The sequence below is a fragment of the Pagrus major genome, chromosome 7, assembly GCF_040436345.1.
Source record: "Pagrus major chromosome 7, Pma_NU_1.0".
Classification (NCBI taxonomy): Eukaryota; Metazoa; Chordata; class Actinopteri; order Spariformes; family Sparidae; genus Pagrus; species Pagrus major.
This window is the reverse complement of record NC_133221.1, coordinates 30248488-30315155: the sequence shown is the minus strand read 5'-3', so window position 1 is coordinate 30315155 and position 66668 is coordinate 30248488. Positions and strand designations below refer to the sequence as shown.

Genomic DNA, 66668 nt, shown 5'->3' with positions numbered 1-66668 from the left:
GACTTTATTTAAACCTTTTTTTAAGCTGAAATCTTCACTGTAGCTAAGCTAAAAGCGTGAATGGGTGTGAGTAGATGATGATTGAATTTTAAATTATTTTGTCAAACTGTCGCTTTAATTCAAGAGCAGCTCAGGAACCTAAACTGTGAAGTAGGATCAACATAGTTCTCCTCATGTCACCTCAGATCTTCCCATGGTAATGTTACTGTAAGGCAGTTGTGTTTTTAAGGCAGCAAAAAATATCCAATTTTTTCAAATATATTTCTGGTGTTGAATGGAACCTGCCCACACATGTTCTCAGTTGGTTGATTATCCACGAGACACACCAAGATCATAACAAAAAGAATTTCCATCATTTGAGTAGTAGTTTGAATTGTGAATAACACACACCCTGACCCAGCACTGACAGTCCTACTTCCTGTAGCTTCAGCTCTGGCAGTTCTCATGAGTCTCTATGGGTTTTAGAAAGTGTTTGGCCTCTCTTCAGCCGATGAAGCACTTTTATAAATATAGAAAGAATTGTATTTGAACAAGGCTTTTATCATGCATGTATGAAAAGGTGTTATTTCAGACGGACACAAGCTATAAACAGAGGCCCTGATGTGCGATTAAAACCAAACCAACAAAACCCTCGAGCTGCATCAGTCACCTCCTGCACTGTCTCCTTTTACACTATGACTCATAAAGTCGTCCTTCAGATGCAGTCATCAGAGTACATGATGCTGTTTCGAGATGTTTTAAGTGTTAATCCAGATCATTACTTCTTTTATGAGAAGAAACAGAAAGGGAGAAGCCATTAGGCCCATTAATGAACATGTTAACTGTATCAAACAGCACATCAAGCACATTATTTTTACATCTTAAGATGTCCAGATTGAGCAGAAAATCAGTTACAGTCCCTCACCACATTAAAGCGTGTGCATTTGAAAGGACAGAACCTAATGGAAAATGTGAAGATCATGAAATCATTCAATAGTGTGACTACTCTCAGCAACATCGATTTATCTTTCCATTAGGATTATTAGCTGTACAACCAACTACATATACAATAATTAAACAGTGTTCATAATAATACATGTTATTTGTTGCATTATAAGATCATTTTAACAATTTGGTAAACTGTCATTTCTGGGCTCATTCGTTTTGGGACCAACAAGTACAGTCACAAACACGGCGTCACAAAACGAACAAGGCAGAAACTAATAATACTTTCTACTAATTTAACATTTACATTTCTGCACCCTTTCTGCAACACCACCACCCGAGGGTCTCAACATGTTACTGACATGTCCTATTATTTGCACTTCAAGGCTTCGTGCAACAGTGTCACTCTTATTAATGGGTTAAAGAGAGACAACAGAGGACAGGGAAAAGAACATCCAAATCGTACAAGAAAGTATAGCATATACAGATGAACAGAGAGACAGACAGAGGGACAGAGAGACAGACAGAGAGACAGACAGACCTCTGTCTGATAGTCTATCTATCTGTCTGATAGGTAGATTTTTCTTCTTACCTGTTGTGCTATTTGTTTCTCCATTCATCCATGTATAATAAGCTTCAGGACTTCCTTAAATTAGACACATGTGTACTTTCTTAAAGAGACACCTTAAAATCAAACGTACTTATTTTGCCTCTAACTTGTAGTGATATTTTCTATCTAGATTGTTTTGGTGTGAGTTGCTGTGTTTTGGAGGTATCGGCCGCAGAGATGTCTGCCTTCTCGCCATGACCTGTTTACTCAAGATAATCCACAGACCTTGTTGTGAGCAGTTTCCTGCAGGAACAATTTTCTTTCTGTATCACTGCACAGAAGGAAGTGTGCGTCTACTCATGAACTAGAGCCTAGCTAAGGAAACAAACTAAAAAATGTTACACTTGGGCCGAGGAGGACGCCATCAGTGTTTACATCCCATGCTGCCATGAGCGTGAGCGTCTTATCCATGAGTAGATACATGCTTCTTCTGCACAGTGATTTGGTTACCATGTGACATTTTATATTAATATTCTACATGGAAGCTTAAATTGTTCAAATTGGTTTAATAATTGTCGAATTTCCTGGAGCCCTCAAGCTTATTCCACCTGTGAGAATGTAATAGGGCAGCTTTCCCAATTCCATATTAATATATGGGGTATCTAAGGTAAAGCATTATTTTAAACAAATGTGGTATATCTCATATTTCTAAGTCCTAAAAGTAAAGTAAAATGGTAGCTTATGAAAAAGAAAGTGTTGCTCCCTTTGAGTGGCAAGTGATGGCCTCCGTTTGTTGTCATAGAGGAAACTATGAGGATACAATAAGCCACAAAATGAGTGTGAGTGTGACGTAAGCTGAAATTTACTGCATGACCAAAACACATTTCTAACCCACTATTGAATTTTTGCTCTTCAAACAGCAGGTGACATTAACAGCTGATTTCAGTTGCTATTTCTAAGCAGACGTCTTGTTAGAGACATGTTAAATAAAATCAATGTGTATTGACTTCATCGCTTCACATCTGAAGAGTGTCTGTGAAGAAAACAGTGACATCAAAAGTGACATTAGACTCACACATTGATCTGAGTTGCTAAGCAATAAGTATTTTTACGATGTTTTTGGAGCATAATTAAGACATCTTTTTTCAATGTGTTATTGTGAATATAGAATAATAGCTTCTATTACTGCAAGCTACACCAGTCAATATTTTGACATCAAAAGTGGATTGAAGGAGTAACGACTTGCTGGTTAGCTTGATTGATTAGAGCATGGTGAATTTAGTGATCAATAAAGTCTTATCTTAATGTGAAAGGCATCAATCCTCCTGCAGTGAATTATCACCAACTCTGCAATTACTCTCAGCTCTGAAAATTATTTACTTGATAGTCAACCTGGTTTCAGGGAGCAACAAGCTGTTTTCAGCCACTGTTCACTACCTGCTCAGCAGCAGACAGCAGACAGACACAGTAAGGGACCAGCTGTTGAACACAGGGGAGCATTTAGCAGCTAAAGAGACAGGAGTTGGCGGACTCAGAAACAGAGCTAGACAATCTAAACAAAGTTAAAATCGAACATTAATTGCTAACTGCCACATTAGTCTGTGTGAAACTACATTTAGTTTGGTTTAAGGCAGAGTAGTGTAGTGAATGTATTTGGTTTTATTGTAAACATACAGTGAGTATGACATGTGTATATTTGTAGTGAGGTGCAATCAAATGCATCCAGAGACCCAAGAAGAACAACAGCATCAGTCATTTCAGCAAGTACCCCAAAACAACACCTGTTCAAGTAACAGAGCCCTCTAGTGGTAGTAGTCCATGGGTGGCCACGTGTAAAAACAACCAGGAACAAACATAAAATGGCTCCATAAAGCTTGGCCGACATAATCTTCCGTCTCCATAACCCCAGAGATCCTAAATTGATTAGAAAAAAAGATTATTATTTACACCCTGGACGTGCGGTTGAGCTTGTGCACCACTTCAGACAGTGTGCGCGCTAACGATTTTAGCTTGGCAGCTACAGTGATGATTTTGGCTTATAAAGGGTGTAAATCTGGGGTTCCAGGGCATGCTGAAACTTGGATTAGCCAGATGCAGCCATTTTATGTTGTTTTTGGTTGTCAGTCCCTATCTACTTCTACTTCAGTTGTTCAGGAGAATGCTGCAGCGCTGTCTTTGTGAAGCTCCACAAATGTTTTGTGGGCTAGGAAACTTTGCCCGACTATCCATCAGCATGGGGCTGAGTAGATAATGAATGAATTTTTATTTTTGGGTGAACTGTTTCTTTAATGATAGTGTTGTCACAAATTAATTCTCCAACTGTGATTTGTAAAATATTTATACGGTACAGACAAATAACGTGACCCACGTTGTGGTGGCTTCAGATCAGAAAACACGTGTCATTCTAGAGAACATGGACAAACAGTGCATTTCATAGTTTTATATCGAAAGACTAGTTAGCTGATATACTGCAATTGTACCAGCTTACAGTGTTCTGCTCTTTGGGTCCAAAATTCAACATGTTGGACTCAAACTTCCAAAAATTAAAGTGTGAATTTGGCATACTCTGTATTAAAAAAAGTTTAAATAATAAAACTGAATTTGGGTTTGGACCCAGCGGTATTACATTATGAGGAGAGCAAACTGACTACAAGTGTTAGCTCATGTAAGCTGGTGAGTATGTGTGTCGCTGCCGGGGTTAGCTGACCTCGTCTATACAGCGCATTTACACATGTCAGAGGGGCTGAGGATGGGGAGTGTTTGCTGTCTTGTAATCCTGACACCAGAGCAGTGTATATGATCCCTTCAATGCTCTCTCTGTGTCTGTGTGTGTGTGTGTGTGTGTGTGTGCATGTATGCGGTGCCCCTCCCTCCTGTTCTATATGTTCTGGAACATGTTGTTCTCTGGAAGCCGGCCTGAAAACACCAACGTATCCTCAGGCTGCAGTACATGTGTTCTTACATGTCTCAAATTTGACTGGAGGGGATTTACTCCTACTGTCTACAGCTGACAGTGGCTACTAGGGGAGCTCATGTCATGTAAAAAAGGACAGGACAATCATTAATCTTGTACTGTGAAAAGGGTAGGTTGAATTAGCTTTGGCTTCTGCCAGCACCTTTTTTAGTCACTGCGAAAATCTGTTTTGACTTTAGTTCATTATTGTGTGTACAGCTGGGATGGACACCTCCTTCATACTGTACACCACCCATTTACATGACAAAGAGGGTGAAATCACCTCCACCATCTAGAACTGGACTTAGAGAAATGATTTAAATGGAAAATCAACCAAAATCAAATTAATCACTATAATAAATCATGGCAATGTGAGTTTTTTTTAAAACCACAAATATGTTGAACCTTTACATTTCTTTAAGTTCAAAATTCAGTTGTTGTGACAGCACTGGTCTATTGGTCTGACTGGGTTTAGGAACAAAAACACACTTATTTAGGGTAAGGAAAGATCATGTTTTGGCTTCAAAACACCTATGCTAGTCGCCATAGACGTGGCAGAAGATGTCCTGAGGTCTCCTTAAAGTTTCCAGTGGTATCTAACAAACTTAGTCTTGAACTGCGGTCACTTGCTTCACAGCCTTCTAACCCTTAATGACACCACCGTCCCCTCCACCGCCTGACATGAGAGTCAGCCCATATAGGCTACTTGTAATGTGAACGTGATGTGGCACTTTTGTACAAATGTCAACATGGTACGTATCACATGGACAGATTTGAACATACATACATAAATATACAATATATATTTTGATTTTTCAAAATCTTCTGAAAAAGCCCTTCAAATGTTAGGACTGACATCAAATATCACAGTAATTTGGACCAAATACTTCGATATTGATATTGTGACAACACTGTAGGGATGACTACTGGTGCTTTCACTAAATATAAGTACAACAGTCTGATAAGTTCAGAAAATGACATCACTTTACTGTAATGCAGCCTTTAAAACCAGGAAAACAAATGTTATATAATGATAGAACAATATCCAAAATCTAAGATGATGTCTAGTCTTCCATCATGAATACAATATAATATTATATAAAAACATACAGGCACTTTAGAAACACCAATTAACCAAACCTGCATGTCAGGGTCTGATCATTAGAATGCTTCCAGGGCATTTAGCCACATCTGACGGCCTTCATCAACAGAGTTTGCTTAGTTGTCATCATGCAGTGGGACTGAGAACAGGAACAGCTGTGTTTTCAGGAACAAAAGCAACAGTGTCAGCAGTGATTCTACTGTCAATCACAACAAACGACCTGTTGGTATGTTCCACTAATTTCAAACATAAGCATATGTAAAAGAAATATATGAATTTAAAAAAATCAAATATTTATTATTATATCAAATTAATATAATATAATATAATATAATATTGCAAATCAACTAAATAATACATGTAATACCTCCCTCATCAGCACACATAAATAATAAACATGTTTCTTGTTTTTTTGAGTCTGGTCCTTCACTGTGTTGTCTGGCAATTGAGGACTGTTGCACTCCTATTGGCTGTTTGGTGCTCGTGTCACAGCTGCTACAATCTTCCCTGATTCAGCGGCGTCTCAAAAAACTCCCCCACCCCCGCCTTTTAGCTTCATTTCACCCTCCTATAGCTGCCCCTCCCCCTCCCTGCTCCTCCACTCTTAGAACACTGTGTACTGAGCTGAACATAAAGAGCACAGAACACTGACATATTGTTGTCGGCCGTGTTTATGCATGAGGCATTGTACGTCTATACTGTAGGAAGTATCACTGGGGTTTCCCTGGACCCCACCCATCATTAATCTACACATTCCACTTAATCCAGAAGGCTAATCAGACTGCTGCGGCTTTGTTTCTGACCAGGACTGTGACATGGCAGCTCTGATCTCCTGTGGAGCGCTTTATAATTCAATCCTTACTTATTTAGGCAGGGGGTTTGCCACTTTCCCTCAGCCAATAGGATCACTGCCCTCTGTTATTCTTTCTGTATTATCCCTTTTAGCTGCTATCGCTGCAGCTGCTGCTCTTCCTGAAGTCTACAGAAAAAACACTCCAGACAGCAGACACTCACATGCACACAGTCCAAATATAAACTATTAACTCACATAGCGGAAGCAGAAAAAATCAGTCAGAAAATAATTAAGGACAATTAATAATGTAAATCTTCTTCTTATTATTATTATTATTTTATTATTATTATTGTGTTGCATTTTAATAAAGTTGGTTGATTCACAAAGAGAAACAAAAAGAAAAATAGAATGCTCATGACTAGAGCAGGAGAGCCCAAGCTATCCTGATTTTTAGTTCCATGGGCAACGGGTCTCAACTCAACCCGGCTCAGTCACCTCCCAGTGAACAAGGCTGGACACCAGACTGGGACTGAACACAGTCTCTGAGTCTGATAACAGTTTGAAGACAGAGGATACAGTATGGAGGTGATTTACAGCAGCTCTGATCAGGACGTCAACTCCAGGTTCAAGAAGACGCAGCGGGTGGGTGGGGGGGCAAGACAGAGTCAGGCATCAGCAGTAGGTGAAAATGGCTTGTAAACCTGTTTTTTCTCATCTTACTCTGTTATTGGTGTGTGGCTGTATTTTTGTGTTTAGTAAGGAAAATTGGTGTAAAACGACCTCGTAAAAAGACCATCAAGCTGAGACTATCCCCTCTTGAGGTACAAAGTGGTATAACAAGGCAGGACGGGCCGGGGCTAGCTGGCTAGCATGCTAACTTTAGTAGATATTAATGCTACACAGTACACTGTTGTGTCTTCACATTCTGTTGATAGTGTTAGTTCATTTTTTTAACGTTTTAAACTAAAATGCTGCCATACAAATTGCACCATTAAACTCCAAAACACTGGAGGTTTGGGGGTGGTGATTGGATTAAAGCAACAGTTCAGTCATGATCTACTCACTTCCATGATAATGGTAAGTTTGGTGAAGTTTGTCGTCCACAAAACATTTCTAGAGCTTCAAAGCAAAACAGTGTTGCAGCGTTCTCCTAAATAACTGAAGTAAATGGGGACATAAAAACAAAAAAACAGGCATACAATAGCTCCATGTAGCTTGCCTGGTGTAATCCAAGTGTCTAAAAGTCCCAAGACCACACTGAGCAGCTACAGTGAATATTTTGGTTCAAGAAAGGGTGCAAGTAATGTTTTTAATCTCATCTACACCCCATCTACTTCAGAATGCTGCATTGCTGTTTTGCTGTGAACCCTCAAAACTTAGAGACAACAAAACTTCACCCACCTTCCATCTGCATCTGGGTGAGTCGATTATGATAGAATGTTCATTTATGGGTGAACTGGCTAACCCTAACCCTTTAACTTCATTTGAGTTCATTATATAACAGAGTTTAATTATAAAAACATTGTTAAGTGAGTTTAATTAGCAGTTAGCTTAAAGAACCACTTTGGTCAAAGTAAAACTATTCTTGTCACTTAAAATGACATTTGAACCACAGGGTTATATAAGTCAGTCTGGTCCTTCTGTAGAGCCTGACTGAGATGTTTACAGGTCTATAACTGTGGTCATTACAACAAAACACAATGCAGATTAATCTGTTTCTATCCTTTGTCCTAGTATAGCCTGTACTAAATCTGCAGTGTGCTCTCCATAGTATTTACATCAAAATGGGTGATTAGTAGAATCCTGAAATGGTCTTTGACATGAAACTATCACCCTCTGATAACTGTATAGGTTGTTGTTTGAGTGATGATCAAAGATAGGCGGCAGACTGGTGTTTCTGGACTGAAAAAACTAAATCTGTGGGATTATCCAGTGAGGATCGAGGGGATTAGTGACAACCGTGGGAAACAACTTCTTCCATTTGGTGCCTGTGCCTAAACAAACAGTGATGGGACATGGACGCTGTAAAACAAACCATTTTGCTATGTTTAAATGAGCAGCACAGTCGCTACACAAGTCAACAGTTACAGACCATCACCGTCACTGGAAAATGTCCTCACTGCCTGTTTAACCAAACGTCAGTCAAAAGAAGAGTTAAGCTTCATATCCACATAATGAAGCTAGGTATACAGCTATATGGACTCTGAGTTCCAGGGTAACAACTGATCATGAACTCTCATCTACTCTGAATAGTTTGTACACAATAATTCAAATGAATAATTATGACAATAATACTAAAATAGACAATGAAGTCTATTTTAGTCACGGTTAAACAAAGTTCAGACAGGTAGACTCCTCTTTAGCATGCTTTGGCCTTTAGTTTATTACTCATACCATCGTGCCATTCACTCCTCTCACGCATTCTAACAATGTCCTAATTTTCTGCCTCATTGATTTCAGCTGCTCACATCAGCAGTCATATCTATCCAGTAGCACAGTGACTCACCTTCACTGTTTCATCTTGCTGCCATCTTTTTAAAAATTATGCTTTCTCTGCCTTTAGTTCATTCATGCTGCTGTTTATGATCAGCTTCATCACCTCATCAGTCTTCAGTGATCAGTCATATCTACAGGGATCACAAATATCCCTGTAGAGTCTTAGTGCCAAAGACTTTCTGATGAGACTCAATCATCACATCATCTGCTGTGATAAACATCTTCTTTAATTCATTCACTTGTCTCTCCTGATTGAACTGTTGTTGTAAAATCTGACATGTTTTCTGCAAATAAAATGTTTTCTTCTTTCATAAATTCAGTGTAAATGATGAAATCAGTTGAAACAGAGTTTTCAAACAGCTGGTGAGTGTTTGCAGCTAAGATGCACTTGATGAACTGGCTGTGTTACGTCTCTCCCTCTTCATCTACTTGCTGTTGGTGACTGTGTCTATGCTGTGGCTGCTTTGACCTCAAGTGTGTGACCTATTTTGACTGTTCAAATTAATATGAAAATCATGAATATTGTACATGATTTTCTATGAATCATATAGACTGACCTCTCAGCACCTCCAACTGTGACTGACTTCGAGTGTCCCTAGGCAACCCCCACTGTAAAGACAACACTTCAGACATGTTATGTGATACAGTAGCTGCTACCCAAGGCCAACAGGGTGGGAGCACCAGGTCAGTTATCCCGGGCCGTGGGTCATGAGAGGGCCCTCTTGCCCTTAAAATAATCTGAGACTATCAGCTTCTGCCTTTAGTCTTTGTGCTAACCTAAGATAAACATGTTTCAGGCGTGGCTCTTTGTTTCTCAAACACAAAGAACAGACTGATGTCAACTGTCTCTTTTTTATGGGTGCAACAAACAGGGGCTCTTATGAAAAAGTTTTGAATGTTTACATACTGTTGTAGTCAATGTAGTCAATCATAGGAGTGGCTGACATTTCAAAACTTGTGGCCATATTGACATTTGAAATAAATATTTGTTTACCATGAACCAAAATGTCCCCAGTTCACATCTGGCTAGGGACCAATGGGAATTGACCTGGAGTATGTTATGACTCTGAAAACATTAGCTGTTTATAATTTAAAAAAATTATTAAATGACAGATGAGCTGATTTTTTTCTCAAGTAGTTATACAACTGACAGTACAGAGAAACAACATGTAGGTCATTATGTAGGGAGATAAAATGTATATAGGTAATCAATAAAGGTTTGATATGAAAGAATTTAGTTAAACTAAAATTATCAATAGAATGTGAAGAAATAACAGTTTTAATAGCAGCTACACACCTGCTGACTGTAGCTGCCGTTAACTAGTTATCTCAGGAACTGGATGGGATTTGGCTAGCTGGTTAGCATTGCTAGCTTCAGTATATATTTTTGCAACACAATATATGGGCGTCATAAAATCAGAAATGTTATTCACCTCCTGTCAATTATTGAGTTAAAGGTACTCTATGCAACTTTTGCATGAGTCGATAAACAGAGATAAAGCTAACATGAATTGTAGATGTACTTTAAAGCATTCATGTTTGTAAACATTCAAGCAAAACAGGCTTATATTTTGACTCATGGTGAGGTGAGAACAAAAAGAGCACATTGCCCATCCGGAAGTCCAATGGTTCAGTAATATGGGACTAAATAACCAAAGTCGTCATTAAGAAAGTTGTATAGTGCACCTTTAAAAAAGCCTTATTAAATATACAGTATACACATTAAACACCTTTAAAGTGCTAGGTAAATATTTCCTTGATGTGTGAGGTACAGCTGGGAAAATTTGGGTTTAGGACCTCAGAATTTGAATGCTGGCTGTACCCATGCACACACACACACACACACACACATACACACACATATTTAATTCAGACAGTCATAGTTTTATCATTTATTCCAAGAAAAGTTGTCAAACATATTTACAAAAAAAAAAAACATGATGCTTTCTCAAACATCTAATGGCTCCTGTCAGCGTCATAATTTTACAGAACATCTGAAACAAACATTTCTGTACACACTGGAAATATGCACTAAAAGATAAAAATTCAAGATATTACACGCAATTGTTTGAGAACAGTGTGGCTCTGTACGGTGTTTACAGTGAGGCAGTGAAACCTTTTGCATAGTGTAAAGTGTTCTCAAGTGGAATCATTACTAGTCTGAAGAGAACTAAATGAAATCGCATATACAAAAATACAGTGACAGCAGGGCAGGTGGACCACAAGTTTTTGTATCTATGATTTAGTTGGAAAGATCCTCAGTTAGCAAATGCATCAACCACAGCAATGTCATACAGTCTTTTAACCATGTTAGGTTTAACGCTAAAAGCAACATGTATATTGAACAATGCTGAGCAGGTCAGAGGTTTAACATCCCACAGATGTATCTATGTGCTAAACTAGTCCTTCAGCGAGAAGTGAAAAATGAAAGATAACACAGCCATTAAGAGAGAAGGTAACAGGTGTTTCCAGATGTAGTCATTCTAAAGGGAAAAGTTATGTGTCACTTGTAACAAGCAAAACAATACACAGGGAAGTTAGTCAGAGGTTGGTTCAGGATCATAGAGATTGAGTCTGAGGTAAAAAAAAAATCTATCCCACTGTCCCAAACTAACACAAGGCTGTTAATGAGAGGGTCAAGATAGATAATACGGTTCAGAGTGCTGAGAATGAGGTAGGATCACACTACAAAACACCTCAACAGCTACTACTACTGCTGCTGAGTCACTGGACTGTACCCAAAGCTAAGCAGTGCTATGAAGCCAAAAGGAGGTTTTAGTCATTCCTCTGGTCTGTGCTGGAGAGTGAAGGCTAGCAGAGCTTTCTAGGTCTGGAACAAATATACGTTTATGATGTACATTGTGTCAGGCTCACCACTGTATGCTTTAAGTCCCATCTGTTTTCCTTTTTTCTCAGTTTGAACTTTTTTTTTTTCTATCATCCTGAAAATCCTAGTTTCTTCAAGTACTGTGGACCAGTCGTGGTTTGTGGCCCAATATTTTTTGGTTAACCCCAGGGTGCACATGTAGCGGTTTTCTTGAATCAGAGCACAAACTAGACATGATTTTCTCCCAACTCAGATAGTATTCTACAACCAACCACTGCCTGCAAGAGTTTGAAGCACTTCAATAAAGAGGGGAAGGAAGGGAGGAAGGAAGGGACAGTTAGGGTGCATAGCTCATGGCTGCTTTTGGGGATTACTTCCAGATGGAAAACCTTCAAATGTCCTGTGAGAGTCTCCAAATCAGATACTCTAAGAACATTCAGCCGCAGATGGCTCAGTACTGCTTAGGTGTCAGGCTGTTCCCATAGAATGACCCATGAAACACTTTTCAAATCACACCAATCAGAAACCTTAAAACTCAAAAGGTATAGAGCACAGAACAATGGTCAGTAACATTTTATAATAACCTCCATTAACTACAGGTAAATCAATAGGTAAACTTTAGTTAATAGTTTTTGACTGTTACCAAACAATGAAATGCTTTATAAACTTGCATTCTCGCACCAGATGTTTAAATAAACCTTTACAACTACTAATAAATGGTTTAATAAAGCATTTCATTGTTTGTTAACAGTGAAATAACTATTACTTAAAGTTGAATTAACCATTAATTTACCACACGAGTTACCCATTGACTTGATATCCTGAACTGTATTTAAAGTGTTACTTCAACTTCTGAGGAATCCTTTAAAGCCACACTCATCCTCAATGTAAAGAACATTCAGTATAAAGTCACCAAAACCCACCAAATGATCATGATTGTTTCTTGGTCACACTTTCATTTCACAAATATGTTAATACTAAGCTTTGCAGTGATGATAAACAGATATATGCATTTTGTCCAACAGGCGTTTTTTGGATTCAACAGGAAAGCAATGCCCAATAAGACCAGTGATTGCCCTGCCGGATATTGTTTGGTTACAAATGTACAGTATTTTATGGAGTTGATGCAGGCCTGCTACTTCTTAGGTGTGCATTCTGTAGTACACCTTCAAAACAACATAAAAAACTGATAGTATTCACATTTATTCTGCCTCTGCCTCCGGAGTATGGCACAGATTTGTGAAATATTCTTGTAAACCTTCTTTGCATGGGCGTTCATGTGACACAGAAACAAAATCTTAGGATAATTATCATTACCATCATATCATATGATTCATTTTTGTTTAAGTTTTTTGTACATTTCAGCTCCATCACCACAATTGCACTTTAGTTTTTAAGTAGACGGGGGCCACAACATGATCTCATTCTCACTTGACATTATTGCCTGCCATATTGTTTAAAAAGTGTGACATCATTGAAAGCAAAAGATTCCATTGGTCAATTGTGAATTTCGCCAAACAGAAAGCTGCATTAGAAAAACGTGGTTTCTGTCTTGGTGTTTGAGCTTTCACTTTAACCCGCGTAATCATTTTATTTAAAGATCCAATCGCACTTCTGTGTTTCATCTTTAAGGCACGAGGTTGTATGGAGCAGTGTGGGAAAGAGAAACTGCTATTGTCATCGGTTGTTCATAGTTTTTCACATACTATCATCGGTTTAATGATGGGTAGCCCATGCTTTGACCTTAGAACACTGGTACAGTCCGGTGCAGTAACCTGTGCCACAGCCGAGTACATTACAAATGCTAAGGAAGAGCAGGCCTGTACTAGAGCTCATGGGAACAAAAATCAACAAATATAAAACAATAAATGTCATAAACCATCCAGACACTGGTATTATCCACCAATTAAATGTCCTCAGCTCTAAGGTGACAGTGATTGTAACAGGATGGTGCTGGAGTGCTCTGTAGTCTGATTTGCATAATGTTCCTGTCCCAGAGTTTGGAATCATCAGCTGATCCTTTACTTCCTGCTCAAATTATGATTGTGGATTCTTCACAGTTCAGTTTGTCAGAGTCCCTTTTTCCATTGGAGTCCATGTCCATGTAGTAAACAAAGCTGCAGAGACACAAAGATTAAACAGGTCAGCATGGAACACCAAAGGCTCAATCCCAATACACCCTGCTCCCCTGCCACTCAGTCCTTCCCCTCCATTTTACGCAATCATGCCTCAGGGTAGGGTGCTGCAATTCTTGCTAGGATAGAGACTGAGGGTTATGAGAACTCTCTCAATGTATTATGGTCCTTTTCTTTATATATAAAAGATACCTTAGTTTGCTGATATCTTAGTAGATAACTTTCTAGCTAGCTAATGTTACCTTGTTATTGCTGATTTGTTCATGACAGTCTCACATTTTGACATATTTCCGTCAACTGATGACGTATGAGGGTCTTGAAGGGTTGTCCCATTTCATTTTCATAACTTTGTTCCGAGGGGAAAGGGGGCACTAGAAAACAAGGGGTATGGGGTGATTGGAAATTGGAAATGTGAATGACTGGGAATAGCATTTAAAAGATAATGTTTTATTTTTGTGGCTGTGTGGAGTCACTGGCTGTGTCACAGTGTAAATATGCAGCTCTTCCACACCTGCCTCCAGCAGAAACACCACCTGTACTTCCTGCCTGTAGATGTGTCCAGCTTCACCTCAGTGCTGTGTGCTAATAATAGCCCAGTGGTTGCATGCCACAGCTTGGCCTAGCAGTGGTTTGTTCCTCTTCTCATAGGTTGCATAACCTCACAGCACATGGTATGAACACAAGTGGGTCAGCTTAGCAGGATGCATGCATGATGGACATGCTGAATAAGGTATGACGTGCTGAATGGAGACATGGAAAGTGCTTATGTCACTGCTGATGATAAGCACTTTTAAATCTACACATATTTACAGTAAGTTACAGAATACTGTTTATGTCCTATTGGAAAAAATGTGCCCTAAAGGCAAATACAAAATTAATCAGACTAGCTATGAAAACACAGAGTTAGGTCCAGAGGATTCCACCAGTGGCTGATTTAATTGTTGTTCTTCAAGCTTCAAGCTCTTAAAGCTTTGGACAAGCAAAAGGAACCCAGTCATTTCTGACTTAAACTCTGTTTTCCTTTCATTTGCCAACATACTCTGACCAAAATCTGTTCTTTAAAAACTTAAGTGTTGTTGCTGATGAGTTCATAGTGCTCTGCAGTGTCTGTCTGAACTCACTGGCATGGCTGTAATTCTTTAACACTCAGAGATTTTTTTTCCATCTTTTGTTTTTACAGGAGCAGCGCTGACCGTCCTCTCAGAGGGAATGTTGTACCTATGTGTGAACTCTCTGAACTTTAATGAGCATGCCTGACATACCTGAATTTACACCCAAGTATGGATAAATCATGGAACTCTCTGACAGCTGACTACAATCACTGCTGCGTATGTAGCTCTGCTGAAGGCTTCCTTTGAGACAGTTATTGGTTTATTGCTGTGCTTTCTATTAAAGTAAAAGCTGGTATTAAACAGGAGAAAGCGATCCATGCACACAAACAGTAAAACTAAGTATTCTGAAGGAACAATTGCATGATAAATTGTAATCTTTTGAATGGACTTTTGAATGATAGGTTAATGGCAGACATTTTAGACAAAAAAATGTCTATGATTATGAGTAGAATAAAAGGCTCCAAATGCACTCAGGTAGTCCTGAACATGCACCAACCCAAGCTGTAAAACTGGAATGTGGTGTTAAGATGAATGCAACACTTGAGTCATCGTGTTCTGCCTGTGTCAGCAGTGGATGAATTTAGCCACAGACCTGCTGGTGGCTATGACACATTTTGAAGAAATGGCCTACAATCCTGAAGTTAAATATCAGTTTCCTTCCAGGGAAATTGTAGGGAAATATAGGGATATAAAACTAAATTGGAATAAACACATGTGGGTGACAGTTGTAGTAGTTGTAGAAGCACCAGCGGAACACAAACCATTAACTCGGTGGTGTGACTGGCTGTATTGATTTTAATTGAAGTCTAAGGCTGGGTTGCACCTACAAGGATTCATTTCATATAAGATTAGCTCTAATCAGAGTTTAGTAAAATTAGGTTTAATGAATAAATCTAGATTTAAAATAAAGCAGAGCTCTGTTTACCCATTCAAAATTCATCTCTGCTTAGAAAAGCAAAGTTTATTTATGTAAACCAAATTTCATCACAATCAATGTGTTGATGCTGCTGAAATGATAATATTATAATAATAATTAATAATAAATATATGAATAAAATCAATTTGTGTGCTGCTGTGAAGGGGAAACACGTTTTGGCTGCTCTGTATTTCTTAGTAAAATATCATGTTGTTTGCTAGCTAGCTTAAAAATTAGCTTAACTGTTTGTTACTGGTTTTCAGCTGTTTCAGAAGCCATGTTAGGTTACTGCTGGTGAAAACCCAGTATTCCCTGATTTAGCTGCTTTATAATAAAAGCTTTTAAATGACAAAATGACACAGGGCTTTTATTGTGAAGAATTTATAGGAAATTAAGTTTTACCAAATTAGTGGAGCTCTGAGGGCGCAGATTCTTCGATAATAAAGCCAGGAGGAAGAGTGTTTACAGCCGCTCCTCTGACTGCTAGTCACAGCCATGGACCAGCCCGCTGCCTTCAAATGTCTTCTGCTCAAGACAAGTTTCTGAAGTTAAATACACACCTTGGAGCTGGTAGGCCTGTTGTCATGGAAGTATAAATCTGTGCAGAGTCAAACCCAGTCAAGCCAAGCTAGCACATGTGGAAATGCCTGATAAGTTTACCAGCTGCATCTCCTCCCCTGCCCTGTCTGACAGTCGGTCCAGTCTTTCTGCTCAGCTCCAGAACTTACTTAACTGGTATCTTGATAAAAATTCAGCAGCATCATGAAACTCATTTGGTTTGAGTCTGTCCCTTAATTTTATTCCAGTACCTTGACTATTTTGATCAGTTCATTAAAAAAAAGACATGCCATTTTAAAAGTTAAAGCTCCTCACATGAGTTTACAGATAATACTGGATCACAGTTTGAACTGGAGTTGAAAGTTTTGGTGCAACAGATTTCTATTTAATCTAGGTTTGGAGGGGAAAAAACTAAACTGAAGTTTAGAGAGAGGTTTAAATTTTAAGCTAGGTTTAAAGTTTTGTGCAAAAGAATCTAAACTTAAACCATGAGGTTTAAAAGTGAATCCTTGTTGGTGTTCTGTCAGATGTGTACAGTGTTGACAGCCTGTACCTGTCTCCTCTGATTGATTGTTCTGTTGGGGACATTGCTGTTCAGGCAGCTCTTTGACTGACCTCAACATTAGCGTCCCCTTGAGAATTCACATTTTGCCTCCACAGTCAGAGTATGGGCAGCTGTTCATTACATTTTCAATACATAATGGACCCAGTGTGCTTAAGTCCTACTGGTCCATACAGTGTGTGCTCTACAGGCGTTGAACTATAAACATGTTTCAAGCTGTTCCAACAGCCACAGTCGAAGGCAGAGGGACGAGCCTTACTTAATAAAGAGGGGCAAGATGAAATGGAAGAGTAGGAAGTCCTTCCTTAGTCAGTCAGTCTGATGATCAGACAAGCAAACTCAGTCCTTAAAGGATCCGTTCACCCAAAAATGAAAATTCAGTCATTTTCTACTCACTCCCATGCCGATGGATAGTCAGGTGAAGTTTGTCAGTCCACAAAACATTCCTGGAGCTTCACAGCCTCAGTCTCTAGAAGCCCTGATATCCCAAATTGATTTGAAAAGATGCTGTTTATACCCCCTGTAAAGATGAACTCTTCACTGTAGCTGCAAGCTAAAAGCTCGAGTGAGCACCCCGTCTGAAGTGGCTGCACAAGCTTGATCAAGTATCAAAGATGCAAACAACTTTTTTCATACAATCTTGGATCTCTGGGCTTTTGGATCCATTTTATGTTTTCTTTCAATAGTTTTTTTACATTTTAAAACAAGTCCCGATCTATTTTCTAGGATACATGGATTCAAGTCCCTCACCTTGATGTGTCCCACAACAAGACAGTAAATCTGTCAGTTCCATTGGTGCTGACCTCTGACCTACCAGCAGAGGAGGGGGTAATGACCATTTCCTCTACACAGTAGTCAAGGCACGCATTATTAGCCAGAGTTAGATCAACAACACACTGACCAAAAGGTTACAGTCTAATAAGTCAGTTTGTTTTCTGTGGTCTGAACACTGAACCCTGATCAAACTAACATGGTACAACATATAAACAAACTACAAACCCTCACTGAAATCAGCGGATCAGTTTCCTGCTTCTTTCTCTGTTGGAGTTATTAATTCTATGTAAATAAGCAAAATGAAGGAAACGAGTCAAGGTCGAGGCCCAGCAGATCCTGGACTAACATTCGGCCTGCTGCCTATTCAGCCATCCCACCAGCCTTTTGTTGTTACATAACTCAAAAGCAGAATACCTCGTAAAAATCCGGCAGGGACCGGTATCTTTGGGGAAGCGGTGGGGGTTGATTTTCTTGTACGCCTGGGACACTGTGGCAGCTCTGTATGATAACCAGTTGGAGAGGCAGCGTTAGCGTTTTACGAGTTTGGGGTGGTTTTGTGGCTGGGAGGCATGCAAAGCAACACATTCCACTTGGCTGGCATTCACAAAAACTGTTCATTATGCAAGTTTAGGTGTGTGCTTCCCAGTTCCTCGTCATGCAAAACTGACAGAGCATTTCCAACACTCCACTGACAACAAACAAGCAGTCCAGAACCTAAAGAGGTTTTTCCTGATAAATAACTTAAATAGTTTGATAATTGATTAATTAATTTTTTTTTTGGTTGATCAATAATCAATTAAAGTATGTCATTTGTGCCAATAGAGGTCTCTCAATCAAAACAGAAGACATAAGTAGCGAGGGATCATGGGAGTTTTCTGTCTTCACCATTAAACAACCACCAATGCTGGTGAAAATCTATCTGACATGACTCAGTTTACGGACACCGTAATGTTTTAAAGTTTTAGTCACGCTCACCGGCTTCCTTCCTCACTCTCTTACGAAAAGCGATGGGTGACCAAATGAAACCGTTGGTCTGGGACAATGGAAGTACACAATATATAAAATATACGACAAAGGTCTAAAGGTTTAGACATAAAATAACTACTTTGTCCAAATTCAGGATACTTAAGAATTACATAAGTACTTAAATAATACGAAGTCCTGAGAAAAGAGACATTTGACCAATGAAGGCACAATCTGATCCTGAAATAAATACACACATGCATATCTCCAAAGCTTCTGCAGCATTTCAGAAACAATAGCTGAAAATGTGAACGAGGATAAATATTTTCTAAGGCCAAGCTTAAAGGTTTGTTCCACTGCTTGTTTGTGTGACCATCTGCGATCCCTCTGGTAATCCTGCCATCTTGAAGTTCTTATTTTTGTATTTTGTCACGGGACAGAGCGCACAGTCAAAAACAGCAATGACACAGCAAATCCAAAAATCATACAGTAGACCAATCTCTGCTGTCTGCAACAGATGCTGACCACACCTCTTTTCATCTATTATTTACACGTCAGAATGAAGCCCGTCAGGTTTAATAGAACTGGTCCAACAAGGCTGAATTGTCAACACAACAGTGGAACCACAGAACTACCAAAGAGAATCCACTAAGATGCCAAAATATTACCACGTACAGCACCTGCAGTGAGGCTGTGATGGATGGTACGCAGACTGTGAGGAGATTAACACGGTGTTAAGAGCTTACAGCCTATCAGGTCCAACAGAGCCACCATGAATGGGGACAGTGGAGTGGAAAAGACCTGGATCTGTGTTATTCCAGAGTACTGTGGGATGGCAGGGTTCCCTGGGCTGAACAGGGGAGCTGTAAGGTCCATCATAAATTGTCGACTTTTATGAGAAATGGCATAATAAAAAAGGAAGGGGTCAGATTACTGAAATGGCTTGAGCTTTTCACTCAGGCTTTTCCCTTCACTCTCCAATTTTGAATAAACACAAGAACACAAAGAGTTGCTTCACCAGAATCGTTTGTGTAGGAACTCGTTTTTGCGGTTCTCGCTCTGGACCCTGAGGGCCCTGAGGAAATATTTACAACCTTCTCAGCCACTGAATGCTCGTTTTTACGACCATGTTACATAAGAACGCCAATGTGCTCATCTCACCCACTTCCAAAAACTTGTAAAGGTGGCCTCTCTCTGGCATTTCTCAGCCCCTCTGTAATACCCCCCACTGACAGAGCCAATAAGGAACATACTGTACCCAGCCTTCAAACTGCTGTCCAAACAGCTTAATTTCCTTTAGAGGAGCAAGATCAGCATTCTCTCAGACCCTGCTGCCTTTGTTCAAAATGTACGCTGCTATGGAGTATTCAGATAAGATGGAAGAGAAAAACATCAATCCTGCTTGAAGGTATAAGTATGTTTACTACAGTGCGTGGAGGCATTCTTGCATGCAGTGCAAGGCCAACACCCTGAAAATGCCTCAACATGTAAAGAGCCTGTTCATGCTGTCGATGAAATCAAAAAGGATTCCCAAAGTAAAAAGTGTTCACGTGGGCAGGGCCGCAGCTTATAGTGCTCTGGCCTGGTTTAGACTGAGGCGGCACATGGCTGGCAGGCAACGAGAGGACAAAATGTTCCAGACGCAAGCCTTCATAAGCCCTCAACCTGGAGCAGCACTCTCATTGTCCAGCAGAGGGGAGAAGGATGGAGGGGGGATGACAGGGAGGATGGGTGAGATAGATGGGCAAAACACACGGTCATGATACAATGTTGACAATACACATTTTATAAAGATGCTCCACTCCTGATCCATGTCATTACTAATTATGTAGTAGTGCCAAAAGACAGCATCTTCTCCAACTCCATAACTGACGGCAGCTCACAGAATGAAATCTAGTGATGGTATGTAACGAAGTACATTTTCAAGTGCTGTATGTAAGTATAAATTAGAGGTACTTTACTTGAGTTTCCATTTTCTGCCACTTTATACTTCCATTTTTACTCCACTACATTTTTTATAGCTTTATTTGATAGAAAATTTTAACAATATCAAGTATTAATCAATTACTTTTCAAGTATTTCAATGCTGCATCAGAGCCACAGCAGTGCATATTTAAAATAATTCATTCTATATCATTTAAAAAACACACCGATTCCGATCAGGCTAATAACTGGCTGACCAGTGTGTACATACAATTAAATATTTCATTATTATAAAACATATGTTTGATAATTTTGATACTCAAGTACGTCATGTTTTGTTTAAGAGTGTAAAAACACAATTGATAACAAAAAGAACCTGCCAAAATACTTTGTAAGTCATCCGTGTATGTTTAAACTGTTTCTGTTATTACAGACTGATAAACTTAAGATGGTATGTAAACTAGGTACATTTCTGAGTAACGTTTTGCCTCTGTTTAAATAACTTAGCTAGTACCAAAGATCTACTCTGGCTGTTTACCATTGTCCTATGTATTTTTGTTACCTATATGTTTGTACTCTGAGAAAATTACTTTTGATAACTAAGTACATTTAATATCAGATACTTTAATATTTAAGCACAATAGCTTGTAGTAGCATTACTAGTAGTAGACTTTTGGGTACTTTTGGGTACACTGATGAAATCACAATTCCCCTTAGAAGGGACCTTCTCATATGGATTATTGTCAACAGTAATTGTGCATAATCTCTTTTCATGATAGCACAAACCCAACAGCTCACCAGCTGTCGGGTTTGTGCTATTATGAAAAGAGTAGAGTAAACATGGGACTGACAAATGATCAGGCTCAGGCTTCAGCTCATAAATCTATTAATATTATTCGGAATTGGTCTGTATGTCGGTCGATAATTAACATCAAATTGCAGTATTGAAATGTAGATGATATGTTTGAGGTTAGGGTTGGGCAATATATTGATAGTGTATGGTTATCTTAATATGAGACTATGTATGGTCTAAGATTTTGGACATTGTTAAATCATGATATGGCATAAGTCTTTTCCTGGTTTTAAAGGCTGCATTAAAGTAAAATGATGTCTGAACTTACCAGCCTGTTCTAATACTTACCTTTACCCACTCAGTCATTATATTAAAATTACAGATGTAATGATTTAATCAAAAATATGGTGATATTGGATTTGTCAGGCAGTTCTAGCATTTATGCAGTGCTTTTGAGGAGACTTATATTGAGATATACTGTATTTTGGTTTTTGTGATATAGGCAAAAAGTATTGCAGTATTATTTTAAGGCCTTTTTTGCACAGATCCATTTGAGTTAAAGATGTACCATTTAGAGCCAAAACAATTTGTCATTGATTGATTCATTGATTCAAAAATAAAATAATAGAAGTGAAACCATCCCCACACGGGCTACACAACATCCCACAGACTCCTGAAGAAACAATATCACCCAATATGTTGCCCCATCAGACTAAAGATAGTTTCTCTTTTATCTGTACGTGTGAAATCTCATCGGTGATCAGCGCATTGTCACTGTGCTGTCGTCAGCTGTCCCCTAACTTAACCAGCTCCTGACATAAATACACATGCAGCAGTAACAACCTTCCCCCCCTCCACTGTTTACAGCCACTAATCCCTCTCTCCAACAGATGACAGGTTTTCCCATTGAACCAGTGCAGGGCCATGGGTCTGTTGCGTAATATGCTATCCCATCATGCAAGAGAACGAGGCCAATCTGCAGCAGCGGACTAGCATGCAACGGCGCCTTCACAGTACATCGGAGTCGGCTTTGCTGACAGCTGGGAGCCAAGAGGTGTTACGTCATGGGTGATGGGGCAGGGTCTCTGGGAGGGGCTTACAGTACGGGGTAAACAGAGAATGGTTGTAGGATTGGAGAGCTAATTGTCAAACAAATGATGGGCTTAGTCCTGGTCAATGGAGGGTTCAAGTTCAAACAAACAGACGCTAGGTTCGGGTCAGTGAACATCCACTCAGCTGATTGATGTGCCGAAAAGAAGTTTCCGCTCTAAATAGCAAAAAGAGACAATTAACATCTTACAGGGACACCTTTTCTACACTGTCCCTGCAGCACACCCCTGCTGAGTGTGTATCATTGTTTGGGGAGGGGGATTTCTTCTCTGATATCCAAAATATATTCCTCTTTAGAAAGTAGTGAGAGGGGTGAGGTTAGGTCTTGAATCCTTAATCCTTTTAAAATTGTCACTTCCTGTTGGAGCATTTCCAAAAACTCAATGAAGGTGGAAGGTATATGTTCTGTGGTTTGACAATATGAATTCAAATCCTCTATTACCTACTGCATCTGTAGGTGATTTAAAAAATAGTTTTAGGATCTATCTTCTTTTAAAAATCAGAAAAGTAAGCACTTAATTGTAGTTTGTAGTTTAGAGGTCCTCACACAAAGGGTGATTAAAATGTGAATGGCAGCTTGACATTAAAAGTACTTAACTTAAGAAATACTTCCTCAGCTCTGTGTCACTCTGGCAAGTTAACACTGGCCTATGACTGGCTATGGTTAAATACACAACAATTCAATCATAATGTGATTAAGACAGATAATATAAATACCAGACTGTAATTATGTTTATGATCACCGTAAGCATTACTGGTGTCACAATTCTCCAAATCAATGACATGATTTAACTTTGATCTAGATTTGTAAAGATCAATAGATCATTGGTTTTATGCTCCGACAACTGTCATTTCATTTTCATTGAATTCTTATATAAGATAAGGGATAGAAAGATAAGGGTATTTTACAGCAACAGTTTGACTCTATTCCGGTGGCTTTTTGCAGATGAAGGTTAGATTCACCAAAAATAAAGATTCCAGAGTTCAACAAAAAATAGTTAACAGTTAACAGCAAAAGACCGAAATACAGTTTTTCTTATAAAGTTTGGTTTCTCAACCCTCTTCCCAAGCAAGTCAATAAACGATCTCTGTAAAAGGAAATAAACTCATCTCCAACACCTGTCTACATTAATGCAACTGAAGCTTGGTGTACAAATCCGACATGCAAAACAACATGCAACATGCATGAGTCAGCAAGCAGCAGATAGTGATACATTTGTCAGAAGTGGCTTGTCAGGATATTCTCTGGCGGGAAATAAGCCAGGTCACTGTCAGTCTGGTGCAACAGTCGGTACTTTGATGGAAACAGGAGTCAGAATTCAGTGTTTTAACAAGAGATGCAATTAAGTGTCAGATGTAATTATGAACCAGGTAAACTCATGTTCAAAACATGTCAAGTTAATGCCAAATTCCTGTTGATTCATCTTGACTGTTGATGCATCTCTGCCAAAAAAATTTCACACACGCACACAGACTATACACATTTCATTAAAGCCGGGCAGTCTGCCCTCAGGCCCAGGGTGTACCCTGCTTGATTCCCAGTGCCGATCTCAAAGTTATCATCCCTTCTGCTCACACACTAGCTGTGCTCTTACACCACCCTCTCCACCCTGAGGCCATCAACACACCTCCTGTTACCTAACTTCACTTTTAACTTCTCTTCTGTGTTTGTTAGTTCGTGAGAGTCATATTCGTCCTGCAGTGACAGGCACCGTTAGTCAACTTGTGCACCTCAGTCCTCCTGTTAACTCTATAAATGGCTCAGTTTTATGTCTTGACGTCAGTGCTCTGCAATGGATACTTTCACTTTTGTTAATCCTGTTTCCTTGACAGTGACGTGGGAAGCTTTGGCAGAAATCAGGAGCAGCAGTAAGGCTTAGGAACTATTTGGAGTTAAGGGACTAGGCCAACATGTCACCTCATGTCTTGTCAGCCACTTGTGGTTCCCATGGTACAAACAGATCATCAGACTCGCCAAGAGAGAAAATTAAATCTTTTTCTTAATCTTTTTCCAAAAGGATATTTCTAGTTTATTACAACTTAGATCTTATTTTGGAGGTTTTAGCTATTTAGTTCTCATCAGTAGCGTTAACACTGTACTTATAAAGTTAATAGATTAAATCTCAGAGTGCGGCAACATCAAATCTCCAGGTTGGCCATTTTCTCCTTTTAGTAAGAAAGAAGAAACTAAAGTTGAACCAAATTCTCCACTGCGAGGGCCCTGACACTCTAGGCCATCAGTGGCTCTAGTTTTTGCAGTGTGCCCCGCACTTTCGGCATTAGTCAGCCCTTGTCAGCAGCAGTTTTCCTCTTGAATGAGGGATTATCAACAAGATTTTAGACAGAATATGTTTCTGTTTTTCCTCCTAATAGAGTGGTTTCAACAATAAGGGCAATCTGACTATCTCTCAGTGAATCTCACTACTTGTGATTTTGGATCCATTGGACTTTGTTGTAGTGATGCAGTCATATTCCCACATCTTTGGGGAGGATGTTATCAGGACAAATAGAAATCGTGACCAAAACTACAACTAAATGTAACAATTCAGTTGGAATTATCCTTAAAGAAATCCTTTGACCAAAGGGAATAAAAATGCTTTGAATGATGTAAGTGGTTGTTTTTCATGACAGACCAGCTCTACTAGGTTTTATTTGTGAAATCTCTGTGCTAATGTCAACATGGTTAATGGAAGTAATAAAAATGGCTTCTCTCTTCACTGTAAATAATGGCAGTGAAAGAACATTTTTGAAAAACACAGTAAAAAAAGTAGTAAACCATTAACAACCAGTGACTTCTCACCCCCAGCAGCAATTAAATGAAGGACGTTCCAGCTGGTGACCAGGACAAGTAAGGTTAATGGTGTCAGCTCAAAGGAAGATTACCTGTCTCAGCCGTGGGTTACCAATGGCCAGTGCCCCCTTTCAACCAGTAGTGGTGAGTCCAGTGTCACAGAGGAGCTTGAGGGGCTTCGAGCCCCACTAATCACTACAATAGCTCTTTTCACTGACTGCTCCTCCTCTGTGGTTTAATGCATGCCTGTTCTTTGGTTGCATATGACTAACTTAAGAGAACATGCCCAAAGTTAGTAAAATAGTAAATAACTAATAATTTATCAAGGGAGTGGAGCTTACCTGGGAAGGAAAGGGGTCCCTTCTTTGACTGGTTAGGTTAAGAAAGGAGAGGTTTTGGGAAGGTGGTGGCTGTCACGCAGCACACGTGACTTGGTCCATCCGCACCTCCAGCTGGAAGGCGTCCGGCCGGTCCTGAGGGTTGACTGCGAGCATGTCCTGAAGGAGTTTCTTCACCCCCTCAGACATGGAGCTCCTGGCCTTCTGAGGGATATGGAGAACCATTTTGGGGTTCTCCAGCAGAGCCTCCCCGACAGGTACAATCTCTGTGCCCTGGCGTATGTAGGTGCCCAGAAGTTCACGCTTGGACTCTGCGTCGATGAAAGTGATCCGCTCGACCATTGCCCAGATGATGATGCCCAGGGCAAAGATGTCAGCCTTGGCTGTGTAGTGGCCCTCCCACACCTCAGGGGCCATGTAGAAGTCCGAGCCACATGCTGACGACAACCAGAACTTGTTTATATTGACGATGTTGTTCTGGTTGCTGCCTTTGCCACCCGCTCCCAACACAGGGAGGTCTTCACTGTTCTTGGAGTTTAGGCCAGCACAAACTTTACTGAGTCCAAAGTCGGCCACTTTGAGAACAGGTGAACCAGATTTCTGTGAGATCAGAATGTTGTCTGGCTTCAGATCACGATGGACGATGTTGTTCTTGTGCAGGAAAGCTACAGCACTCGTCAACTGGCGCATAAAGCTCCTGTTGGTCTGGGGGTCGGGCCGGCGGGACAAGATGTACTGGTTGAGGTCCCCGCCCTCACAAAACTCCATGACGAACCAGAGATAGCATGGCTCCTCTGGGCAGCCCAGGATGCGCTCCCCTGCAGCATGCAGATTAAAAATGAACACATATGACCTGATTAGTGAGATACAGCTGTCAAACTGTAAAATTTAGTCAGTTCATTAGCCCTCAAAACAGTGGTGCACCATGGCCAAACTAAAATTCACTCCATACTTCAAACCCACAACAATGACTCATACAGAAGTCAAGTACGCACAAGTACAGTGCTACTCTCAGTGTTGTTTCAGCACAGTATTTGACATGCAAATTATTTTCTGACAGAGCTACGAGCTATTCATGTGTCTATGTGTCTCTGTGTCTATTCATTTTTAGAATTCCAAAGCAACCACAAAAATAAGTTGTGGTGTCTGTATAGTGTGTACAATACTTCAGGATTTCCTCTTCAGTAAGCAACACCATTATCAGTGGTTTGTAAATGTATACAACAGATACTATCATGATCTGTTGATTCAGCTGTGTCACTCACACTTCAAAGAGTGTCGCGTTTGAAGTTTCAAATCCTCAAACCTTTACAAATTTCACTTATGGCTGGGCAACATTGTTGTCTTGTGACTAACTATCTGAGACAAAATATTGTTATATTGTGATGTGGCATAAGGGTTGCCTTTTTTCTGGTTTTAAAGGCTGCGTTACAGTAAAGTGTTGTCCTTTTCTGAACTTACCAGCCTGTTCAATTTTTCTTATACTTGTCTTTACCCACTTAATCATCATATCCACATTACTGATGATTTTTTTTATCAAAAATCTCACTGTGTTAATATTTTTTGAAAGTACCAATAGTCATCCTAACAATGTTGTCACAATATCAATATTGAGGAATTTGGTAAAAAATATTGTAATTTTTTATTTTGTCGCCCACTCCAAGCATCTATGAAGTACTTTTGAGGAGATTTCTAAATATCAAAATGTATATTTTGTATCACAATAATATTTACATATTATGTTAAGGCCACATCGCCCAGCACTAATTTGCTTTGCTAATAAGCTTCCTCTATCCTGACACATCTCTTCTTGTGATCAATTCAGTTAGCAGATGATGGCATAAACATACTCACACTAGCTAAATATATGGCCTTACAGCACCTCTGCTCTTTTAGCCCCTGGAGGTGGTCTTTGTTTCAGTGGAGGAGGATCACCTCGCCTCGTAAACACTGAGGGAAAACACTGATGGTAGGGCTATAAATCATGGACACACTAAAGCCAGACCAAAACAGGATTTCTGAGGCCGATACTGTCATTGATATTTCAGAGTTTAAGAAATGAGCTGATATTTGTTTAGTTAAATAAACAATCATTTTGGTTGATATGGATCCCTTACATTTGATTAGTAGAGTTGTGAGCAACATATAGGTGAGTGAACACATTACAGTTTAAAAATAAACCTGTCAGTGCTGCTCCTACATGACCTCAAACATATCTTTGACATTTATCTACTGACATTTGTTGTTTCTTATTAGCCATCATATATGCTGACATCAACATACTGTATTAGTGTGTCACTTTCTAATGACACTGGTTATTTTTCTCCCATATCACCTCATAAGGTCAACTACCTGATCAGACTTGTTATATAAAACTATTAAGAACAGGACCCTAAAGTATTTTACTGAAAATGTTAGCACTTCCTGATTCCTGTCTCTTCCTACAGCTCTAAGAAATGTAATGAATCTTTGAGTTAACAGTGAAATAAGCTTTCAAAATGTCCAAACTGCTTTGCTCTCCCACACTGACCTGCCCTGATGTTCCCTCTGTGGGTTGCTGTTTATGACTGGTGACTATTTGGCTTTTCACTTTATGTCTTGGTTGAATGGACACAGACAAAAGCATAGAGGGCATAAAAATTAAAAAAACAAGTCCTCTGCGTTATTCTACAAATCCTACAAACAGTCTGTATTATCACTTGATGGCTGCAAAAGATGTCAGCTCAAAATTAATATTTAATCTCAGCAGCCAGGCTATTAAAAGAAAAGAGACAAAGATTGCAAAATTTAACAACACGGGTTAACATTGGTCTTTAAATGCTAAATTTAAATTTTAAAAGACATACTGTATGTCACAGTTGTTATCTATTTCTATTAGCCCTGCTGAACAATAACAAAGGGAGTCATAAGTAGGTCAAACTGGATTGATGACAACAATGACACTAATAAAGGTAAATAAAAATGTAGCTTTCATAACATAAATTTTCAGTATTTCATTAAAATATCCCACATTACACTGTAACATCATTGTTTAAAGTCTGAAATTTCAGTAAACAAGCAACGGCTTAACATGGTGACAAGTAGTACACTGTGTTCTCTTGTGAGCAGAGGGAAACACAGTGTACTCTGTGCCTGCTATAGGTAACGTATAGCTACGTCACTGGCAGAGAGGGCTGCCATCGGAACCAATGCTACTTTTAATTCACAAAATCCTTTAACAGTGGATAAGCCTTCCATCATACACACTGTTTATAGCACATTTTTATCACATGATTTAGTTTTAGTACAGAAAGAGCACTACACGTCATCCAAACCATATCATTAATGTAAATGATCTTAATATTAAAAAAGACGACCTAAATAACTGCAACAAGCACTGTAAACTGCATGTTTTACTTTTTTATTCATCTGTGGCTGAGTGTGATTTAGTAAAGCAGGGCCACAGTTTGGGTTACACTTACAGCCACCAACTACAAACCCACACTGCTGGGTTATATAAGCTGAAAACACATTTAACCACAATGTAGATGCCATTAGTGTGATTTTATTGCAACATTTATAAACTGGGCTTTTAAAAGAAAGGCTCGTAAAGTTTGGTCTTGGAGCTTAAGCTGGCAAAATCACTGTCACTTTCTGAACTACTTATTAACAATAATTTTTAAGGCATGTTTTGGACTTTTTGGAGCTCATTTGATTCCCTATCATGCAAACAGGCTATGTCTATTATCTCTGTCAGTATTAGTACCATTTGTTACGTGACTGCTAACAGCTGCGGAATAAACAAGACACAAGCCTGTCTACCTTTGAGTGATGTCTCCACCAGTCGCAGGTACTGTTTGGACCTCTTGTTCCCATGGCTCATCTTCTGGGCCAGGCCGTTCCTCTGCATGACACACTCCTCCAGCTGGACCACATTCTGGTGCCGGTTCTCCAGGCTCGTCAGGGCCCAGAACTCGGCCAGAGCTAGCTCTACGTTTTCCGGGGCGTCGCATTGTAGCCTCTTCACCGCCACCCTGGCCCCTGTTTTCCGGGCTATAGCCTCATACACCACCCCGTAGCTTCCCCGGCCGACCTCTCGCAGCAGGCTGTACCGAGGAGACACCACGACGGCGGGCTCCAGTCGGTCATTTCGGAGGAAGCTAATGGAGAAGCAGTCGTCGTCGTCCTCTTCCTCCTCCATAGGCTCCGTGTGGTTGTTGTCCTCCACCGTGCGGGAGCGGAGGATTCTGCCTAACGTGAGGTCCCGCTTCATCTTTCCGGCGGCCACGCTCCGCCTGCAGCCCCGCATACCACCGCTTACCTTTCTCCTCTTCTTCCCGTCGCAAATATCCATAACTTCTTTTTTGTTGAAAGTAAGCATGAAGGGAGGACGTGTTTATCTTTCATTACTTTAACGCGAAACTACTATAGTTTGACGTCCTGACGTCTACGTGGTTGCAGCTCGGACAGGTGAAGCGCCAGCCTGTCAGTGTGGACAGTGTGGACAGTTTGAGAGTCTTACAGGTCACAGTGAGCAGGCTGGTGAGGAGTCACAGGCTGCCCAGCTGTAGTAAACACAATGTTCCAGCTCAGACTACACAGAGAACAGAGGGCGGGCTCACTCTGCAGCTCCGACACACGCTGATTGGCGGGGAGAGAAAGCGGCTCGTGGAGGACCTGTAATGATCCAGAGAGGTGGAGAATACAGCGAGCATGCACTGTTTGTTTTTATTTTGAAATAAATACATTTAAAATAAATATCAGCCGTGGTAAAGGTGCACTGACACTGATGTTTCTGGTTTTAAACGCTTTATTAGGCTAATACAAACTCAACCAGTGCAGGCTCCTCCATGCACGCTGCGCCGCTCTGTGGCATGCACAAGCACGAGAGGGGCGGGGCTTGAGCACGTGTATACAGGCATGGACAGAGACCACGGGCTCAGCATCATGCTCAGAGAGACCATTGACAAACAGGACATACAGGTATGCAGGTATCCAGCTGCTGAGGACACCACGGTAGCCCCCCCTCCCCCACCCCACCACACAGGAAACACTGACGACACTTTTTTTGTTTTTAAAGGGCACTATATAGTTTTGGAAATAAATTCAAACTAAAAGATATTTACAATATTAATAATCCAGACTCTGAAATATTATTTATTTTTCCCATAAGTGAATAAACAAGCTATTTTCAGAGGAAAATAAGGTCCCAGAACACTGTTTGAAGCTAGAAAGGTGGCAGGGTCCGCCAAATATAAACAAATACAGTATGAAATTGTCAAAACACAAGATTGGACATAAAATATGTACAGTATAAGGATGTACCAAAAGTTAACATGTATGATAAAAAGACAAAAAAAAAAAATCAGTTGAAGCATTTAAAGGTGCACTATGTAGTTTTTGGAAGGTTTTTTTTGTGCTTTTTTTTTGCCAAAACAAACTAAAAATCAAACTGTCTTTGTTTTCATGAATTAATAAACTGAATAAACAAACTGACCTTAAAGAACAACACAATTTATACTGTTTTACTTTGTTTATATGTGGCGGACCCTGCCACCTTTCTAGCTTCAAACAGTGTTCTGCAACCTTATTCTCCTCTGAGAACAGCTTGTTAATTCACTTATGGAAAAAATTTAAATTTCTGAGTTTGTATTTTTACATCATTAATATTGTATATATTATAATCCTGAGTTTGAATTTCTTCTCCAAAACGACGATAGTGCCCTTTATAATATATTATATATAGAGATCACTTAAAGTGCATACTTCCAACTTAAGCTATGCAATCATCAATTAGTGAAGTCAGTTTTTTTCTATCTATATATAAAAAAAACCTTAAGGGTGAAAAAATTGAGGAAACTTCAGACAGAGTAACAAAGGAGTGAACCCTGTATTTATGACAGACATGTAATGGTTGTTGTGTGTACAGAATTAACATCAAGATAAAACAAGAATTTGCAGCATATAAAATTATAATAGCAATAAAATACAAATCCAGATATATGTAGATGGAAAAACATAGGTAAAGATTATGAATCCAGGAGAATTTATATTCCGTGTTAAAGCATGAAACCATGCGTGAAACAGCAACACTGCCTTATCCTTGGTGGTCATCTGGCAGGATGTGGAAAGGGGAACCTGGCAGTGGTGAGCACGATAGCACTTCTCTATCATAGAGCCTATGGTGACCTGGAGTAGCCTTCTCCCAGACACTCCATGAGGTTCAATGCATATGCTGTGGGAGGAAATACATGTTTAGATCAGTCAGTGACTCCAGTAATAAATCAAATTTGCTATCAATGGCTTCTCCTGAATAGGGCAGACTACCCACTACCCAGCCACCTTTAGGGAACCTTGTTTAGCGAACAGCATAACGTACCTCACCATCACTAGTTCAAGCAACCTCACTGCCAAGAGAAACTGTAGAAAAAGTTAATTATGCAGTTCAAAAGGTGAACATATTTGAACAAACCCAGAAGGTGAAACAAAGCATAGAACATTTTAAAACCTTTTTCTTTCTTGTATTGTGTCGAGTGTTGAGGTGACGCTGTACAATCTTGAGTTTGCAGAATTGTATTGTGTTCATCCCATTTTTATCAAGGTTGTTCGGGCTAGTGTGTTAGACTGCATTACCCTCCTAATTCTTTCACCATTACAGAATATTTCCCTTTTGTACATCCCAAGGAAGGAGATCCCATTGTGCTTTGGTGTGAGGTTCAGGATGAGTACGTGAAATGCCCTCAGAGAGAAAGTTTGATGCTGCGAGGGAACTACCGACATCAAGATACATACTTTTACCAATAAGCCTTTTGGTCTCAACTTGTCCTGTAGCCACTTGGCAATCTATAGCGGATATAACACCTTGATTATGACAAGAAAACTGACTTTTAGCAATAAATATGTGCACCAAGATTTTTTGTGCTTACATTTGTCTGTTGTTGTGTGTCTTTACCTGGTGATTTCTCTCTGATTGTCTGATGATGGCTGCCACTTGCATGTGTGCACTTTGTTTCAGTATATAATATAAATATTCATCAGATATGTGGGTTTATATATAAATATATGTTTCTGCCATTTTCTCTCAAATCATCCTTACACACTTCTTCAGAGGATTTCTCAAGTTCCTTCTCAAATACATCCTTATCTCCCTTTTTTACAAAATGAGACAAGGCCAGTATTCCCACAGATATTGTGGTGTACACCTGTGAGGGGGTACGTCTGCAGTTGCCAAGGGGTCATTGGAAAGATTAAAGAGAAACTCAACAAATGTTTGTGTATGTATCCACTTAATGAGTCAGCTGGAACACCTGAATGCTACATTATCCACGAGCAAGCAGAGAAGTCTATAGGTAACAAGTAATGGGATAATGGTTGAAAAAGTTGGCGAAAAGTAATGACTTTATGGTAGCTTATTGTCTACTTACTGTATGTTTATGTTATGGCCCCCAATTTTAATTATTTTACCTTGGTTTCTGAGAAATTCTGTTTTGTCGGTAATTGTCGGCACGGAAGACGAGTCTAAATAGCCTACTACATCCATGAGCCTCTGCTGCTGTTGTCATGGAGAGGTCTGTCTGAGGCGCAAAGCAGAGCAGTGGCGAATTCAAAAAATGTCATTGTTGCAATTCACCCACAAGTGACTCGGAAGTGTCTGGTTGTCAGTTCTTTCAATCCTGTTGTATTAAGCTTCCACCTGCCGTTCTAGAATTTTAAGCTCTGTGATTGGAGGTTTCTTGCTGAAATGCATCTTGGGAGTCATAGTTACCTACTCAGTTTTGATGCACACAAGCTTGTGCCTTTGGATTTTTATCAATGAACCAAATATTTTGTAAGAGTTCTAAGAGAGTCTCATATCAATTTAAACAGTTGTAGCAGTAGTAACAGCAGAAAATATAGCCTAACATATAGCGGGCAGTTTTTAATCAAGCACGAATGGGAGGACGTCTCAAAGTATAACAGCCAGGATAGTGTGCTGTGAATCAAAGATGCAGCTGCAGACTGTCTGATAAGAGGTGATGAGTTACAGTTCCTATGTGGCAGTAAGCTATCCTCCACAGTGTGTGTAAATGGGCACTATAAAAAGAGAAACTCGCTCTTTGAACCTGGAACATTGTTGAAGATTGTTTGCGTCCGCTTACAAGTGTGATAATAAAACACCAGAAAGAGAACTATTGTTCGTGAGTTCTTTATTCACAGAAATCTCTTCCACAGGAGAAGTTCTTCAGCTGTGAGTCAAGAAAGATTAAAGGGAGGAGTCCCGAAGTAGCTCCTTCAACTTTGCACTCAATCACAATTACATTCAATTCATGATGTCTAGTTAGTTCTCCATGATGTCTAGTTCTTTCTTTTCTTCAATTTTATATATATATTACATTGTCGAAGGGAGATCTGTTGTGTAAGCCTGTGGATTCTTGACCTCTCCTGTTATATCTGTGTCATATACAGTATGTGTGCAAATTACCTACACACAAAGCGTGGATGTGCTGATTTTTAGGGCTTATATGATAAAATTGCTGTTTTTTGAGAGAGTTAACATGTTTTGGCCTGAGATAATGAGCATCCTTCAGACTGCCGGTCAGTGCTGCCTGTCACTCTCTTAGTGGCCACTGGATTCCATGCTTTTCCTTACACCCAACAGGGCCAAAAGTTGTACAGTTGAACTGACCATCAGAGTGATATGCCATCCTGACAGCCCTGCGTTTTTGTTAGCAGGACTAAAAACCCAACACGGTCAGATAAAAACAAGTCCTGCTTTTGTATTATGCCATCCCACTGTGGCATTCTTTGCCCTGCATACCAGGCTGGCTGGACTTAGAGAGCAGACTGTCTATTGTCACAGCTCAGTGGCCAGTGAGGCTTTATTTGTGGCTCTAATCAAAAGGGGAATTTACCGAGGCTTAGGCTATCTCACTGCAATCAGCAGGAATCTAACTGAGGACACAGCACCAGACTCTTCACTTTTCAGGACACTGCAGACTTACTTTATATCTCAGTCCTAAAGTGTCACATATTACCACAATGTATCACAAAATTAACAATATATAATCATGCTAAGTTTTAAGGTTTTACCTTCAGTTTACTTGTTTTACATTAAAGGTTAACAGATGTAAAAAGACATGTTCATCAGATTACAGTGAAAGAGACTGCAGGTGTGCAGCAATAATAGCAATAGTGTGGAGGCAGACATGTAACAAAGGTGTTCAGCCAGAATATTGGTGTTAAACGGTATGTAACTTAACGATTCAGCTGTCGAAGACTCCAGGATGACGTCTGTTTTAATCACATCAGTGTTGATCATTTTTCAAAGGTGTCCTCTAAATATCAAAACTGTTAAATGCATACATTTTGACTTTACGTTAAGGGAGAAAAGAGCAAAGTGGTTTCATTAAATCACCAGTGAAGACAACACCTCTCCACTGGTGCATTTGGTTTAAATGACTCACAATACACTATATATAATATGAAGTGTAGAATAAAGTCTCTGAAAAGCACATTTAATATTTAAGTCTGCTTGTACAGCTGAATAATTGCTTCAAAAAAAACAAAGAAAACCTGAAGGTCTGTATGAAAAACTGATTGTTGCCTGACATGACTGTCTCTGTGAAATCAGAGGTAAAAAAAAAAAATAGAATAAAATCAAAACTGGATGACAAGATTTCCTGCAACTCCCTGCTACAAAATTCTAAAAGACAACATGAAGTGCTGGTGATTGGCCCAGTCAGACATATCGACACCAGTTAAATTAATAATGAATTAATAATTTATTCATATAGCACTCAAAAACAAAAGTAACACAATCAGTTGGTCAAGTGACAACAACAACATTTGACAGCCCTTTAATGTATTTTTGATAGCCAACAATCTCAGGTTATCCTCTTGTCTATCTTTTTCTTTCATCTGAGTCTTTTGTTTTGTTTTTTGCTTGTTGCTTTTTTTGTTTTGTAAAGTTACGGTTGAACTGTATTTAAGGGTAACTCCACCAGTCTTACACTGTTAGGAGTACTACTGCATATGTAAAAAAAAATGTAAAAAAAAGTAATATGAAGCCTTTTGTGGCTCCAGAGGAAGCTGCATGTAATATGATTGTAAATTGTAGTAGCTAAGTTGCATTGTGGGTAATGTAGGCACCCGGTTTTGAAAAAGAAGATGTATTCTAGGAATAAAAAATGAGATATCTCTGGTTCCACTGTATTGATTTTGATCAATTGTATTCAAGCTGTCTATAATGAGTCCAACAGTGTTATATGAGTGAAATGCTAGACCAGTCGACGGCTTTTTAATACCTGGTACCTACATTACTCACATCGCCTCACATCAGATTACAAGCAGCTTCCTCTCTGGAGCCACAAAAGATTTTATACTATTTTTTTTTACATATGCAGTAGCACTCCCCAAGACCTGTAAACACACTTTAATGTGTAAAACTGATGGAGTTATCCTTTAATTAAATGTACACCATGCACGGAGCAGGAATTGTCATCAAAGATTTAACCTACAGTCCATCTGCAACACTCTTTATTCTTTGTGAAATATTATTCTGAAATAACAGCGACAGCGTCAACTGGCAATGTTTTCAGTTGGAGAGTCTGTGCGTGTGGCAAAATGTGTTCAAAATGTGTAGGAGGAACATATGTTTTTGCCTGGTTTTTGTCAGTGTGATAGTGTCAGATGTAAGATGAAGTCAGAAAACTTTACAGGTGTATAGCTGACATCAAAATGAAGGTTGAGCTGAAGCTGATCGGTATGGTCTCATATAATGATGTAGCTAGTAATCACTACTGAGTGGTCAGTGGTCAGAACATGAACATGTTGGTGGGTGATGTGGCTGCTGTGATGCCATCGCAACATGGTGCTCAGTGGCAGTCTCCAGTGGCAGTTAGCCTGGGAAACCAGCAACAATTTAATGTATTTATTGAGACAGTTCATAACTTGTGCTGCACTGTATACCACACAGTAAAAATATGCAAAAATGTACTGTGCCCCCTTATTTGCATCATATAGCGGCAATGCATAAGGATATAAATAGAAAATAAATGTTAGTGGAAATTAATGGGGGGGAAATGCAAATGGAAAATAATGCAGAACTAAATACAGGAATAAAAACTTAAAGCTGTTGTAAGTGATATATATTTATCAAATGAAGTGTTAGATAGCTCAATAATCCATCAGTAATCACTGTTATAGAGTGTTTGTCAGTAACCCATGTCTCTCCTCCCCCTGCTCATGCAGTAAACAAGAAATTGACGCTTTTCATTCATGTGGTGACGTAGAGAGAAGGGAGCGGATTGCTAACTGCAAAACCGACAATAATTTAGCTTACAGCAGCTTTAAACAAATACATACATTTAAACATAAATAAATATATAACTAAGGTAGAAAATTTAATGGAAAAGTAAATAACTAGTGGAATGTATACAAAGGTAAAATAATAGAGAAGCAAATGACAGTGGCTACATTTGCTTTTAATGTCATTTTGGTTAATGTAATATTAATTTCTAGAGCTATTTGTTGTGTTCTTTATTTATTTTTGATTTTGGCAGTGTCAGCCCTCCATACTCTGGCTGGTTGAGATTTACCTATTTTTAACTATTTCTTATACTGATGGCTTCTTTAATCTATTATATTGCATTATATTTGTTAAGCTTTTTTTCTACATTAAACCTAATTCTTCAAGTAACTGGTAAATACAGCTGTAAAATAAATGTAGTTGATTAACATGTCCCCACCACTTTTTAAAAGCATCATTTGTGAAACATTTGATAAAAAGCATACACCAAGAAATGTTACCAACAAATTATATTAAATAAGATCACACCATTATATATATATGTATATATTATTATTATTATTATTATTATTATTGTTATTATTTCATTACACACCACATTAAATTGCCTAAAATCCTGTCTATCTATCTATTTATTATCTATCTATCTATGCAGTGAGCATGTTAAGATGTAGTAATCTTCTTCCTGACCGTTACACATAATATAAAGCTTCTTACTGTAATGAGATCAGAGTAACAGAGACTATGAGACTCTTGAAAAGCGTGCACTCCTGACCTCTAGTGGCCAACTTGGAATAAACCACACTTTTAATCTTTCACCTGTTGGTAAGTCGGCATACTGAGATAAAAACATCAAAAGATGACTATGTGTGAGTGTAACCTGGATGATGGTGTCCATGGGGTACTGGACACCATCATCCAAGATTTATACCACAACTGAAAGTCTAGGCTGCACCCTGCTGATGACAAAGATCTGGAAGATATATTAAAATACATGACAAATAAATAAACAATCAGATCTGAACACATTGATTGGCAGTATAATGTACATATATTGATATAATATTGTTTTTATTTATTAAAACTTCATGTCAAATTCTACAGGTCTGACTGAAGGCACCATTATTACAATGATATTGCACAGGAAAAGATGTCTGTGTGTGTGTGTGATCAAAGAGAGACATCGTGATCAAGTGGAGGTGGGTATTCATGCTTCATTCACACTCATGGTACAGCTGTGCGTGTGTGTGCGTGCGTGTGTGTGTGTGTGTGTGTGTGTGTGTGTGTGTGTGTGTGTGTGTGTGTGTGTGTGTGTGTGTGTGTGTGTGTGTGTGTGTGTGTGTGTGTGTGTGGCTCTGACCTTGCCGTCTCTCTGCTCCTCTGTTTGCCTGCAGAGGTTTTGTGTTGGAGTTCTGGCTGTATTATTTTGCCTGCTCTGCTCCCAGATAAACATCTTTCACAAGTTTCAGGGACATTTACTTCAGCTTCTGACTCAGACACGCTCACAACCACATCTCTATGCCCAGCGTTACCATGGCAACCTGAAGGCTAATACCACTGAGGTAGAACTGCATGGATGGAGGTATGGAGAGGCCTGTCTATTAGTGTCTTTTGGCTTGAGTTTCCTTAGTAGTGAATTAATTCATTGGAGGTGACACCAACATTTTTACTGGACCTTTAAACTTGATCGAAATGATGGAAACACACCAAATATTATTCAAATAGTACAATAAGAACACAAAACAGATACAGCATAACTCTCCATCCAGAACAGCTCCACGCTGCTGCTGGCTCTTGACGAGGTGGCGCATTAAGCAAAATCTCAAAAGCAGCAGACTCTTTATGTGATGAGCCAAGAGGAGAGTCAAGGCCGTCTCTATGGAGGACACCATTCTGCTTCAGGACACAAAACTATGCATCACCACAAATAATATTTTACACATCATGTATTGAATCTCTTCTCATCAATACCTTTGTTATAAATAATGGATCAAATCAGGCCGTCCTCACCAGAAAACAACCATACAGTAGGTCGACTGTGAAAGCAGCCTATAACGACCTGTATTTTAGTTTCATGCTAGGCGGTGACTTCTAGTGGCTGTAGTGATTATTACAGCAGCAAAAAGAGGAAGTCAGGTGAAGAAGTTTAAACTAGTATAAAGTCCATGTAGGGAGGATGTCGGGTTCAGATGGTCGGGTCAAACAAACACAGGACTTTCACCCAGGAGACTGCTGTTCATGTCAACGGTGAGTCATTTTAATTTAATAACGTAGTTAAGTCAGGTCACATATATGACCAGACTGAAGTTGCGTACATAACAAAGGTACATTCATAACTGAAGTTACATAAGAAACTTTGTAATTTTAACCCAAATAACCAAGTAGTTTTCTAGCCTACACCTAACCAAACTGAGACCATACGATGAAGGTCCAGCACGCCTGTTACTGGTACACTGCAACAGTCATGTTGCTTTGGGAACAGTGATGTGTTGATTTGTGGGTCACTGGCAAGCAACCTTTTCAGTCGTTTAGGTATGAGGATGTGTTGGATCAAATGGTGTCAGGTTTTAGTGTCTTTCAGCTTGTTGTTTTAGTTCTCTGATCAGCCTGGTTCCCAGTAAGCAGCAGGCAGCTGTTTTCAGTCAAAAAGCTCAGATATTCTCAAGGGTGTATCTCTGTTCAGTACCTGCGCAGCACTAAACAGCAGACAGACACGATTAGAGACTAGCTGGTGAACATAGTGGAGCATTTATAAGCTCAGGATACAGATATTTCACCTAGAAGTTGATGGAGATTCGGGCAGTCTTTAGTGGTCTGGTTTTTTCACATATGCAATAGTACACCCCAAGACCTGTCAGCAGAGTTTGGTGGGTGAAATGGGTGGTATTTCCCTTTAATATAGATATTGATTCGTGCTCCTAATTTACAGCGCATATATCTTTGTTGTGGGTTTTTTTCATTAAAGGATAAGGTCACTCAAAATTAAACAACCTAAACCTAAACAATTAGTAGAAAAAAGTAGATGAGGACTCACTTTAAACATTATTTACAGCCTTTTCAAAGCCAAAATCTAAACTGTAGCTCCTAAGCCAATGGCGTTAACAGCATTATGGCTGTGAAAGTTAACACAATAATGAAGCGTTAACGCAAATTCCTCTTAATGCTGTTAATTGTATTGACGCGCCATTAATGCACGCACGTTATGACCCTCGGCCCGCCCCATAGTTTGGGAAATCAGGAAGCAATACAGCAGTAACGTTGTGGATGGCAGCAGAAACAAATCTCCTTGAGCAGAAATGGATAAAGAAAAGGGTCTTTTGAATGTCAAGTTCAGCTTCAAAGCCCTGTCAGATGGCTCTCTCCACAAGAACAAACATTTACTGTTGTAGTGCTTTATGCAACATTAATAGGGAGTTTTGGGTTAAATTTGGCTATCAATAATAATTAATGATTATCAGGGATAAGTATTAATTATGATAAATAATAAGATCCAATTTATATTAGATCACCTTGGGGCACCATCCAGATAGCCAATTCACCAAATCAGTCAGTGTGTGTGTATGTGTGTGTGTGTGTGTGAGTGAGTGTGTGTGTGTGTGAGTGTGTGTGTCATGTGATGCCAGGTAAGAGGCGCGATGGTACACATCATGACGTTTACATCTGGGTTTTTTTGGTTTCGTTTTTGTGACGTGGCAGCCCTGTGGGGGAAGAGGTGGAGAAGGGAGAAAACAAAGGAAGGAGCTGGAGTTTTTTACTATCTGCTCAGTGGGGGTCTGTCACCCTGACCAATAGTAGCTCAAAGCTGGGTCTCTTGGCAGTCTTTGCACCTAGGTCTTTGCACCTAGGTGAAGACTGGGGAATTCTGGGGAACTGAGTTCAGTTCAGAGTCCATTTTGAAATTGCACAATGAATGACTTCATCTGTGGGTCCCAACACTGTCAATGTGAACTGAGTTACCACCGGAGTACGTCCAGTCTCAAATACCACTTGCTGGCCGAGCACACAGCTGATGCAGAGAGCCCTCCTCCCCTCACCAGAGACAGACCACACTGGATAGTTTGCAACGGAGATGCCTGGACAACTCTACATGTGACAAACTTTCAACAGCAATAGCTAAATGTGTGGCTACAGCTTGCAGGCCGGTTTGAGGTTATTCTGGAGAATATTCTGGCCAGTATTTGTCATTGTTTTAGATTGTTGCAATAATAATACATTTGCGTAAAGCAGGCACATTTGTCCACTCCCATGTTGATAAGAGTATTAAAATCTTGAAAATATCCCTTTAGGGCACATGTAGAACAGATAAAAATGTGTGTGATTAATTTGTGATTAATCATGAGTTATGAGTTAACTATGGGCAATCATGCGATTAATCATGATTGAATATTTTAATTGATTGACAGCCCTAGTTAGCACACATCGTGGGTTGAGGGTGTAAATGATGTCGTTTCAAATCAACCTGCATCAGCATGGGAGTGAGCTGTTTGTGGGGTGGACTGAGCACGAGGAACCGCAAAAAAGCCCCCACAGTGTCCCCGCATGATTCTCTTTTTTTCTTTATCTCACTCTCCGCAGCCATCATGTGCCCTGACAGTACTCTCTATTGGCTCTGCAATATACACCTCTGCAAGATATAAGAAGTGTATAATATTCACGTCATGGGATCTTTTGGCTCTAATTGTTGTTTATACTTCATGATTGTGACGTACATGTAACCCTCGGGTGTTGACAGTGGGTGGAGGCAATGAAGTGAGAGCTGGCTCCCACCTCAGTGAAGTCATTCTCACGACTTATGTATAGCACTTAATTTCTCCACAGGGAGAGCTCTTAAACATTCACAATGCCGCTGATTAATCGATGGAGGTTGTTCTTTTGCCTAATGTAGTATCCAGACAACTAACAATTGATGATGTATTCACCATTTCTGTACACAGGCTTATGCCACAATCACTACATTTGTTAGCTTAGAATGTTATTTATTGATACTTTCAGGATGAGGTAGACTTAGGAGTTGAGCTAGGAACTAGGGCTGCTTTTGTGAAAAAATCGTATGTAGATTTAACAATTTATGATTGCTTGTATTTTGCCTGTCCAATGTTTTCGACATACTGCTAATGTGTGTATACTGAGAGTGTTTCAGGGATATGAAACATGTTAATTCCGAACTTTAGTTCTGTTTCGAAATGTTCTCATAGTGAGCAAACACATCTTGATTTATTGTTATCGTACTATATTCTTTATTTCCATGTGGGCAGCCTGTTTGTTCAGTTGCCATCATGCTTTAGGTGATGTAACTGATACGTATATTGTTATATGATTCAGTGACCCAGCTTCACCAAGGAAAGTGCTACTAACTAGATGTTCCTGTTTGCACTGTAACCACGGAAACAGGCAACAATCAACTTTGATACGACAACAAATTGATTGTTATTTTGATAGACTGATATAACTGGAAAGTCAGAGTGTTCGGTGATGTGATAGATGAGGCTCCATGCAGTTTTGGTGTGTAGCCTGGTGGGCCATCCTTATGCTTTAATGCAGAGGCTCCCCTGGCTCATGAAGTGGTACTGCGCCTCAGAACATTTGCTATTGAAACGATATTCATCAAACAAACAAGCTGAGCCGCTGCTCAACTGCTCAGAGCCAGCCAGCTCTGGAGGAGAGAGTCGGATGCAGAGCCAGACCTTCAGGGGGCAGGAGGAGAGCTCAGGGATTTAACCATCGGGATTGAAAAGTGGATTTATCTTTACTCCAGTTTATCAACCTGATTGCAGCAGGAGACCTCCATTGTCGGGTGTTTATGTTCTGTAATGCTGACTGGAGCTGGAGGGTAAATGTTATTTACTTAATAAACGTAACGTTTACACTCTGTAACACGCAGTCAGACTCACCGGAGTAACCCCAGGCGAAAATTCACTTTGCTGGTGGTGAACACACCAATAAACAACCAACAATCCTCATGAAGATCCATCTGTGACTCAGGCAGAAATGTTTACAGATGTTTTAAAGTTTTATTCACGTTACTTGAGTCTGGTGCGTTAACTTCTGTCCCCACTCTCTGATTCTCTCCCAGAAGTTATACGACAGGCAGTCACATTAAACACACCGTTACCTTGAGTAAACTTGCGGCTCTCTCTGAGTTTGAACATTGTTGGAAAACATTTGGGATAATGTAAGTACTTTTAACTCTTACATATCATATGTTTATTTGGCGGTGTGTGTGGTGAAGTCCTTGATGAGGTTCAATAAGATGTTTTTCATAAAAACGAGAAAGTTCTCTCATTACAACCAGATCAACACAATTTGTCTGTCCTTTTTTTGTTCAAATGACAAGAATGTAAGTATTATTTTTTATATTTTTCTGCTGCCACTGGTCCTAAATGTGCCTTATTGCAGTAACCCTGCCTTCTTTCATGTCTGATAACACAGTACATTCAGAAAGTCAGTGGTGTGAATCATGGCATCCTGACACAGGACTTCACAGGTTTCACTCCACTTCGCTCCTGGTGAGAAACCAACACATCTTCACCCAGACAGGAAGTGCTGTGCTTTTTGGTTTGGCTAACTGGCTGCGGTGGAAAGATTCATGACCTGCAATTAATCGGGTATGTTGGAAGAATTCAGACCTGCAATCAGACATGCAATCAGTGGTTCCTGCCTCTGAATAGGTCACAACATCTTTTTCTAGTTGATTGGGAGCATCTCTACATATAGCTGTCTGAAATGAGGTCCATTCATTTATAAGACTACACCACTGGGCTTCACCTTACATCAGACAATCATCCATGTGCACCCATGAAGAAAACGTGAGTAGCTTGTTCTTCAGAGAGGATTAAGACTCAATACAATCGCAGTATCAATGATGCATAGCATGCTGCTATTGTTTAACATTCATGCCAACATCAAGGACACATGGAAATATGTGGGCAGTACATCAATTGAGATGGAGGTATGTTTTTTTTATACATAAAGGGGGCATAAATTAGCCTTTAGATTATACATCCCACCACCACTTCCAACAGCCTAGATGCCTCAGTTGTACCTGGAAAAGTTTTTATTTTCTATTTTTTATGAACAATAGAAGATTTGATGTGGACAATGAGCAGACAGCCCTGCTTCGGGGTAGATTATTATTATAATAGTCTCATTTAGAATGTTTGCTAAAAGGAGCACTATACAGTTTCGGGCAAGAGAAGAAAGATTTTAATTGGCTGATTTTAATGCCTAAATAAACTAAATAAACAAACTGACCTTAAAGGACAACACAATTTCATACTGTTTTATTCTGTCTATATTTGATGGACCTCTACTCACTCACTACAGCCTTGGCTAGCACATTCAAGTGGTGAACAGTTTCAGACTGACACCTGCTGAAAGAAAAGATGACTGACACCCGACCAGTAATAGGAGTGGGTTTCCCCAGAGCACAGCTAACATGTCAACTGCCACAAACAGCTGCCACTTCTATGAACTCAGCCAGCAGTGGCCAACTATTGCCTTTTAAGACTATAGGTTGAAATGTACTATATTGGGATCTTCTATGACTGATGATGCCATTTTCTAGAGGACTGATTGGTTTCAAGGCAGTGCTTTTATCAGTGTTGATCTGTAATCTTAAACATAACGAGGTTAGGTATGCAGCATAGTTTACCATGATGGTGTATCCAGTGAGATAGAACCTCAGTCAGAACCATGACAACCCAGAGTTAAACTGAAGTTACCTTGCTAACCACAAAGCCTGATTCAACATTGTCATTAACAGTGTCATTAGTATTAATTAACTAATGACTATGATGTCAATAGTAACATCGTTGTGAACAGAACATTGACCATAGACATCTCTGTGTGCACTTGTAGCTCACATGCCACCTCACCAAAGCATAAACAAAGCTTTAAAACCTCCTACTGTCTGCACTCTTTGAAAAAGTAACGGCTTATGGGGAAACACAATATAGGAAAAAACAATGCTCCAAAGGTGGGCCAGATATGGATCATTTCGTATTTGATCCGGCCCAGACCCTCCATGAGGTCTGTGCCAGATCTATAAAACAGACCTGGGCTGGTGTCCATTGACACATGCATCAGCTCCAGATTGTTACCTTAGGGGAATCCTCACTGTGGAGGTTGATACCAGCGACCCCATCACCACCAACAACAACAACTTCTTTCGCTTTAACAGAGTAGAATGTGTTTTGCAGTGACCTTTATCATGTGGGCTCACACACTTAAATAACTAGTGTAGCACGCAGCAGAAGAGAAATCCTGCTGTTTAGCATCCGGGCAGGGATTTCTCTGTGATCTTGTTGGGATTCAGAGTGCAGGGTTAACTCGTCCATGTTGCTAGAGAGGAAATGGCAAAATGCTTTTAGGTGCCTTGCAGGAAGTCTGAACGACACGCTGCGTCAGAGCCACACAAAGGAAACGTGGGAAGTCAAGCAGGTGACTGTCTGATGCATCATTTATTTGTTGGTCTCACAACAATGGAAAGTCACTGTTATCTTCCTCAAACATACAGCAGGATAAACAGGCGAGGCGGATTCCAAAAAGGGATTTCCACCATGTGTCAACCTCGGAAGTAATTTATCATTTTATCTTCATAAAGCTGTCTTTGGTTACATTATTAAGTGGGCATCATTTACTTTGTGTAGATTGAACGACACCTCAGCCTTTAAAGAATGAATGTAGCCCACTGAACATAACCTGGAGATATAATGCTTTTTGTGTTTATATCCGTAAAAAAGTTCTCAGAGTTTTTGTGGCAATTTCATCATCGTGCTCCATTTTGAATATGAAGTCCTTGAAGCAAACAATGAGGTTGTGACTTGCTTTTATAGGCTACTTTTAAATACTACTGCAGTAACTTAAAAGCTTCAAATAAATCGACAAAAAATAGATCTGTAAAATGTGTCTAAAATTGTTAAACTGCTTATTGGGTAAAAAGCTTGTCTGTGTAGGCCCATGTCATTTCCGAAGGTCATTTTTATTCACTTATCCAAGATGCCTCTTGAATTTTGTTGACTGGTGAGCAGTATCTCATCCACCTACCCAACAACAAATTACTCATTATTACTACATTATGCTTGTTGATTGCTTGCAGCTCCCATTTTATTATTATTATTATTATTCTATTTGAAGAATGGCTCAGAATTTGTGTGACCAACGGTTATAACCAACTGTGTGGTACATAGAACAATGTGCTTATTCTTCACCCCTGGTGATGAGCAGGGGATGAGCAGATTAACAGGGCAGAAAGGAGTGGCAGGGTCTGAAATGATATTAGACTTACAGGTCATGCACACCCAGAACGATAACTATGACAACTATTATAACAACTATAAATAGAAAATTAAAAATCAGCCTATAAGCACAACAACAGTGGTATCGTTGGTATTGTATTGTTCCTCTATATTTCACTGTAGCCATTTTGTAACCTTTTTCTTAAAATTACTCGCTAGATTCCAAAAATCAGAACATGGCTTTTCTAACAAACATTTCACTTTTCAAACAGAAAATTGTGACTTTTTTTTCTTTTTAACAACTCTTAATATGTTTTCCTCCATGGTGCGTATGGTTTTTCAATGTTCAAATGTCCAGTCTCTCAGGAGCCTTGGACAGTCTCCCTGACCTAATCATTGTCACATCGCCAGATTTTGGAGGCACTGGTACTTCCCTGAGGTGTGAACGGTTGCGTCGCAGCCATCCTCCATCAGGGGTCTCCACCTCATATGAGCGTGATGTAGGTGCAAGACTCACAACTGTCCCTCTGGTGCGTGTGGGTTGATCCACACCTGCTGTCCTGTCTGAAGAGGTGGCAGGGTTTGAGTACGGTGTCTCCGGTTGAACGTTTGTTGCTGTTGCAGTTTCAACTCCGTGTCCTTTTCTCTGAATCTCTCGAAATCAGGCCACTGTGGTTGTAGTTGCTCCGGTGACACTGGGACTGGTGTTCTGATTCTCCTCCCCATCAGTAGTTGTGCTGGTGAGCTCCCATGTGCCAATGGAGTGGCCCTGTAGGCCAACAGAGCTTTGTGGAAATCTCCCTCTTTCTCTAAGAGGGACTTCACAGTTCTGACGGCCCGTTCAGGCTCCCCATTGCTGCGGGGATACCGGGGGCTGCTTGTCACATGCGTGAAGTCATAATCTCGCGCAAACTGAGCGAAATCATGACAGGAGAATTGAGGACCATTGTCCGTGACAAGCACTTCTGGGCATCCATACCTAGCAAACACAGCTTTAAATCTTGCAATAGTCTGTTTTGCTGATGTGCTTCCAGGCAGGTTGCAAACTTCAATATAGCGAGAGAAGTAGTCTATCATGACTATAGTATATAGTAATAATAGTTCCCATTCTGCCATTGGAAAAGATCTGCTGTGACCCTCTGCCATGGTCTGCTTGGGAGGTCAGTCGTGAGCAGAGGCTCGACTGGTGTTTGAGCTTCACGTGCACAAATCTCACATCTCTCGACCATTTGCTTTACGGCAGATGTGATGCCTGGCCACCAGAGTGATTCTCTTGCTCTAGATAGGCATTTGTTGATACCTTGATGTCCCTGGTGAAGTCTTTGTAGGATGTCAGGTCTCATGCTTTCAGGGATTATGAGTCTCTCACCTTTCATGAGCAGTCATCCTCCCTCATGCAGGACTGACCTTTCGGCCCAGTAGGGCAGCAACATGTGATGCACATCTCGTCTGTGTTCAGGCCAGCCGTTTGCAATGTAACGGCTGAGACGTTTGCAGGTGTTGTCTGAGGTTTGTGCACTTTCGGTGTGGCAGGCTTTCTACTACACTGTCCAGGTAAGCTTTACATTCCTTCTCCAGGTCTTGCTCCACCTCTGTGGCTGCAGCTGGAAGAGGCGCTCTGGACAGGGCATCAGCTGTTATCAGGTTTTTGCCTGGGACATGGATAATGTTGAAATTGAATCTGAGCAACCTGAGTCTGAATCTGATAATCCTCGGAGGGAGGTCATCCAATGCTCTGGACTTCAGGAGTGTTATGAGTGGCTTGTGATCAGTTCTTATGGTAAAGTCCAGGCCACTCAAGTATCCTCGCAGGCGCTCACACGCCCAGGTCGCAGCTAAAGCCTCTTTTTCTATTTGGGCATATCTTGATTCGGCTTTGGTCAGACTTCTAGAAATGAAGACGACAGGTCTCCATTCACCATCTGACTGTGTCAAGACACCTCCTAGTCCATACGAAGAGGCATCCGCTGATACAGTGGTTTGTGACTTGGGCTGTACTGGGCTAACACAGTCTCTGACCCTAGTTCCTTCTTTGTCCCCAGGAACGCTTTCTGTTGGGGTGCTCCCCATGTCCAGCATTCTCTTTCTTTAACAGGTCACGGATGGGCTTTGTCAGGTCAGGCAGGCGTGGCAAAAATTTGTCTACAAAGTTCACCATGCCCATGAAACGGCGAACATCCGCCACATCCATGCTCAGGCATGTCGAGGACTGCCTTCACGATGAACACCTCCTCCTCAATCTTTCTGTCCCCTCTCTGAATGACAGCATGCACTTGCCCTTTAACATCCAGAGGTTGGTTGGCGGGGCCCAGCAGTGGTCTGTGCGGCGCTGTGTGGCTGCCATATCTATCATGTACGTATTCTGTTTCTGGGATAGCAGTCACAGACGCACCGGTATCCACTTTAAAGCGCAACGGACTGCCATTTATGTTAAGTATTTCAGTCCATGTAGACGACTGTGGGTGGTCCACAGCTCCTAGATAAGCCGCCACCTCATCCTCTTCAATGGATTCTAACTTTTGAGCTGATCTGTACACTGCCGCAAAGTGTCCCCTTTTTTGACATTTTCTGCACTCGTCTTTTGCTGGGCACTCAGTCCATGAATGTTTTGGGGTTTTGCCACACTTCCCACACTGTTTTGACTTGGTTGAGGTAGGCTGAGGCTGAGAATGGTTTACACGTTGATAAGATTTTTTTCTATGAGCCTGTCTTTTATTTTTATGAGGCACTGCATCTATTTGCCCGAGATCAACTGACCGCAGAACAGCTTGTTGCTTTTTCATCTCCTCGTGCTGCCTCACTTGAACTATGGCTGTAGCTAAATACAACTTTGGGTTGAGCTGCAGTTTTTCAGACAATTTGGCATTACGTATGCTGACAACGATCCTATCTTGGATCACTTCCTCACGTAAGACGCCATATTTGCAATGTTCAGCTAGCTTGTGCACGGCAGTGATAAAGTTCTCTGCAGATTCGCCGACTTCCTGACATCGTTTATTAAACTTGGCTCGTTCATAAATTACATTATGCACTCCCACAAAGTGTCCATCAAAAGCCTGTTTTACCTCATCATAGTCCTTTTGTTTCTCTTCTGTCAACTGCAATGAACTCAGGATATCGTCAGTCTTATCACCCTTTGTGTAAATGAGAGAATTAACCTGGTATGCGCCGTCTTTTTCTTTCAAACCAGAAGCAAGCCTGAAGCGTTCAAATCTTTTTATCAATGTGGGCCACGAGCTTGGCTCGAAGTCGAATGGTCCCGGTGGTGTGATGGTAAATATGTGGTCCATGCTGTGTGCTTTTTGCTCGTCGCTAGTTTGTTGTTAGCTTTCGTCGACCCGCTCTTACTCTTGCTCCACAGGTCACCCGTTCTCACTCTCCACACCATTAAACTGCTCCAACTGGTTATCTGTGCCTCTAGACTCTTTCTGTCGTAAGCTTCTGACACCATGTATTGTTCCTCTATATGCTGTATTCAAGGACACAACTGTCAGGGTGCAACTAGATAACTTTTTATTCTCTTCTTCTCTCCACATATCATCAACCATATCTATTGCCACCACTGGCCATAACCGGCCATTACATGTATCACTTTTGTCTTTATCAGAACGATTTGTTGAACGACGTTGAGAGCCAATGTTGATGAAGGTTCTCAGTCATCCAGGTCATGGTAATTCTAAGTGCTGTATCGCAGGCAACTGGACGTGTTTCAGTTTCTTGAAGATGTTTCACCTCTCATCCAAGAGGCTTCTTCAGTTCTAACTAACTGGAGGGGACTTGCAGGCTTTTAAACTCTGTGTGGGAGTGTCCTTACAGAGTCGTCAAGAACACGTGTGAGCTCTGAGTTTCAGAGTCATAGGGCCACTCGTGGGTCGTTGACTTAACCGGCCTTACATTTTACAATGACATTAAATACTGAAAAATAGCAGATAAAAAACAAAATGTTATCTAAGACATACTGCCAAACAGTCTGTGGTGGTGATGGTGTCTATAAAGTTCATTTTTTTCCTTCCTGATGTCCTCTTTGACAATTGTCAGGATAATTTACAAAAAGTATGAATACAAAAGTTTGAATGTTTGATATTATCGGAGGGCTCTGACGAGTCTGTGAGCAGTTCAGGAGGTTTAAGGTGTAAACCCTGTACGTTACCAGATCATCTGTGCTGAACAGCATGTTTTGAACGGCCACTGCACTGGTCATTTAAATAAAAAAGCTCACTATGGATTCTCAGAATGTTCCTCTCTGGTATCTGATATATGATTCCCATAGATTTTATTGCCACCTCCTTGCGCGGCATGCTTGTATGAGTCTTTGGAAAAGTTTTTGTGTGTTCTTGTGTGTGATTTTTTGTAAAGTGAAGGTCATGGGGACAGAATTTTTCCAGGGGAAAAATATATGTTTAGAAAAATGTCCATAGACATGTTGACCTGGCCTTAATGATATGATGGGAACAACAGGAAAATGAATAACAAAACCAAGAAGTGGCAGGGGTCAAGACACACTGGGCTGCGTTGAGGCCTGCATCCCTTCTTATTATTGCCAATGAAGGCAGTTTATGTTGTAGTCTTTTAGCTGGTACAGCTGAAAGGCTTAGTGGTATTTAATCCCCTGGACATAACAACAAAACATTTTACCAATACTACACGTGCCATAACACAAAGAAATTCATGGGTGGTTTTTGTCTACATTCCAGTAGGCCTTCCATCTGCTCAGCAGTGATAAAAAATAGCAACCATTAGAGCACAGCTGGGAAGATTTGACTTGGTAAATGCTGATACATCTCAGCCCTCAACATGGTCTGAAGCGTCTTATTTTGGTATACATGAAAACAAGACAAACTGACCAACCCGTGGCTGTCCTGTCACACAATGAACACACAAATGGCCACAAAAGATATATATTAAAAAGAAAGAAATGAATGGAAAGTGGATTTCAGTCTGGTTCACCTGGAATAGGATTATAATTCAGCAGATGTAATAAGAAGATCCCAAATAATACAGTCAGGACAGACCAGTCACATTAAGCTATCAACTTAGTTGGACATTTAGTTTTTAAACACGGAAGCTGTATTATTGTACCATCCAGAAGCATTTGTATTTCTTTATCCTACATCTCACCCTATCTTTCATGTCTGACTCAGGAGGCTCACATTCATAACCCTGCTGTAAAATGGCCTTAAGAAAAAACTGAAAAAAATGTCTCTTGGTTACCGAGGATTTGTATGTATGTATTGTGTGTGTGTGTGTGTGTGTGTGTGTGTGTGTGTGTGTGTGTGTGTGTGTGTGTGTGTGTGTGTGTGTGTGTGTGTGCTGTACCCCCTTCACATCTAGAGAATTCAATCCTTTTTTTTTTGTTTTATGTCAAGTTAAATTAAAAATACTCAAGACGTTATTTTTTTGGGAAAACCTTTGTCTATTTTAACTACTGACATATGTGCAAAGAAAGCCTTTCATTCCACTTTCATGCCTTTACAAACGATATGCTACCAGACTTTATTTCTAAGGCCACAACTGAAACATTTCTCACATAGCTTTTTCACTTCCTTTTAATTCATTATTTTTTTCTTTTTTCTCTGTGCCCTTCTCACTGGTTTCAAGTGGGTGGGACTCAGTTATGAAAGATAATGTCACATACAGTACTTCTGTGATCTAATTAGGAGGTAATGGGAACTATAATCAGGAAAGTTTTTTGTTTTTTTTCATTTCTGATATTTACATATTTAGACATGAATTCTAAACCTGTATCCTTCACATTACTGCCCACCTTTCAATAAATTATAAAACAGATTGTTGAATATCTTTTTAACCTTTCAAGCTGTTTCAGTTCCTTTCATTGCACTTTAAAAATGAACTTGTAAAAACCTGAAACTACTTTTCGTTGTGTAATTGTTAATGATGTTTCATAAAAATCAAACCATAAGACACAAAATTCAACATGTGGAGAAAAGAAATCAAGTGTGAATTTGGCTAGTCCAATAGCAGCAGGGTTTGAGTGGTGGCATCCACATGAATGCCAGGACCCAAGGTTTCCCAGCAGAACATTGCATTGTAACAAGATAGTCAATGTTATTCAATTCACTTTTTGGTCCTTTCAGTATTGTGGCTGAATGCTGTATAAACTGACTGAAAATCAATGACATATCATAGTCAAGCTGTCTTCTTTAAGGTAGTCCTTCACTTATATGGGGTGTGCAAAGAAGAGAAGTATTCATTATATGGTTTGCTTTGATATACAGTATTTGTCTTGAGATGATAAGTGAAGAGAGAAACTGTAATGGATTTATCATAATGTACTCCACATCTTTGTGTGATTTGAAATAATGAGGAGAAAGGAACTTATCCTTTGCCTCATTAGCATTAATGGGGCTTCTAGGACCAGTGTGATTATTGTTAGTTTATCGTTAGGGTTCAAACTGGGAAGGGAGTTCAAGAGTTTTTGCTGGTTTACCATTTTTCTTATTTGTAATGTCTTAATTTTCTGTGAGTTTGGATGAGCTAGAGACATGAAACTTTGGCCCTTAACTAAAAATTATCTGGAAATGTCTCACTGAAATATGACCCCAATCAGCCTGATTGTGTCACTTTAATTAATGCCAAAAAGTGCACCCATATCCAACTCAATTGGCTCTACAAAAAAGCCTCTTGGACCATAAAAGTCAACCATGATAGATTTTTTGCTGCATAATCTGAAAAAAACAGTAATAGTAGTAATATGAAAGTATTATGATTTCAGCTTTATCAACAACAAATTTGGTATACAGCCTTGCAAGACTGAGATACACCAAGCACTGTCATTGGGAAGACTAGTCCAAAAATATGGCAGCCATCAATTAAAAAGCGGCTATGTAGGAAATTGGCCATCACTCATTGACCATTTGTTCAATCATGATAAATTGGCTATCTTAAGGTAATCATAAGTGCGCCAAGCATTTTGAGCCCAAGCCATAGGGGACACCACTAACACCAAAACGTCTGGCTCTCAGTATTGGACAGAATTTCAACAATTTAGGTGGACATGCTCTCAAGGCAAGTACTACTCAAAATCTCAAGTTTCATACTGACTGGTACATGTGGGTGTGGTCAATCATATGTTGGTTTATAATTTTGAGCAATCCTGATTAAACTCAATGGAGACATCCTATGCCCTGAACATACACATCAGGTTTTGTTCACAATCGGATTGGCCTGCTACATAAATTGTAATGAAAAATAAAATACAATAAATAAATATGTATATGAGTGGTCCTCAACCTTCTTTAAACTAGCTAAAGTTTTAGAATGTTTTGAATCCTGAAACCCATTCCTTTCTCCTTGTGGATTTAATGTGAGGTCAGGTAGGTTAGGATGTCATTATTGATGTGCTGGAGAACAGTACAGGACAATAGTTGCAGTCTTGAAGCAGCAGGGAACCATATCATGCGAGAATGACATGTCAAAAATGTCAGTAATAACATCTGCTAGCTGATAAGCACATGTTTTTAGTGCATGGCAAGGGATGTTATCAGGCCCAGCAGCTTTACTCATATTCACTCTCAGCATGATTTTTCTCACATCCGCTGTGGTTACTGATAGCTGGCGGTCCTCTGGAGGTGGAGACTAGACAGCTGAGTCTTTGTTGAGGAGATCAAAGCGACTATAAAATGTGTTCAGCCCTGCTCCGGCAGCGTGGCCTCACAAAATGATGGGGGAGCACCTGCTTTTGTAGCCTGTGATGTTTTGGATCACCTGCAACATATCTTTAGGGTTGTTGGTGTTGAGGTCCCTCTCCAGTCTCTGCTGATGCCGTTACTTTGTCTCTTTGATACCACCTTTCAGTTTTGCTCTGGTGGTGTTGTATGCTTCCTTGTCACCTGGTAGCTTTGTTTGGCTCTGGATAGAGCTCTGACCTCTTCATTTGTCCAGGCCTTCTGGTTGGGGAATGCCCTTACTAACTCTTTGTGATCACCACATCATCAACACAGTTGTTGATTTATGATGTAACTGATGTATTTACTCCAATACAGATGTGGTTCTCATGGTCTCAATATTTGCCCATCTGTGAATTTAAAACAGTCCTGTAAAGCTGCTATAGCTTCATCTGTCCACACTTTAACAGTATTTCTGATGGCTTGACCATTTTTGGGAATAAGTAAGCAGGAAAACAGGGAAATATGGTCTGATAGACCAAAGTGGATACGGGGGAGGGCTTTGTAGCTTCAAGGAATGTTTTGTAAACATGGTCCAGGAAATTGTCTCCTTGTAAGATTTTGGACATGCTGGTGAAATTTAGGCAGAACAGTTCGAGGTCTGTTTGATAATCACGATCACTATAGTCACATTGTTAATTTAAGCAAATCCTTTCTACAGGTTTACAGGTCAGCTGTTTTTAGGTCAGAGTAATTTCAGAATGATGTTTTGCTTCAATAACGTGTGTTAGGGCAGCATATTATTTACAAGGTTAGATATCTGATAACAGCACATCAGTAATATTGGACAAGGAATCTGTCACCATTAACCATCGCCTTAATTTTAATCAGTGTCAAGGCTGCCTTTTCACAGAATTTTGTTTGACAGAGGGCATGTACTGTACATTCACTTCCCTTCAGGGCCGCATTGGCTGGAAGAACAATTGCTTTGAGTTGCCTTCCATTCAAATATATGAGGGCCTGCTTTTCAGCTTTGCACATTTTAGCTAAACTATTTTTTCATGTGCACCCTTCCTGCCTCTACAGTATCAACTCTAGAAACTCTGCTTTCAGGCTGTCATCAGCTGTGTACAAGGGGAGAATGACGTCAATGACACTTTTACATGCTCTTTTATTTAATCATTAAGAGATTTACGCAGCCCATCAGCATCACCACTCCCTTGTGATTCTATTTGTCTCTCTATTCAATGAGGTGAACATTTAAAAAGTGATCCTCCACACATCAAGAAGGTTTATTTATGGTGGTGATGGCAGCTTTTCTTAACGGCTGCTATGGTTACCTTCACACCAGATACGGTGTAGAGCTCAGGTTGGCGGTGTTGTTGTCGCTTATGCACTCACCTCACTTTTGTCTCATAACAGATCTTTTTCATTGGTGGAGGTGTAAGGCGTCACCAAGGAGTCAGTGGGGGGACGGAGGAGAGGTGTGTTAGTGTCTGTGTGTGCGTGATGATGATGATGGGGCATGGAAAAGCCTTAGGAAACGTCACAGTCTACCTATCAGGCACTTTGTCAGCCCCTCTGTCATGATGTGATATATATTTCTAGACATACAGAGGCATTGTCGCTGAATGAGAGAATGGAAATGGAAAAACAATGAGGACCTTCATTATTTTATGGCCATTGAGCACAAGACAAACAATACAAGGTTACTATCTGTGTTTCTGTGTGAATCATGTGTTGTAAATCATGACACATAAGATAACACCAGGCTTTGTGTGTGTGTGTGTGTGTGTGTGTGTGTGTGTGTGTGTGTGTGTGTGTGTGTGTGTGTGTGTGTGTGTGTGTGTGTGTGTGTGTGTGTCCAACAGCATGTGGGAGTAGTAAGCTCGTGTTCAGTGTGAGATGCAGGTGTCTCCAGGTTACTGGGGAATGTAAATGCAAACAAGGCTGCTCAAACAGAGGAAGGGGGAGCGTTTATGAAACCCACGGCTACACACATCATTGAGTATTGTGGGTGCATGTTTGTGTGTGGGGGTGTGGGGGTGTGTGTGAGAATTAGAACGATATCTCACTGACCGATATATGACCTATGTATTTTAAGTAAATTTTTGCTCCTTCGTCAGTTATCAGGTTGTTGATCTTTTAATGAAAGCTATGTGAGATTTCATGACTTTACAGATACAACAATGATAGTAACAGTGATAAAATTTGCAAGACAGGAAAAACAAACAGAATTCCCATAGAATTCCCACAAATGAACGTGATGAACAGAATTTGACATGACACATGTGAATAGGGTAAAATAATAGTCATAATAATAATGATAATAATAATAATAATAATAATAATAATAATAATAATAATAATAATAACACTTAAGTGACAAGTGATAGGTTATAATAAGGAGAAATTTAAAATAACTCAATACATTATTGTTATTTATATTATTGAAATGTAACTATTGTCCTATGGGAATCCTGCTTGAGAGGTATTTGAAGATGTGAAAGGGGGGGGTTGTTACGTCTGGAAGGACAGACTGGACTAGGACAGAAGTTATATTACATTTGAATATTCAGAGAAAGTTGTGGGCCCCTGACAGCCACACCAACCCTGCACAATTGCTGTGATCACTCCTCCAGACCCCAATTGACCCATTCAAAGCTTTAAAAAAAAAGAATTTTTTGCAGGCTTGCAACTGTCTTGTAGTCCAATATTCATTATAGGATATTTACTTACAGTGAGCTGGCTGTGAAAACACTGTGTATGTAACATTCTGCATACAGTGGAATTCACTATTTGATGCAAGACTGGGTGCAGACTGCAAGACAGTTTGAAGATTAAGGTTGGAGGGTCACTAAAGAGAATCTAATTTAATCAAATTTAATGTGTATAACAGAATCTTTGTTTGCATTAAAATTAATATTCAGGATACCAGCAGGTGCTGGATAATACATCCAATTAATGACAGAATATTGTGAGAATTACCATAGGAACCAACCTCCCACAAACTGCAAAACTAGAGTAAATCAGACACAGATCACAGCTATTAGAGTTTTATTAGGGATGAGCCTTTGAAAAACAGTGATTATCCACCAAAAACTGATTGCTACCTGCTATAAAAATATTTAGATATATAAATATAAAATATTAACATTTTAAATATTTAAAAACAGAGCAGGTAAAATGATTTGAAGTTATAAGTTTAATTGTAAAATAAATTCATTCCTGACTACGCTTTAACGTGAACATAGACATACCGTTGGCTATTGCCATGGTAGTGATACACAGATCACAGTTGTATCCATGGGCACCACAGATAATCCGCGGATTGGGCATTCCAGGTCATAAAAATTTCAGATTAACGGTGGATAGGCTGTGTGTGGCTGAAATAATATATCATTAATAGGGAAAATATTACACTACCTGCAACAATTCCCCTGCAGCAGAAACGATAAGTGTGTCTCTTGATTAGGAGATGCAGGAGGCACAGCAGCCTAAATTCAGTGATTATTTAAATCTCCTGACACACTGATCTGTCAGGGTCTAATGTTAATTAATTTTCTATGTTCTTCTACAATGCTGTGGCTGCTGTATCACCCTCCTCCATCTCTCCCACAGCTTCTCCCCCATCTTGTTTTTTCTGGCCACTGTCGCCAAGTGCTTTCTCATGGGGGAAATGCTGGGTCTCTGTAAATAAATCAATCAATTTGGAAAGTGTCATGAGATGACTTTTGTTGTGAATTGGCACTATACAAAACATAAGATTGATTGATTGATTGATCAAAAAAGTCCAACACACTAAAGATTCATACAGTGAAACACTGTCTATAAAAAGTATTCATCCCCTTAATTGTTTGTTTGTTTTTTACAAGAATTTACAAAAAAACACTCTTTAATGTCGAAGTGAAAACAGAGCTTAATTAATTAAGTAATGTCAATCAATTAAAAATACATAATGTAAGACAAGTGATTGCCTAAGTATTCACCCCCTTTAAAGTGACTGACCTAATTCAACAGAGGTCCAGCCAATTGGTGCTAATAGCCCCACAATTATTGAAATGGACATCACCTGAGTGCAGTGAATGTGTCTCAAGTGATTGTAGTATAGACATCTGTGCTGGATGATCCAGTCACTGATAATCAGTATTCCTGGCTACAATTACACCATGAAGACAATAGAACACTCCAAGCAACTCCGTGAAAAGGTTATTGAAAAGTATAAGTCAGGGGATGGATACAAAAACATTTCCAAGTCACTGAACATCCCCTGGAGTTCAGTTAAGTCCATCATTAAGAAATGAAAAGAATATGGCACATGTGTAAATCTGCGTACAGCAGGCCATCCTCACAAACTCAGTTACCGAGCAAGGAGACTAGTGAAATAAGCCACCAAGACACCTATGACTACTGTGAAGGAGTTAAAAGCTTTAGTAGCTGAGATTGGAGAGACTCTGCATACAACAATCATTGGCCAGGTTCTTTACCAGTCCAAGCTCTATGGGAGCATGGCGAAGAGAAAGCCACTGTTGAAGAAAGTTCATTAAATCTCAACTAGAGTTCACCCAAAGGCATCTGGGAGACTCCAAGCTCAACTGGAACAAGGTTCTTTGATCTGATGAGACCAAAATTGAGCTTTTTGGCCTTTGACGCTATGTTTAGCAGAAACCAAACACACCATCCCCACCGTGAAGCATGGTGGTGGCACCATCATGCTGTGGGGGATGCTTCTCAGCAGCCAGCCCTGTAAGGCTTGTAAAGGTCCAGGGTAAAATGAATGCAGTTGAAATTATAAAGTAAAATTATATTGACCATGATTCTGTTTATAAAAGGGGAAAACACTTTTTATAGGTACTGTAATTTGGAGTAAAGCACCATCAGCGCTGCCTTAGAATATTTATTTCAGAAGCTAAAACTTTAATTCTGTTTCCTCTGGAGAGTCTCCTCTGCAACAGTCACATAATTAGTCTACCTTATTATCAGTATTATAGAGCATGGCATTACAATACATTAAAAAATAGCTGTGTTATTACAAAATGTGTTACAGCCTATGGAGAGTTGGACCCCGAAGCAGAGACTGACAGGCGTGTAAGTGCAAAAATGTTTATTCAAACAAAAAACCTCCACAAGCAAAAACAAGCGTCCGGCAAGGCAGGCAGGGAAACTACAGCGGCAAGAAAACACTCAGGCACAGGGCAAAAACACAGGAACTCAGGCGACGAGGCAGCAAGGTACACGGAACTGAAAAAACACATCAACACTTACTGGCAAAACACAAGGCAGCATATGAAAAATTCTCAAAGCGAACACGGTCAGCTCTACCGACAAGACAGAATTATCTGGCAGGGGAGTAGGGTGAAGACCAGAGGCTTTATGGAGGTAGTGATGAGTGAATGGCTGCAGGTGTGCCTTGTAAGGCCCTGCCTGCCAAGCCCTGCAGAGGGGGAAGAACAAAGAGGCGGGGGAAATAGAGACAGGGCCAAAACACACAAGACACAGAAAGCTCAAAGTAACCCCACCCCTCAAGGGATGGGGGTTACCTTTAGGGCAGGTGGAAGCCTCAGCCTCACCACAGTGTGATTTATTACCCGGTCAATTTCGTAAGGGCCGATGTACCTGGGAGCCAGTTTCCGGGATTCAGTCTGCAGGGGGAGGTCCCGAGAAGACAACCAAACCTTCTGCCTGGGCTGGTAGTCAGGCGCAGGGGTCCGGTGTAAGTCCGCCAACCTCTTGTTTCCGAGCCGCCGTGCGGGTGAGGGCTGCCCGGGCTTCACGGCAAACCTGGTGGACGCACCAGAGATGACCCCGCACCAAGGGCACACCCACAGTATTAGCCAAGGGAGACCTAACACTAGAGGGGTAGTAGGTGAGGAAATTATAAAAAGAGAAATGGATTCGTGGTGGTTACCATAAAGGAGCAGTGACAGAGGAGCAGTGCAGTAAGTGACTAGCAGTGACCTAGCAGCCTTCACGTCGAGGGCAACCACATCCTTAGCTGATGGTAAGGGCTCTGAGGGAAGGTTAAACTGGGAGACAAGGCCAAAGTCAATATAATTGTCATCAGCACCAGAATCCACGAGTACTTGCAGGGGAAAAGAAACTTGCGACCAAGACACAGTACCTTTAAGCTAGAAGGAAGCTAGAAGGGGGAGGAAGGGACGGAGGTATGGCTCACCCGTGCCCCTCCTGTGGCTGTTGAGCCTGCTCTTTTGGCAGGACTGGACACAGGGCGAGAAGGTAGCCGGACTGACCACAGTAAATGCAGAGCCCAAGGCGCCGTCATCGTAGGCGTTCAACTGGGGAGAGTCCCGTCCTACCCAGCTGCATGGGTTCCTCGGCACTGGGGAGCGATGATGCCACCGACGGAGAGCCACTGGAGACAGGTGGATCAGGAGCTAGAGGAGAAGGTGCAGGTGGCCGTGAAGACCAGGAACGAGAGGGGGGGGAAAGGGGAACTAAGCCTGGCTGCTCTCTCCCTGCGTCTCTCACGGAGGCGGTTATCTAGGCAAGTAGCCAGGGAGATTAGCTCATCTAGAGAAGATGTTTTGTCCCTAGCCGCTAGCTCAGCCTTGAGCTCCTCACTCAAACCCCTGCGAAATACCCCCTGTAGCGCCCTCTCATCCCACCCACACTCAGCCGCGAGAATACGAAAGTCTGCAGAGTAGTGGGAGACTGTGCAGGATCCCCGCTGTACTGGCCTCCTTACCCTGTAAAGGGTGGGCGAAAATCTTCCTCATCTCAGCTGTAAACAAAAGAAATGAACTACATAGGGGAGAGTTGCTGTCAGACACGGCCAATGCCCAGGCAGATGCCTTATCTGACAGCAAACTCATAATAAAGCAATCTTAGACCTATCCGAGGCTGCTGATCAAAAACTAAAGAACACTGATGGAGAAACTGGCTACAGGTCCCTAAAACTCCTGAGTACCTGGCAAGTGTGGGGATGAAGGGCTCACAGGGATGGTTGGGTGGAGAAACCGGAGTCCGGAGCGGAGTCTGGAGCTGGAGCTGGAGCTGGAATGGTGAGGAGGTGTGTGGACACCTGGTCCAAACGGACCTCAAGTTGAGTGACTGGTGTTTAAGCGTGTCCATAATTTGTTTAAGGGCCTTCTCGTGTTGTCCCATAAGGGCTCCCTGACTCACTAGAGCCTGTCGGAGTGCTGAGGTCTCTGCAGGGTCCATATTGGCCAGATAATTCTGTTATGGCCTAGAGAGAGTTGGACCCCGAAGCAGAGACTGACAGGCGTGCAAGTGCAAAAATGTTTATTCAAACGAAAAAACTTCCACAAGCAAAAACAACAAGTGTCCGGCAAGGCAGGCGGGGAAACTACAGCGGCAAGAAAACACTCAGGCACGGGGCAAAAACACAGGAACTCAGGCAATGAGGCAGCAAGGTACACAGAACTGAAAAAAAAACACGAGAAAAAAACACATCAACACTTACTGGCAAAACACAAGGCAGCATATGAAAAATTCTCAAAGCGAACACGGTCAGCTCTACCGACAAGACAGAATTATCTGGCAGGGGAGTAGGGTGAAGACCAGAGGCTTTATGGAGGTAGTGATGAGTGAATGGTTGCAGGTGTGCCTCGTCAGCCCCGCCTGCCAAGCCCTGCAGAGGGGGAAGAACAAAGAGGCAGGGGAAACAGAGACAGGGCCAAAACACACAAGACACAGAACCCTCACAAAATGTATATTAAAAATATATATAACATACCATCCTACTGTTCACTCATTTAGCATGATGCTAACACTTTGTCATCTACAATCATCTGTACAACAGTCCTGATACTATTGAACAGACATATGAAGCAGTGTTGGAATGAAACTTTCTTTCTGCTGGCCTTGGAAAACAGTATGTGTAGCTAAATACTGGGCCTTTTTTCTCTGCATCTCTCCTGGTGAAGTATGACTGCATGTTTGTGCTCATTAACACACAGGATAATTTTATTAGAGAGTTATGGTATCATTCAATGATTCTAATCATTGATTCATTGATTTACTATCTCCCGGTCTGTTTCTCTTGTAACTCATTATCTACTACAGTGTATAGTTCTTGATCCACATTTATTCAGGAACTACTTTTCAAAGATTCACTAATTATGAGGTTTCACTTTCAATTTAAGTAACTATCAAAATTGTTAGAGTAGTGATAAAAACTACTAATACATCCATCTGCTGATTGTCAGCTGTCAAGGAATCGACCTTGCTATCTGTACAAGTGATGATGATAATTTTACAAGATCATTTGGTAACTATGGTAACATGTATTCACATCAGCAAACGAGAGCAGGATGCTCATTGATACCTCTTTACCTTGAAAGTAAGTGAGACGTAGCAACAACACAATAACTATCACCTCATAATATTAAGTCTCTTCCTGTTCTTTCTTTGTATCTGTTTCACTATTATACAGGGTCCAGTCCCAGTCTGGACCAATATTGCTCACAGTCCACTTCCTGGTGAGCTCTTTGTGACACCAGCAAACATCAATACATTGGATTCAGGAAGCAGAATTTTTATAACATTTTGTAGGCCTACTGATGATGTATGACAACTGTACGTTTTCATCCACTTGTATTTATGTGCATTTTCAATTTGCACATAAAACACAGATCTGGGCCAGGTGATTTGCAGAACGACCTAGGAAGGCACCATTAGAAAAGGTTTGGAAAAGGGCAGGAATTTTCAAAAAGTACTTGGCAGATGATTGGATGAAACGTCTGTCTATCACTTGTTAACTTTAAGCGATCATGTCACCAGTAGGAGAGTGTACCACCAGTGGAGCCATTTGGTAAATCAATGCTGCATTACCATCCTCCACAGCACCAGAAACAACCAAAACTGAAGAGTAAAAGACTGCTGGTGTTAGGACATGTCTAACTGCAAGACCACAGGTTTGAATACATGTTTACATGTTAGCCTTGTCATTGTACGCCTATTAGCATTCTCACTTTAGCACAATTGTGCCTGAGTACATCCTCCCGAAACTAGTAGCATTGCTGTAGACTATTATTCTAGTTACAGAGATTACACCACTGTGCTGTCATTTTACTGTTTTTGTTTTTTTGGGCCAAGCCCAATGACTTCCCAATGGTGGCTGGACTTTACCCATATCCTTTGTTTTCTCTCTCTTTTTCTTTTACTCTTACTCACAAGAAGGAACATTTCAGGATACCAGTAGTAGAAAATAAATAATTGACATAAAAATCAACACAAGTGGCTTTCTTTCAACGGGTTTATTTGTCTCCTTGTCATTGTCTTCCTCTATGTGGCCTTCAGCATACTTTTCCATCTTCAGGTTGGTCTTGGGAATTTGCATTGTCGCTAAGACTGCCCACTACCTGAATTGTAGACTCTTTTGGCTCTGACATTTTCAAATCACTACATGAATTTGCAAAACAATAATAATTAGGGTGTTTACAAATAGAAATTAATGTAGTAACAAACCTTCACATCAACTTTAAACACTCATGCAAATGTCAATATCCATTTCTCAACAGAGTGATTAAACCTTAACTATTACCACTGAAACACTCAATATTTGCAAATCACATAAAGCACTCAGAAAAATAGTGTTCACTTACGATTTCACAAATATGAACTTAAATATGAAATATAGAAACTTTAAGAAAAAATGTATTTGCCTTAAACTTTAGTATTTCTGGGATTATAAACTTTGGTTAAATTACGTGATAACAGTTAAATAAAAAAAACTTAAATAAATAACTTTTAACTTATTTGTGTCCAAGCCTTTTGATACTTTGTCTTGAAACTTCACTCTTTAACCGCGTGGGTCTTATTTCTTTACTTCTTTAATACTGTTTTTGGCTCATCTGAGTCTGCTTGAATAACTGCTCCATGTGCTGCAGACATGCTGAAGGGAGACAGTCCTTTGAACTTGCCGCATTGTTAATTGATGCTCACTCTCACTGATGGACAGGTCGAGTTTTCACTGTAATTCCCTCGAAGCATGGCAAACACAAGTGGCTTTCTTTCAACGGGTTTATTTGTCTCCTTCTCTCCAAATCCACCAAATCCACCGTGAAAACTACAGACACATACACACAAAGTATAAAGACAAAGTTAGCAACAATAAAAGCATTCACAGTATGTGGAAAACTGCTTAACGAAAAACAAAGACAAAAGAAAAATAAGTTATCTCATTGGCTGCGTGCTGCAAATAAGGGGAATTATCTTTGATTCTTGGAGGGTCCTTAAACATTTTACAACAACTTAACAGTTGCTACTTAGCATGTTTCTTAACAGGACATATGCGCATCCTTTTCTGTTAGCTTCTTCCTTCTCACATACACAGAACAGCGCAACTGGATTTCAAAATAAAAGTAGCTGTTTCACAATAAAAGCTACCTCTTAAAATAATATATTACAAACAACCGTTACATATATTGACATTTCTTGTTAGGCGGCGACCTCTAGTGGCCATAGAAATTACTATGGCAGCAAAGGCAGAAGTAAGGTGATGTAGTATAAAGAGGTATAGTTATCTGCATAAGGAGGAGGTTGTGTTTAACAAGCACAAGTCACATACGTTATAAAACTGAAGTTACATAGGTAGGTACGTTCATAGCTGAAGTAACTTAGTATTCAAAACCAAATCCCTGATGTTTACCTAACCCTAACCAAGTAGTTTTCTTACCTAAACCTAACCAAACTTTGCCCTAACAAAAAGGTATGCCTGTCGCTGGTACGTTGCAAGGGTCATGTTGTTTTGGTAACGGTGATATAATTTGTTTTAGACAACACTGGCAATAGACCTTTTCAGTCATTTAGGTGTGAGAATGTGTTGTTTATACACGCAGTTCTCTTATTATATTCCTATTCTTTGTTTTCTGTCTCAGTTTGATTAGGTTGAGGAAACAAAAATACTTGGTTAGGTTAAAAAAAAGACCCTTTTACAATGTTAAACACATGTTAGAAATAATAACTTATCCCATTTGTGAGTCACAAAGCTATGACATTACAAAAACATGATTGGTCAGTTGCAGTGATGGTATGGCAGCAACATTAGGTTCCATGAGCAGCATCAACACAGCGATACCAATTTTTTACAAACCAAGCACACCACCATGAATGCCTTCAGGAGAGACTGTCTACTATGTACGGGGATAGCTGCACACATTTTCTTCATCTTACTTCTTTATATTCTGATATTCTGATGGATCAAACTCAAATTGGCTCTATGGAGTTTATGCTCTAATTAGCTCTAATTATGTGTCACTGTGTAAAATATGTATTGGAACCTGCCTTAATCTGTCTAACTCACTGAGAAGAATCCTATTACTCTGGTTTGGCAGTAAGACACTAATAAATAATTGTCATGTGTGCTGTTTCTCTGCCATATGCCATATCATTTCAGTTGTTTTTTTATGTAGAACTGGATCAATTTAATTTAATTGTACGTAAAACATAAGCTGTCACTGGCATGAAAAATATCGGCAAGCAGTAATCGGTCTAACCCCAGTATGTGTGTGTGTGTATGAGTGTGTGTGTATGTGTGTATGTGAAAAGCCTAAGGAGTGGATTAATCATTTATTGAAAAAACAGCAGAAACAAACACAGTCTTGTCCTTCAGGAGGTGAACAGAAACATCAGTGTCTTATTTGGTTTGCTGAACCGGAAGCTGCGGTTTCAGGTTGCTGATGCTCAGAGATCCTCATCCTCACTGTGTCATCTGACTGAAAAAAACCCACTTAGTTTACTGAAACCTGGTTCAAATATAGACCAACCTGATTAAAAGATCAGTACCTGATTTAAATACTGTTCTGTAGAATAAAAATGTCAGTATTAAATTCACATCGCTTGTTTTATTTCACTTTGGTGTAGCTTTTCTCACCCAATTAACTCATTTTTAATATTTAAATCTTCCTGTTCAGGCTTTGGGTTCATTATGTAGCATCATATTAAATCCACAAGTGTCTAGTCTGAAGACTCTTTACATCCATGTTAAGCTGCTCTCAGATCTTTGCTGTGGTGGATGGGTGTAAGTTTTCAGGTGACCACCACTGGCATCCTTGCTGGTCTTCTTAGCCAAAGTATTGTGTCATAAGAGAAAGAGTAAAGCATCAGTATTATCAGCTCTATGTCCTCCATTTGATCCAGTCAGGGAATGGGCTGTTCAGGTTTTGTTTGATATGAATCTATTAAATCTAATAACACCACTTTCTTATTTTGTGTTTTGTTTGCTTTCTTTCTACAAGTGAGGTCAGAAAAACAGTATCATTCATCTTTTCATTAAAGGATACATCTGGTGTTTTAAAGGTATACTATGTAAGATTTCTGCTTTAAAATGTCTAAAGATAACTAGATCTTTGATATATACTGTATTTTGTTTAAAGTGATGTACTAATATTATCCCTAATGTTTCCAACAATGTTCAAATCCTCAAGTTTACTTAAAGATGCTATAACAGGATGCCTTTAATCCTGTTTATGTGCCTCCAACAGATTACCATACATTGCATTAGCCATAAGATAACAAGCAATGGCGCGCACCGTGGGTGTGTGTTTGTGTGTTTAAATTCAGATCAACCTCTCACTGAACTCAGCACTCACCAGAGACTCTGCTTCCCTCTCTTCTTTCTCCCCTCTCCTCTCTGTAGCGTTACATTCCCCCCACATATCTGATTCCTTTTACATTGTCATTGGACAAGTTTGCCTTTCTCTCATGTTTCCCCTTGTGTGTCCTGTTTGTCATCACAAACGCGCTGAAAAAACAGGGAACAGTCGAAAGCAGCAGACCATATACCTCATCAGACTACATCCAGAAGCCTTAAAATTTGTTTTAAAAAGTCTTAATCAATGATACTCTGTATTAAACACATTGTTTTTTTCTGGACCTGATAACGGAATTTGCTAAGGGGTGATTCATCTTGCTTCTTTTCTCATCCCTGTTGAGAGC

At 40.1% G+C, this 66668-nt stretch overlaps 1 protein-coding gene across 2 annotated transcripts; it reads right to left on the bottom strand.

The window, feature by feature from the left end:
* Nucleotides 1-10697: 10697 nt before the first annotated feature.
* stk35 (serine/threonine kinase 35) lies at nucleotides 10698-30143 on the bottom strand. 2 transcript variants are annotated; one of them, XM_073470199.1, is made up of 3 exons: nucleotides 29422-30143; nucleotides 25624-26438; nucleotides 10698-13762 (listed from the first exon to the last, which is right to left on the bottom strand). In XM_073470199.1, the coding sequence occupies exons 1-2, from the start codon at nucleotides 29978-29980 to the stop codon at nucleotides 25696-25698; spliced, it is 1302 nt and encodes a 433-aa protein (XP_073326300.1). In that variant the 5' UTR covers nucleotides 29981-30143; the 3' UTR covers nucleotides 10698-13762; nucleotides 25624-25695. The 2 variants fall into 2 exon arrangements, with proteins under 2 accessions (XP_073326300.1, XP_073326301.1); XM_073470200.1 differs by lacking the exon at nucleotides 10698-13762 and adding an exon at nucleotides 18106-18200.
* Nucleotides 30144-66668: the final 36525 nt, after the last annotated feature.

What these genes read in the sequence shown, in the direction of transcription:
- stk35 (XM_073470199.1), bottom strand. Translation starts at nt 29,980, where the DNA reads ATGCTTACTTTCAACAAAAAAGAAGTTATGGATATTTGCGACGGGAAG. An exon ending in GGTGGAGACATCACTCAAAG is followed by an intron (nt 26,439 to 29,421) that starts GTAGACAGGCTT and finishes TGCATGCTGCAG; the next exon opens with GGGAGCGCATCCTGGGCTGC.